The 72,089-nt window shown below is 34.7% G+C and overlaps 1 protein-coding gene across 1 annotated transcript; it reads right to left on the reverse strand.

Moving 5' to 3' along the window:
- Nucleotides 1-5,543: 5,543 nt before the first annotated feature.
- LOC141398503 (uncharacterized) lies at nt 5,544-33,674 on the reverse strand. The gene is made up of 2 exons (XM_073975789.1): nt 32,639-33,674; nt 5,544-5,809 (listed from the first exon to the last, which is right to left on the reverse strand). Exons 1-2 carry the CDS (start codon nt 33,672-33,674, stop codon nt 5,544-5,546), a joined length of 1,302 nt encoding a protein of 433 aa, XP_073831890.1.
- Nucleotides 33,675-72,089: the final 38,415 nt, after the last annotated feature.

Genomic DNA, 72,089 nt, shown 5'->3' on the forward strand with positions numbered 1-72,089 from the left:
ATTATTCCGTTTTAGTTCAGAATGTTTTATGGTGGAGGGTATAAAAAGTTCGGCCCGGCCCGGAACTTAACGCTTTTTTACTTATTTTTTCTGACTTCTCTATTTAATGTGATCTCCCGAATGCTACTTGCACTGCAAATTTGGTATTAGATGCAATGGCTCTGGTAACATGGACAGTGTTATTCTATTAGTTACCGTTCTTTGTGTGTTTCGGAAACTTGAAGTCTTGTCACACTAACACGTGACTGTTGTCGATTACTTGGTCACCCTATATTTAATTTCGACGTAAATAAGTAGAGTATTGAGAAGGATTCAAAATCCATTAAAAAACTCAAATTACAAGTCATATAGTAATTAAAAGTATCAAATTACATATCTTAAGTAAACAAATGGGGTAAAAAGGGTGGCAGACTCATTTATAAAGTAAACAAACAGCATACCATGAGATGGGGTGACCGTGGGAAATTCTTGGAATTCCTTATGCTGGGGGGAAGCATGTCTACTATCAACGTGGGTGGCATCGTTTATCCGTCCGTCTGTCCGTAAGCATGCTGGATCGTGTCCATGATCAATGTGGGTGGTCTCGTTTGTCCGTCTGTCTGTTGATTGATCTAATTATGAAGCATTGACCATTGTTGAGGCATTGTGTTTATTGTATGTTTGTGTGTATGTCGTTTGGTTCTTTTGCTTTACTTTAAGTCAGAGGACAAGTGTACTGAGTATTTGCTGTGTGTTTGAATATGAATTCGATCGATCTTTTCGATTTGTTTATTATTATTATTCGATGAAGGCGACAAAATCTTTAATATTGAATTGAAGGGTGGATTGAATTTTTGGTTGCTTCAAATTGATCTTTGCTATGGATTTGGATATGAATGCAAATATGATTGGGAAAGTTATGGGGGAAAGGGGAACCAATGTGTACAAATGAGAAATCGATGACCATTGTTGAGGCATAGCGTTTGTGGTGGTACACTGGAAAAATATGTATGCATGTGTGACCGTGGGAAATTCTTGGAATTCAGTCTGTCTGTCCGTAATGCAACAAATAACACGAGTTACCATGGGGCAATTCTTGGAATTCCGTCCGTCCGTCCTCGGGAAATTTTTGGAATTCCGTATATCCGTAAGCATGCTGAATCGTATCCATGATCAACGTGGGTGGTCCTGTTTGTCCGTCCGTCTCTCCGTCCGTTTGCCAGTTCATTGATATAATTTCCTAATGTTATGAAATAAATGACGTCATCATCAGTTGGGTTTAAATAATTTTGATTGAAACTGTACGAAACAAGAATTTCTTTGAGTGCATAAAATCGAAACGATCCAAATGAATTCATTTGGATCTTTTCGATTTGTTTATTTCAGAAGTTAAGCAAAGAATTGGGAAAGACTTGAATATTGGATTGAAGGGATGGTTTGGGATATTAAAGCATATGTGGGTGCGTGTGTATGTTTGATTCTTTGCAGTTATGAGGAATGTATTGGCATTATGTTGTAGCAATTTTTGTGAGTAAGAGGTTGAAAGGGGAAAGCAAGCATCGAATGCTTTAAGATTAGCTAGAGCATTAACCATATGTTTGTATGAATGTTGCCCTTCGATTGAAGCAGTGACCATTGTTGAAGCAATGAGTTTATACATATGTACATATGTTTGTGTGTATGCCGTATGTTTCCTTTGCTTTGCATTGGATCAGTAGCCACGATCGCTTTATTGTATGTTTGTGTGTATGTCGTTTGGTTCTTTTTCCATTCCTTTAAATCAGCAGGCGTAATTGTCGCCTTTAACGAAAGCAAAAGGCGACAAGTGCCTGGGGCTATCTGCTGTGTTTGAATATGAATTCGATTCTCTTCTTGATTTGTTTGTTATTGCTTGATCTTAATATTTAATTGAAGGATGGATTGAATTTTTGGTTGCTTCAAATTGATCTTGTCAATGGATTTGGATATGAATGCAAATATGATTGGGAGAGTTAAGGGGGAAAGGGGAACCAATGTGTACAAATGAGAAATCGATGACCATTGTTAAGGTATAGCGTTTGTATGTACGTCAGTCCAGCTTCCTTTAAATTTATGCTGTGTATGTTTGCATTAAACCAAAAGGAGGAATCATTGAACTTACATTCAGTATTACACAATATCGGATTTGTTTTGATTAAATGTTATGAATCTGGGTTATTGATTTTTTTTTTAAAGACGACACCACGTCTTGTTCTTTAAACCATATATGTATGTATAGATGTATGTATGTTTGTGGTGATATTGACCTTGAAAAGGAATATGTTTAGATTATGACTTTGATTTCTTTACGTCTGTGTATGGAAAGTGACGATAGACTTATTTTAGGAGAGTGAAGGGGGAAAGGGGAATAACGAAAAAAAAGAAATCAATCTTTACAAATAAAAAATCGACAAGAACTTTTAGTTGGCTTAACATATGTATGCTTAATGAATTCCACAACAATATTGTGAAATTCATGTTCTTTTCGATTTGTTTATTTCAAGAGTCAAACTAGGAATCGTCAAAGACTTGAATATGGAATTGTAGGGGTGATTTGGATATAAGTGGATCTTTGCAGTTGTGAAGAATGTATGACATTAATGCTACACATGAATTCGTTAGATTTTTTAGATATGTTTGTTTTGGAAGCCAAATTAAGATTCGGGTTATTGGAATATACAAATGTGGGTGCGTTTGTATGTTTTATTCTTTACAGTTATAAGGAAAGTATGGAATTATGCTGCAACACTGGTTACATTATGATTAAGGGATTTGAAGGGGGAATGCAGGGAAAGAATAGAATTAGCTTTAAGATTTGTTTCAAGCTAGAGCGTTAACCATGAATGTTGTGTCTGTTTAAACGTTAATAACAAAAGTAGGAAGCATTGTTCTGCGACCATTCGATTGAAGCAATGATCATTGTTGAGGCATTATTATGTATGACCATCAACTTTATGTTGTTATATGTTTACATTAAAACAAAAGGAGGAATCATTGAACTTTCATTCAGTATTACTCAATATCCAATTTGGTATTATTGAATGTTCAGTATGGATTATTGGACCTTTTTTAAAGATATGAAATGTGGCTGGAACATCAAGTAGAAGCAAAAGTATGCTTCAACTCGACCTTGAAATAACATTTGAAAATATGCTTATGTTGCTTTTCATCACAACATCTAAATGTCACCCCATTTCTCTGCAATTTAATACACAAATTATGAAAAACATAAATCTCACTCTTCATTCAAATTTTCGATCTATAAATGCACACCTATATTATAATAATTTTATTAGTCAGAAACATACTTTCAAACTGTTACAATATGGATTCTCAATATATACTTCCTGAAATCTTCAAGGAAAGCACATTAAGGGAGTCGAAGGATATCGAAGCAGACAAATATTTGTTAAGAATAATGGATGAAATTCAGGCGGAATTCTATATAACACATGGTTTGAAAACGGTCAGAAACAGAATCCTTAAGCTTTTAAAAAGGATGGAGAAAATCACAAATGCCAATAATAATTGAATTTAAATGATTATTAATAAATAAGAAACAAACAAATATATTTGTTGCATATTTTTTGGGGGGGGGGGGGAAGAGAATGCAATGGTTTATGTATAATTGTCATCTTCTAATCTAAAATTTTGTCCCTGTGTTTAGAGAAAATGTGACAACACTATACACAGTTACTATTTCGTGCCACAGCTCGCTTTTCGCTTCAACAAATTCTTATTATAGCTCACCCTATCCCTAATTTGGTTCAACAGCTCTCTCTTAGAGTTAAACAGCTTCATATTATAACTTAAGAGCTCCCTAATCTTATTCAACAGTTTCGTACTCAACCCTCTTCACTTAAGATCGAACCTCTTAATACAAGGAACACATTTTGATAGTTATCAAACATACCATTTGCTTCAAATTTATGAAAGTTAAAAAAAGCAAGCAAATAAATATTAGTGTACCTCACTCAAATTGAAAATTCGAAGGAAAAGAAACTTTAACAATGCCATCTAGGGGTTGAGCTATCGATACCTAAATTATTACGAAGATATTATAAATGCTGACTTGTGTACATAACTGTACCATATTACTCATTAAAACAAAAAAATTAAATAAAAAACAATGATATTCAGAAGACCATAGATTGCATTTATTTCGTAATCGCAGTGTACACATTTGAATAATTAATATATAATAGCTGCCTCTCGTAGTTCTTCAATTATAGAAACCATCTCATTTGTGTGGTCATATTTTCCATTTTGATTTGATTCCACCAACCGCTTTAGTCGTTCAACAAGAACATTGGGATCGTTCCAATATACATATTGAGGTTTTTCGGAATTTACTCTCATTAGGCCTTTACCAGTGTGAGTACCATCGATTATCTTCTTTATTATATTGGTGTATTTATATCCTTTGTTAGATTTCACTCGTTCATTATGGCTGTAGTTTACTTTATGTGCATTGGATCCCAGTAAAATTTTCTTATATATCTCCAACTCTGATTCATCGTAGTTTTTGGGTTTTTGATGAAAGAGAAGTTCAAATAAGCCTGGTGTGAGCGCCCAATTCTGGTTTCCTACGATAATTTTTTCATTATTTATTTCTAAAGGTTTATCTCCAAATTTCCATTCCCCATTAACATCTTTATGTGGACCGTATACAGTGTCCAGATTATTATTGATTTTCAATTGAAGAAGATTGTTTTCATAATCATAATCATCATGATCAGAATAAAAAGATTCTTCTCCACCCTCATCGTTGCTTGACTCATCTTGATTATTATCTTCTTCGTACTCTTCATCGTTTGCAGTGATTTCGTTTTTAAAATCTTCCTTATGTTTCTTGATACTGGAAAACGGTGTTTTCTCATATTCATGCATATTTTCTGCCTTGGATATCATGTATTTGGATGCATTTTCACTTGTGGTTTTAACTAATTTGTTTAGTTCATCTGTTATTGGTTTGAAGGTATTTTCCAATTGGGTTGTTCTTGCTTGTTCTCCCCTTTTAATGTTTTGAAATTTTCTTTTCAAAACATTGCGGGATTGAACCAATCGTTTCAACATTTCTTCTTCCATAGTTACAGTTCTACTGTTAAATGTGGGACATTGTCACAATATAAATAGTGTATCCCTTGATCTTAACCCAACCTAACTTGAACCCAACCCAACCTGAATCCAACCTAACCCGAACCCAACCTAACCCGAACTCAACCTAACCCGAACCCAACCTAACCCGAACCCAACCTAACCCGAACCCAACCTAACCCGAACCCAACCTAACCCGAACCCAACCTAACCCGAACCCAACGTAACCCGAACCCAACCTAACCTGAAACCAACCTCAACACCATATGCATATTTAATATTTTACAATCATGCTTAAATGTTCATAATTGCCGCAGATGTGTATTCGCCTTTTCTATTGTTTATTATCCTAGAACAAAAAAAGAATACTTTATTTTTTGTAGACAAACAATATTATTCATTTATTTAGTCATCTCTAATATACATATCAAAAGCTTGAGTGTCGTCGGCTAAACTATAAACCATGGATCGTTTTCATCCAATGCCCATACGTTTTGTGCTTCTGGTATATACGGATAATCTTCTTCTGAATTCTCCAAAGATTGGTTTGTTCGGGTTTCGTTCTCCTTTCCTTCAGCATCGGTTTCCACTAGCAGAGACTCATTATACTTTGCCTCGAATTCATTTACAGCTTTTACGCAAGCAGCCTCGAACTCATAGTCCATTTCAAATAATTCAGTTTGTTGTGGTGTATTTTGTGTTGCCTCGTAATGGTCTAACATATTGCAACAAATGTTTTCGAACTCTGTTTCATTCTCGAACTCAACTCCTAGCTCTCCGTTGATATTACTGACCATTTTTAGGTTTCTTACTTTTCTTGATGAAATGTTTCACTCCTTTAAAGGAATTTTGAAAACTGAATATAGTTTCCGAGTCTAACCCAACTTTTATAGGGGTTTAATGTTTATATTAAATATAAAAGGAATACATCAAAAGAAATGACTGTCCAAGACGACAAAACTATATATACATACATATAGGGTTTTATATAATAAATGCAATCTATGGTCTTCTGAATATCATTGTTTTTTATTTAATTTTTTTGTTTTAATGAGTAATATGGTACAGTTATGTACACAAGTCAGCATTTATAATATCTTCGTAATAATTTAGGTATCGATAGCTCAACCCCTAGATGGCATTGTTAAAGTTTCTTTTCCTTCGAATTTTCAATTTGAGTGAGGTACACTAATATTTATTTGCTTGCTTTTTTTAACTTTCATAAATTTGAAGCAAATGGTATGTTTGATAACTATCAAAATGTGTTCCTTGTATTAAGAGGTTCGATCTTAAGTGAAGAGGGTTGAGTACGAAACTGTTGAATAAGATTAGGGAGCTCTTAAGTTATAATATGAAGCTGTTTAACTCTAAGAGAGAGCTGTTGAACCAAATTAGGGATAGGGTGAGCTATAATAAGAATTTGTTGAAGCGAAAAGCGAGCTGTGGCACGAAATAGTAACTGTGTATAGTGTTGTCACATTTTCTCTAAACACAGGGACAAAATTTTAGATTAGAAGATGACAATTATACATAAACCATTGCATTCTCTTCCCCCCAAAAAATATGCAACAAATATATTTGTTTGTTTCTTATTTATTAATAATCATTTAAATTCAATTATTATTGGCATTTGTGATTTTCTCCATCCTTTTTAAAAGCTTAAGGATTCTGTTTCTGACCGTTTTCAAACCATGTGTTATATAGAATTCCGCCTGAATTTCATCCATTATTCTTAACAAATATTTGTCTGCTTCGATATCCTTCGACTCCCTTAATGTGCTTTCCTTGAAGATTTCAGGAAGTATATATTGAGAATCCATATTGTAACAGTTTGAAAGTATGTTTCTGACTAATAAAATTATTATAATATAGGTGTGCATTTATAGATCGAAAATTTGAATGAAGAGTGAGATTTATGTTTTTCATAATTTGTGTATTAAATTGCAGAGAAATGGGGTGACATTTAGATGTTGTGATGAAAAGCAACATAAGCATATTTTCAAATGTTATTTCAAGGTCGAGTTGAAGCATACTTTTGCTTCTACTTGATGTTCCAGCCACATTTCATATCTTTAAAAAAGGTCCAATAATCCATACTGAACATTCAATAATACCAAATTGGATATTGAGTAATACTGAATGAAAGTTCAATGATTCCTCCTTTTGTTTTAATGTAAACATATAACAACATAAAGTTGATGGTCATACATAATAATGCCTCAACAATGATCATTGCTTCAATCGAATGGTCGCAGAACAATGCTTCCTACTTTTGTTATTAACGTTTAAACAGACACAACATTCATGGTTAACGCTCTAGCTTGAAACAAATCTTAAAGCTAATTCTATTCTTTCCCTGCATTCCCCCTTCAAATCCCTTAATCATAATGTAACCAGTGTTGCAGCATAATTCCATACTTTCCTTATAACTGTAAAGAATAAAACATACAAACGCACCCACATTTGTATATTCCAATAACCCGAATCTTAATTTGGCTTCCAAAACAAACATATCTAAAAAATCTAACGAATTCATGTGTAGCATTAATGTCATACATTCTTCACAACTGCAAAGATCCACTTATATCCAAATCACCCCTACAATTCCATATTCAAGTCTTTGACGATTCCTAGTTTGACTCTTGAAATAAACAAATCGAAAAGAACATGAATTTCACAATATTGTTGTGGAATTCATTAAGCATACATATGTTAAGCCAACTAAAAGTTCTTGTCGATTTTTTATTTGTAAAGATTGATTTCTTTTTTTTCGTTATTCCCCTTTCCCCCTTCACTCTCCTAAAATAAGTCTATCGTCACTTTCCATACACAGACGTAAAGAAATCAAAGTCATAATCTAAACATATTCCTTTTCAAGGTCAATATCACCACAAACATACATACATCTATACATACATATATGGTTTAAAGAACAAGACGTGGTGTCGTCTTTAAAAAAAAAAAATCAATAACCCAGATTCATAACATTTAATCAAAACAAATCCGATATTGTGTAATACTGAATGTAAGTTCAATGATTCCTCCTTTTGGTTTAATGCAAACATACACAGCATAAATTTAAAGGAAGCTGGACTGACGTACATACAAACGCTATACCTTAACAATGGTCATCGATTTCTCATTTGTACACATTGGTTCCCCTTTCCCCCTTAACTCTCCCAATCATATTTGCATTCATATCCAAATCCATTGACAAGATCAATTTGAAGCAACCAAAAATTCAATCCATCCTTCAATTAAATATTAAGATCAAGCAATAACAAACAAATCAAGAAGAGAATCGAATTCATATTCAAACACAGCAGATAGCCCCAGGCACTTGTCGCCTTTTGCTTTCGTTAAAGGCGACAATTACGCCTGCTGATTTAAAGGAATGGAAAAAGAACCAAACGACATACACACAAACATACAATAAAGCGATCGTGGCTACTGATCCAATGCAAAGCAAAGGAAACATACGGCATACACACAAACATATGTACATATGTATAAACTCATTGCTTCAACAATGGTCACTGCTTCAATCGAAGGGCAACATTCATACAAACATATGGTTAATGCTCTAGCTAATCTTAAAGCATTCGATGCTTGCTTTCCCCTTTCAACCTCTTACTCACAAAAATTGCTACAACATAATGCCAATACATTCCTCATAACTGCAAAGAATCAAACATACACACGCACCCACATATGCTTTAATATCCCAAACCATCCCTTCAATCCAATATTCAAGTCTTTCCCAATTCTTTGCTTAACTTCTGAAATAAACAAATCGAAAAGATCCAAATGAATTCATTTGGATCGTTTCGATTTTATGCACTTAAAGAAATTCTTGTTTCGTACAGTTTCAATCAAAATTATTTAAACCCAACTGATGATGACGTCATTTATTTCATAACATTAGGAAAATATATCAATGAACTGGCAAACGGACGGAGAGACGGACGGACAAACAGGACCACCCACGTTGATCATGGATACGATTCAGCATGCTTACGGATATACGGAATTCCAAAAATTTCCCGAGGACGGACGGACGGAATTCCAAGAATTGCCCCATGGTAACTCGTGTTATTTGTTGCATTACGGACAGACAGACTGAATTCCAATAATTTCCCACGGTCACACATGCATACATATTTTTCCAGTGTACCACCACAAACGCTATGCCTCAACAATGGTCATCGATTTCTCATTTGTACACATTGGTTCCCCTTTCCCCCATAACTTTCCCAATCATATTTGCATTCATATCCAAATCCATAGCAAAGATCAATTTGAAGCAACCAAAAATTCAATCCACCCTTCAATTCAATATTAAAGATTTTGTCGCCTTCATCGAATAATAATAATAAACAAATCGAAAAGATCGATCGAATTCATATTCAAACACACAGCAAATACTCAGTACACTTGTCCTCTGACTTAAAGTAAAGCAAAAGAACCAAACGACATACACACAAACATACAATAAACACAATGCCTCAACAATGGTCAATGCTTCATAATTAGATCAATCAACAGACAGACGGACAAACGAGACCACCCACATTGATCATGGACACGATCCAGCATGCTTACGGACAGACGGACGGACAAACGATGCCACCCACGTTGATAGTAGACATGCTTCCCCCCCAGCATAAGGAATTCCAAGAATTTCCCACGGTCACCCCATCTCATGGTATGCTGTTTGTTTACTTTATAAATGAGTCTGCCACCCTTTTTACCCCATTTGTTTACTTAAGATATGTAATTTGATACTTTTAATTACTATATGACTTGTAATTTGAGTTTTTTAATGGATTTTGAATCCTTCTCAATACTCTACTTAAATAACATAGTCAAATTAATGTCACAAACTAATTAACGATTAATAAGTATTTACCTACTTATGTCGCCGATAAAGAATTTTTGTCAGATAATACGACCAAAAAAATCTCCAGTACCTCCGATTTCTTGTTTTTTTTCCAATTTTGAATATTATCCTTTTTCGAATGACATATATACAGTGTACCAACAGTACCAATGTACATATGTATGTTTGTATGTATGTATTTGGCCGTTTGTAATTGCTTGTACCTTTTTCCTCAGAACTGTGGAAACCACTTTTGGCATTATCATCTTAGTCTTTTCAATCGGTATCTGACCGAAACCACCACTAATCTAATCTACCTTTAACCATTTTTCGCTGTTAATTTCCTAAAAAGACGCTTGAAAATAAATGAAAATCGATTTGATTGTGAATAAAAAATTTTATTCAACATTCAAAAATTGACAAAACAGAGGTGTACAATGGACCCTCACAGTAGGTGCAAATACAATTTTCGCCAAAAAACTGTCCAAATAAGTGCCAAGATTTACTCCAAACGCGAAGCTCGATAGGAATTTGTGGAAAAATGTACTTAATTGAAAAAATATTTTTGCAAATTTTTGTCAAATTTTCGCGATTTTTTTAGGTTTTATCCTTTTCTGCCGTGAGACCATTCCGAATTGGTGTGAATTGTCAAAATCTGCTCAGCCGTTCTTGAGTTATAAGCGTAGTCACTAACATCATCCTTTTTTATATATAGATTACTAGATCAAAATAACAGGAGAGTTAACAGGTAACCTCAAACGAAGTTTTGCCTATTATCAACCAGGTATTACATTATTAATACTATTAATTAATAGTAACAGATTGAAACTTGCTAAGACTCGGTGAAACTGCACTTTCTTTTATCTCAAAGAGCACATCTTATAATAACTTTGGAATTTTTGTTGTTGAAAAATAGTGCCTATACCTCAGGTAAATGGCTATCTGCGAAACCATCTTTTTGTAAAAGCGTCTTGCGGTGCCAACGATAGCTCGAAAACGGATGGGCCGATCATAGTATATTTTTGTAAGCGTTTTAGGAACCGAATAAAACAGAATTAAAACAAAAATATTTTCAAAAAAAAAATTGAACTGTCGAAGTCAAAATTTCGATTTAAACGAAAAAAATTGACTGTTTTTGTCAAAAAATTTGGCAAAATAATTTTTTTAATCTGTCTCGCTTAAAGGCAATCGTTTTATGTATTTAATAAGCTCATATGACCTTATTATATTATTCATGTGAGCTTATTAAATACATAAAACGCTTGCCTTTAAGCGAGACAGATTAAAAAAATTATTTTGCCAACTTTTTTGATAAAAACAGTCAATTTTTTCGTTAAAATCGAGAAACACGCACTGAAAGTTTATATGCTACATTCAAATCACAATAAATTGTTGCCTTCCAATCATTATATCTCAGACAATTTTTTGCGACATACTACCTTTACGTAAAAATAGACAATATTTTGTTCGATTTTTCTAAAAGTGATAAAAGGTATCTATGAGAAATATATATTTTTGTTTAAATTTTTAATGTTGGGCCGTTTTAGGTCGTTTTGGGCCGTTTTTAGGAAAATTTTGGGCCGAAAAAAAATTTTCGAACGGCAACACTGACGAGGAGCCTCCTCTTCAATCTAACACGAGGAGGAGATATGACCCGGTCACCAATCCAGAAAGTAAAAAGTTTAAGAACAGTAAAGCATCCCCAGCCTGAAAGCCAACTCCATAAACAATTCCTCAATCCCTACCCGAAACACCAACATCCTCATCCACAGCAACGTCCAATCAACAAATGCAACCTGCTGCTAACATCGCAAATGGTAATAGTACAAATAACACAATCAATAGCAACATGTTTCTAATAATACTAACCAAACCGATGCAACTACCACAAATGTTCCCAATAGCCCAGTGAACTCTGTATTCCACAATTTCAATGCATATGAAAACCAAACCATTTTTTACGGCGAAAGTCACCCAGATCCTTTCCATCTGTCTTTTAACAACTCCAGATCGGCTAACAATTTTGTATTAGACCCCAACGTGAAGCGCATTGGCTTAAATGCATTTATTCCTGATAGGTTTGTTCAAAAATCCTATGTGATAAAGTCTGTTCCCGTACGTTTTAGTGGCAAAATTATAAAGACGAAATCAACAACAGTGACAACGACTTCGAAGCGTTCAACACTATTGCCGATGCTGAAATTTATATACCAACCATACGTCTATGCAAACAGGTGCACGGAACAAAAATGTGATAATTGTCTATCTACCACACAATGTACAAACCCATGTGTTTTTAGGAGATGTATCTTATGCAACCAGGATGATCATGATGCATTGGATCAGAAAAAATGCCAGAGGTACACTAGTAAGAAAGTCATTAGGGAAGCAATGGCAATATCTAACCTTTCCAGAAAAGAATGTACACGCAAAGATTCATCTTATTATTACGCTCCTTTAGATGACTTTCAGTATGGGAATGATTTTCCAAACATTTCAAGAAAAGCAAGGCCGCCTCGTAAATCACTAAATGAAGAATTTAATCGCGGACTTACAAAAACAGATAGCTGCTCCAATCCCAAAAAGGAACCTAGTAACTGCAGAGCCAGAAACAAGTCATCCAACCAAAGCAACTTTTGAATTCCAAAACTTCTCAAAAGTATCTGAATACGAAAAGCTTATTTCATCTTTTACTGAAAAATTGTCTGCAATTCTGGCAAACGCCAACTGCTCCGAGGGATTAAACAGTTTTTCAAATGCCTTTAAAGCATCAGCGAATAAAAGCACAAACTATACTATGAATAATAATAATGATCTTTCTACAACATAATATTCAGAGTTAAAATTAAAACAAAAACATTCTACAAATTTACTTAAAAAAATTATCGGTTGATATCTGCTTTTTAAGCGAGATTTTCAACTTTGATGAAACTACAACTAGTACATACCTAAAAAATTACAATGCAATTTGCAAAAAGGGAAATGATAATTATGGCGGTGCAGCCTTCCTAGACAAAAGCTCCATTAAAATGAAGAGAATGTCCTTTAGAACACCTTTGGACATTTTAATCTGCGAAACCACTAATCTACCTGAAAATTTCACACGGGTGTCGGTTTATATTCCGCCTTCTGTGAAATCAAATCTTTTAAAAACAGAACTAACCAAACTTCTGACCTTCTTGGAACGAAAACCAAATGTAATAATCGCTGGAGATTTTAATGCGAGATGCAAAGCTTATGGTGACAGCTTTGACACTGTTCGTGGTTCTATGGTAAGCCTTAATGAATTATTCGTTTTTCCGCTGCATTAATGATGGTACAGCAACTTTCAAGAGAAACCTCTTCGACAATTCAACTGGCTCTGTGCTCGATTTAACCTTTACGAATCTCAACCGATATTTCAAATGGAGTGTTCAAAACTTTGCTCTAGGTGGAAGCCACCATAAACCAATTGTTATATAAATTGATAACATTAAACCTATGCCACAAACGTTCCTCGCTAAAAAAACATCTCCTAAAGATGAATTAGATGATGTACTGCAAAACAAAAAGAAACCATCTTCAGCTGGCATGGATGGAATAACATATCGTCGGTGTCATGCTTAAGTGTTCCATACGTCATTTGCCCGTTTTGAGATAATCGCATTTTATTGTTCTTCGTCACAACTGTGTGGAGCTGACTAAAGCGAATATTTATATTTATACCCTACACCACACAGTGGTAAGGGGTATTATGTCTTTGTGCATTTGTATGTAACATACAAAAGGAAAAGAAATAGACCCACAGTTCCTTTTGGGGATATACATATAATCACTTTCTGAGTAGATTTATGCGTGTCCGTCCGTCTGTCTGTCTGTCCATGTATTTTTGTTCGCAACATACAGGTCGCATATTTTGTCCGAATCAGCTGAAAATTGGGGATTACAACTTTTTTAGCCATAGGAAGAACGCTATTGCTTTTGGTGAAAATCGGTTCAGATTTGGATATAGCTCCCATATATATTTTCGCCCGATTTCACGTATTTGCTGCACCAAGCACGCTATATACGTCCAATTTTGATGAAATTTTGAACGTGTGACTGAATTTTGTCTACAAATAAGTGTGCAAAATTATATTGAAATCGGCCCGGATTTGGATATAGCTCCCATATATATATTCGGCCGATTTCACGTATTTCCTGTACCACACCCGCTATATATGTCCGATTTCGATAAAATTTGGAATGTGTGACTGAGTTCAGTCTAGAAATAAATGAGCCAAATAATATCGAAATCGGTTCAGATTTGGATATAGCTCCCACATATATGTTTGCCCGATTTCACGTATTTGCTGCACCAAACACGCTATATACGTCCAATTTTGATGAAATTTGGAATGTTTGACTGAATTCGGTCTAGAAATAAGTGTGCCAAATTATATCGAAATCGGTTCCGATTTGGATATAGCTCCCATATATATTTTCGGCCGATTTCACGTATTTTCTGTACCAAACACGTTATACAGTTAGTCAACTATATAATTGCAAACGATGAATTTTTAAACATTTAGATGTTTAATTAGGAGTTACTACAAGATATTCTTTCAATAATGCACGATGGGGCCGATGACATGTTTTTGAGGCAAAAAATCACAGGGGCAAGCTAGACCTTCAAAATTTCGTGCAGATGTTTATAATCGGCCTAGAAGCTAATCTGCCAAATTTGGTTGATATCGGTTCATATATAGGTATAGCTCTCATATATATGTTCGCCCGATTTCGAGTAATTGATAGACCAAACACGAAAATTCTGTCCAATTATGATGATATTTGGAATATGTGGCGGAATTCGGACTGGAAATAAGTTTGCCAAGTTATTTTCAAATCGGTTTAGATTTGGATATAGCTCCCTTATATATTTTCGCCCGATTTGAGGTATTTCGTGCAACAAACACGCAATTTCTGTCCAATTTCGAAAAAATTTGAAACGTGTGACAGGATTTGGTCTAGAAATATGTTTGCTAAATTATATTGAAATCGGTTCAGATTTGGATATAGCTCCCATATATATTTTCACCCGATTTTAGGTATTTGGTGCAACAAACACGCAAATTCTGTCCAATTTCGATGAAATTTAAAATGTGTGTCGAAATTACGTCTAGAAAAAAAGTATGCCAAATTATATCGAAATCGGTTTAGATTTGGATATAGCTTCCATATATATTTTCACCCGATTTTAGGTATTTCGTGCAGCAATCACGCTATATATGTCCAATTGTGATGAAATTTAAAGTGTGTGACGGAATTTGGTCTAGAAAACATTATTGAGACATCATATTGAAATCGGTTCAGATTTGGATATATCGTTCATAAATATTCTCTGTCGAAGTTAATTGTTTTCTCAATTTAGTTGGTTGATACCGAACTTCCTTGAGAACATAGTTTAAATATTTTTCTTTTGACAAATTGGCCGAAACAGAGGCGGAATGAATCAAGGGTTTGGTATTGTTGCCGTGTTCATAGCAGACTTCCGAAGCAAGTTTTCTTCCTTCACAGTAATCCACATTAGGGCGCCCTCTCTTCTTTTTATCATTACCTTGTTCTAGCGTAAATACTGTGTCGCTAGCTAACCATAAGCTTTCAAATTGTAGTACACGACTTTTTGACCTCCAATTTGTTATCCATTTTTGGTTAAGGCGTGCACAAATATTATAAATTTGCTTTTTAACTTCGGTCATGAAGTTGTCTTTGACACCTCGATTAAATTTTGCAGAAATCCATTCTATAACGTGTTTAGGTTTTCGTTGATTTTCCAACCAAAAATTAAAAATATCCAAATTTTTAAGTTTTACGAAATCTGGAAGTTGATAATTTTTATATTCGCAAGTATACGCAAAAATTCTTTTCAAAATCTGTTAGCCGACATTGTCACCTTTCACCAGATATATATTTTTACGACAAAGCACCCTGAAGCCGAAATTTCTACTCCAAAGAACACATGGACGATACCACAGACTAAATCAAAAACCATCACTTACTGACACAACAAATTATTGACCACATCTAATATTACATTTACACTTTTAATAATAATCTTAATTTACATACCATTACCCGTATTTTCCATTTTTAAAAAATAGATAATATCAACAGATCAGGTTTTGGCGCCAAAATACTTAAATTTTTTAATTACGACTGAATGTCAGAAATAAACGGAATCATAATTATGACATCTTTGACAGCTTGGCATGTCGCCGTGGGTCGTTGCCAGATTGTAATTTTTTGGTTTTGGAGGTTTGAAAGTGTTAAGAATATAATTCCGTTATTATTTGATTTCAATCGCTGACTTGAAAAAATGACTTTTTGCCTCAAAAACCTGCCATTGGCCCCATCGTGTAATGTTGGGATTTTTGTAAATATCTGTTAATTTACCTGTTAATGACAACATCAAGCCAATAAATCCAGAAATCGGTTGGAAATAACAAAAACAAAGGGCAAAAAGGATAGGTACCTGGTTTTTTTTTTGTGTCAACTAAATAATTGCAAAGTGAATTAATGTGCAATAAAATCGTGGGATTCCCCCGCGATTTTTTGCATTTAAGGATTTTTAAGACTTTTATGGAATGTGGACATGTAGATACATAATTTTTGATCATAAATAGAAAAAGAGAAAGTCAGGTAAACGGTTTTGGAAAATATGCTACTTTTGGTCTATTCCAATTATTATAATTGTAATTCCGAAAGAGAAATGCCTAAAATCACCTCTCGTAAGCTGAGAAGTGTATAGAACATCATATAGCACACCGCGAAAGAAGCCAGGCTCAAACTGAGGGCGTTACATGGCAGGTCCAAAATAGTAACCACACGAATTGACTGTAGAATGATTAAAGAAATTAACGAAATAGCCCAAAGCAGCACCAGAAAATTGCTTTTTCTAATTAAAAATGTTTTTGGAGTAAGTGTGTCACATGGGAAAGTCAGAAAAGTGCTACATAATAACAAGCACTCATCACGAGTGACTAGGTAAAAACCATTGCCCTCCATTCACAATATATAGAAACTATTCAGACTTGTTATAGACAACTTTTCACGCCATCTTTAGTATTGGGATGGCGTTATATTTTCTGATGAGACTAAAATTATGTTGTACTATCACAATGGACCTCAAAAAGTAATTGGAAACCCCTTGGAAAACCATGGAAAACAAAAATTTAATACATACCGTAAAGTTCGGAAAATTTTCAGTTATAGTATGGGGTTGTATACCAAGCAGTGACGTTGGTAAAATCCTGATTTTGGAAGAAAGAATGACATAGGAGGTTTATTTAGATGTTTTTAGAAAAGATTTAACCAAAAGTATTTGGAAACCCCTTGGAAAACCATGGAAAACAAAAATTTAATACATACCGTAAAGTTCGGAAAATTTTCAGTTATAGTATAGGGTTGTATACCAAGCAGTGACGTTGGTAAAATCCTGATTTTGGAAGAAAGAATGACATAGGAGGTTTATTTAGATGTTTTTAGAAAAGATTTAACCAAAAGCTTCAAGAAATTTAGGCCAGTTGGCCCTGAAAATTCAAACAAATTGTAATATGAGTACTACCAAGACAACGACCCTAAGCATAAATCTAATTTATGTAGGACATGGTTGTTATACAACTGTACCAAAGTCATTTACACCCCGCTCCAGTGTCTAGATATTAACCCCATCGAAAATTCATAGGTACACCTGATGGAAAAAGTCGGGAATAGGTCGCCCACTAACCTGGGGGACTAAATAAAATGCAATAAAGAAAAATGGCTAAAAAATACCATTGCAATATGACATTCCGAAACGTATTTATTAAATTCAGATACGTTTACAAGCTGTTTTTGATGCTAAATGTGGGCATACGAAATATTAGAACCAACTTTTCGAAAAATACCGTGAAAGACTGAAAAGTTGTGAATTTTGCAATTCTTTAGTTGACAGTGCAAATAATGAGTTGTACTCATTTTTGTTAATTTTAAGAAAATGTTTAGTAAAATTTAGCTACTTTTTATTTTATTATATTAATAAACATGTGTAAGAATTGTATTTTTAACAAAAATATTAATAATGATATTTATTTATACCAATAAAATGATGTTTTATTTAAAATTTTGTAATAATTTTGGTTTTGCAATAATTAAGTTGACTAACTGTATATTTCCGATTTCGATGAAATTTGGAATGTGTGACCGAATTCGGTCTAGAAATAAGTGTGCCAAATTATATCGAAATCGGTTCCGATTTGGATATAGCACCCATATATATTTTCGGCCGATTTCGTGTATTTTCTGCTCCAAACACGATATACATATAAGTCCGATTTCAATGATATTTGGAATGTGTGACTGAATTCGGTCTGGAAATAAATGTGCCAAATTATTTCAAAATCGGTTAAGATCTGGATATAGCTCCATTTTATATTTTACATATTCACAGTGGTGTAGGGTATCATATAGTCGGCCCCGTCCGACTTTGATCCTTTCCTTACTGGTTTTTACTTGAAATATTAAAAAAAACAAAAACAAAAAAAAAAAACATTGTTCCACAACATCCCATACGGGACAAGGGAGACTTCTCTCATATCAATGAGTGCACCCCGATTCATATTTAGCTCAATGATATGGGACCTACTGTTTATCGCCGAGTCCGAACGGCGTGTCTTAAGACACCACTTATGGAGAAGTTTTTCAAGGCTGAAATACTCAGGAAATGTCGCCAACATTGCTGAGGGGTATTTTGCCACCGTTGAAAAATGTTTGATGTTGCTGATGGAAAAAGTCGGGAATAGGTCGCCCACTAACCTGGGGGACTAAATAAAATGCAATAAAGAAAAATGGCTAAAAAATACCATTGCAATATGACATTCCGAAACGTATTTATTAAATTCAGATACGTTTACAAGCTGTTTTTGATGCTAAATGTGGGCATACGAAATATTAGAACCAACTTTTCGAAAAATACCGTGAAAGACTGAAAAGTTGTGAATTTTGCAATTCTTTAGTTGACAGTGCAAATAATGAGTTGTACTCATTTTTGTTAATTTTAAGAAAATGTTTAGTAAAATTTAGCTACTTTTTATTTTATTATATTAATAAACATGTGTAAGAATTGTATTTTTAACAAAAATATTAATAATGATATTTATTTATACCAATAAAATGATGTTTTATTTAAAATTTTGTAATAATTTTGGTTTTGCAATAATTAAGTTGACTAACTGTATATTTCCGATTTCGATGAAATTTGGAATGTGTGACCGAATTCGGTCTAGAAATAAGTGTGCCAAATTATATCGAAATCGGTTCCGATTTGGATATAGCACCCATATATATTTTCGGCCGATTTCGTGTATTTTCTGCTCCAAACACGATATACATATAAGTCCGATTTCAATGATATTTGGAATGTGTGACTGAATTCGGTCTGGAAATAAATGTGCCAAATTATTTCAAAATCGGTTAAGATCTGGATATAGCTCCATTTTATATTTTACATATTCACAGTGGTGTAGGGTATCATATAGTCGGCCCCGTCCGACTTTGATCCTTTCCTTACTGGTTTTTACTTGAAATATTAAAAAAAAACAAAAACAAAAAAAAAACATTGTTCCACAACATCCCATACGGGACAAGGGAGACTTCTCTCATATCAATGAGTGCACCCCGATTCATATTTAGCTCAATGATATGGGACCTACTGTTTATCGCCGAGTCCGAACGGCGTGTCTTAAGACACCACTTATGGAGAAGTTTTTCAAGGCTGAAATACTCAGGAAATGTCGCCAACATTGCTGAGGGGTATTTTGCCACCGTTGAAAAATGTTTGATGTTGCTTGGCCGGGGAATCGAACCCCCGACCTTCTGCGTGCATGGCGGGCGTGCATACCATTGCACCACGGTGGCACCCTGAAATATTAATAATGGTATAAAGAACATATTTGCAAAAATTTAGAGGAATATGTATTGGAATATAAAAGTTATAGAGATTTAAAAAAAAAGAATTTCTGTCGATTTGTTCCATATCCGCACTTACGACACAAATGTGAAATATTGTAAATGACATGGAACAAAGTGACAAAAAAATTTTCCGTATTTGCCTCAATAAATTAAATACTTCTAAATCGAAAATTAAAATTCTGATTTTTGAAATGTGTCTTTAAACTTGTAAGTTTTTAAAATATTAATTTCATAACTGAAAAAAGTTTATGCTTTCCCATCGAAGCGTGGATATCTCGGAAACTAGATCAGATAGGTGAAAGCCGTCTAGAAATTCAGAAAGAGCGTACCGGAAAACCCTAGAAACCTGTATCTCAAAAAGTAAAAAATGACGTATGGAACACTTAAGCATGACACCGACGATATGAAATGGTAAACCATTTGTCTTCTGAAGCAAAGCTAAACCTACTGCAGGAATATAATAAATTGTGGAGGAAATTTACTTTTCTTGATGAATGGAGGAAAATAAAAATTGTTCCGGTACCAAAAAAGGGAACAGATTTGGATATAGCTACTAACTTTAGACCCATTGCTCTAATTTCGGTACTGGACAAAATAATTAATTTAATGGTTAAACAACGCTTAAATCATTTCGTATTAGGCAACAACATACTACGCTTACAAGAAACACGTTCAACCTCGCATCAACCTTTATTAACGACTTATTGCATACCATATGCCTGCACAAGGAAAAAATGAGAAAGTCATAATTCTATCAATGGACGTATCAAGAGCTTATGAGTGTGTAGAAATTAAATGTATGTTGGAAACATTGGAGGAATTAGGCATCCCTTAGCAAATAACTTTTTGGATCTCCAACTTTTTATGTAAAGAGAAGCCTCTGCCTTCCAAAGTTTACTTGGAAGCCTAAATCTGGACTTAAATGTTGAAAACAAATGCAATTATGTATGTTGCCAAAAGGGGTCGAAAAAATCCACACGTAATCCTTAATGAAAGATCAGTGAAAGTTGTAAAATCGTTAAAGTTTCTGGGCAGAAATCATCAACAGGCTTTATACGGGGCATACATACACTAAGAAATATTTTCGCATGATTGGAATCTGTAACACCAATTTATGCGAGGATTGCGGCGTTTTAGAGGACGAGAAACATTTAATCTTCCAGTGCAAAAAGTTTCAAAACCAAAGGAAAAATTATAACGTTTTCAATGTTTTCAACAATTTACCTGATGTCCTGAAAACCAAGAACATCAAACATTTAAAGGACTAATAGTACGTTTATATATAACCGGATTTAACATACCGACTGGGTTTCAAATGTCAATTCCGTTGCTTATATTTAAAATAAATCCTCATAAAGAAGGTTAGCCCTGCAAAAGGCTATAATATAAACATGGCCTTACTTGATTTTATTTCTAAATGCAAAATTGATTTATAGTAGCATTTCTTTTTCATCCATTTTCTCTTTTTTGTTTTGATTACACTTCTATATCTAATTTGTGTATGTACAGAATTAAAAAGAAAAGAACAAATAAACGAGTTCTCCATATGGTTCAGACAGACTTGACTTTGTATGAAGTACAAAAAAAAAAAAAACAACAACAAATGGACTGGACAAAATAATTAATTTAATGGTTAAACAACGCTTAAATCATTTCGTATAAGGCAACAACATACTACGCTTACAAGAAACACGTTCAACCTCGCATCAACCTTTATTAACGACTTATTGCATACCATATGCCTGCACAAGGAAAAAATGAGAAAGTTATAATTCTATCAATGGACGTATCAAGAGCTTATGAGTGTGTAGAAATTAAATGTATGTTGGAAACTTTGGAGGAATTAGGCATCCCTTAGCAAATAACTTTTTGGATCTCCAACTTTTTATGTAAAAGGGTTTTATTTATGGGAAATTCGAGAAAGTCATAATTCTATCAATGGACGTATCAAGAGCTTATGAGTGTGTAGAAATTAAACGCCTGTTGGAAACTTTGGAGGAATTAGGCATCCCTTAGCAAATAATTTTTTGGATCTCCAACTTTTTATGTAAAAGGGTTTTATTTATGGGAAATTCGAGTCATGAAATTTTTAATGGAATACCACAAGGCAGCTGTTTAAGCCCCACTTTGTTCAACCTCTACACTATGGGTCTACATGGAGTATCAGATGAGAATACTCAACTGTTTCAATATGCTGACGATTTCATCATGCTCGTACGCAGCTTTGATTCTGATAGTACACACCAAATTCTTCAAAGAGAAGCCTCTGCCTTCCAAAGTTTACTTGGAAGCCTAAATCTGGACTTAAATGTTGAAAACAAATGCAATTATGTATGTTGCCAAAAGGGGTCAAAAAATCCACACGTAATACTTAATGAAAGATCAGTGAAAGTTGTAAAATCGTTAAAGTTTCTGGGCAGAAATCATAAACAGGCTTTATACGGGGCATACATACACTAAGAAATATTTTCGCATGATTGGAATCTGTAACACCAATTTATGCGAGGATTGCGGCGTTTTAGAGGACGAGAAACATTTAATCTTCCAGTGCAAAAAGTTTCAAAACCAAAGGAAAAATTATAACGTTTTCAATGTTTTCAACAATTTACCTGATGTCCTGAAAACCAAGAACATCAAACATTTAAAGGACTAATAGTACGTTTATATATAACCGGATTTAACAAACCGACTAGGTTTCAAATGTCAATTCCGTTGCTTATATTTCAAATAAATCCTCATAAAGAAGGTTAGCCCTGCAAAAGGCTATAATATAAACATGGCCTTACTTGATTTTATTTCTAAATGCAAAATTGATTTATAGTAGCATTTCTTTTTCATCCATTTTTTTTTCAAATGTCAATTCCGTTGCTTATATTTCAAATAAATCCTCATAAAGAAGGTTAGCCCTGCAAAAGGCTATAATATAAACATGGCCTTACTTGATTTTATTTCTAAATGCAAAATTGATTTATAGTAGCATTTCTTTTTCATCCATTTTCTCTTTTTTGTTTTGATTACACTTCTATATCTAATTTGTGTATGTATAGAATTAATAAAAAGAAAAGAACAAATAAACGAGTTCTCCATATGGTTCAGACAGGCTTGACTTTGTATGAAGTACAAAAAACAACAACAAATGTTGAAATTTTAAGTGTACAACATGAAGTTTTTTTATTTTTTTCGTGGTACATCTACCTGTTTCTCTACAGTTTGACATTTCCATGATACAACAATAAGTCCCAATTCACATTAGGCGAGTTTACTTGCGGCAATTGTCAGTTTGATGGAGAGAGAGGTGAGGCATATGGTAACCCTTTGCCTCTCAGCCCCCTCTCTCACCAACAAACTGACAATTGCCGCAAGTAAACTCGCCTAATGTAAATTGGGACTAAAGCAACTTTTTTTGTAATGTAAAAAATGGCCATGGCACAATTACCCAGGTAGTGGCATCGTAAAATGTTGAATATGTTATGTTAAAACATTCTTTATGTTGTTGTGGAAATAACAACAAAAATAATTTTTTTTATAAAGGGATTTGACTTTTCATATTCGATCAGCTGGTGTGATACCACTACCTGGTAGTTCTGCCATGAACATGGCCCAATTACATGGTACAATTACTTAGGTATATGCCTCAGCCCAGCTGATCGAATCTAAAACGTAAAAAAACTAGGAATTCGCCATGAAAAATCAAAACAAAAATCATATGATGTGGTAAGTCGAAGGTAACACTAGAGTGGTTTTCGTGAAACATTTAGGTATTTATAGATCGAGTTCCCCACTACAGCAACTTTATGATATCACTCTACTGTGAAACTCGACCTAGAAACCCTTGTTTTCATGAAATTGTTTCAATGAAACTCTCTAGTGTGATCTTCGACTAAGTTTTTCACGGCGAATTCCTGAGCATGGCCCGATAACACAGGTCCTTCACCAAGCGAATTAGAAGATAAACAAATATTTGAAATGTCAAAACTCATAAACAGAGGCGAAAATTTTGTTTTCGCCTTGACGGGATGTTTTTAAGGTCAATTTCTTTGTTGTCAATAGAGTTGGGCGATCTAGTTCCCGGAGCGGATCGATCTTTCTAGTTCCTTTTCCCAAAAAGAACTAGTTCCTTAATATAGTTCCATAGTTCCAAATAGTTCCGAGAGCGATATAGTTCAATAAATCTTCCTCTTTCATCGTTCCTTCTGTTTCCTTCGTTCCAAATAGTTCCGAGAGCGATATAGTTCCATAAATCTTTCTCTTTCACCGTTCTTCCTGTGTCCTTCATTTAAAAATAGTTCCGAGAGCGAAATATATCCTTCCTTTTGTTTTCATTGTTTGATGGAATTGACCATGGTACAATTACTTAGGTAGAAACATCGGCGAATTGCTACAACAAAGCAACTTTTTTTGTAATGTAAACTGTCAAAATTTTCGCCGAATGGTTTCTTGTTGTCTCTTTTTATCACTTGTGTTTGTACAGTGAAGTGAACACATGCTATCTCTTACTTACCGAATCATATGGTTGTTTGTTTTGATTTTTCATAGCGAGTTCCTAGTTTTTTGACGTTTTAGATTCGATCAGCTGGGCTGAGGCATCTACCTAAGTAATTGTACCATGGAATTGACATAATAATAAATGAATTGCAGCGATGTTAGGTGCACGTCATTTATGTTTATTTGCCAATGTAAAATAAGAAAAATTAACTCAACGAAAAAATATCGACTTGGTGAGGTGATACATTAAAGGAACGAGGTGAACGAAAGGAACTATATGAACTAAAGGAACTATCTAAAAGAAAGAGCTGGATATAGTTCCAATAGTTCCTCATTCGGAATAGTTCCTTGGAACTAGTTCGTTCCGGAACTACACAACTCTAGTTGTCAATTAATGTAGACGCATACAAAGCATTTTCTGAGAAAAAGTTGTTACCATAGTTATTTTTGTTTGACGTAACAAAATACTAGCTGATCAAACGTGAACTGCCAAAATAAGTTATTGTAAATTTAATTCTAAATTGGGTGCCTCCGTGGTGTAATGGTATGCACACTCGCCTTGCACGCAGAAGGTGGTGGGTTCGGCTAGGCAACATAAAATTTTCAACGGCAAAACATCCTTCAGTTATGTTGGCGACATTTCACGAGTATTTCAGTCATGTAAAACTTCTCTACAAGTGGTGTCTTAGGACACGCCGTTCGGACTCGGCGATAAACTATAGGTTACATGTCATTGAGCTAATATGGATCGGGGTGCACTCATTGATATAAGAGAAGTCTCCCTTGTCCCGCCTGGGATGTTTGTGGAACAATTATATACATGAAATTCTCATACAAAACACAACAAATGTTGACATTTTACGTGTACAATACATGGTAGAATAATGTAAGGTAAAGGCAATACCCAGCTGACTGAAATGGGCTGTAACGCTAGTGTCAAATTCCATACGACATTTTATATATTTATCTCCATGTTCGATGTATATTAGGGATATACAGTCAACCAAAAAGGTCTACATACACCCTATTGATTTTAAGTTTTAGGGGTAATATTACGTTTATATACAGTAATTTCTGGTTACCTGCATCCTTCATACCTGCATTTTAACGTTTACTGACCAAAAATAATTTTTTAGGCAACTATTCTCAAGATTCCTTTCAATTTATTATGTTTTAGTGCACATTCAATACCTGCATTTTGGGTATAGGTCCATCAACATTTTTGTGATTTTACTTTAAATTGGTTGTAGAATTTGTGTATAGCTGCATAAGAAGAAAATCAAAAAAAATGCTAACTCAAAACCAGAACAAAATTCAACCACTCTGATTTTACATTGACAAGAAGTGTGCAAAACAATAGGAGGGAGCACAAGCAAAGAGAATGCAAAGTAAAAAATATAACGTTTTCTCTCCCGAACATGAAACGACTCTCACTTTATTATTACAACATTGCTTATAGCTGCACATCATATGCACGTAAGCAATATTAAAGATATCTGCTTTGTTGGGCGGGTAAGCGAATTTAAGCTTCCTGCTTTTTGGGCATTCCTTCACAAGAAGTCGTGCAATTTTTGAATGTGCAGGTAAACAAAAAATACTGTATATCCGTATTTAACAAATCCACTGGGTTTCAAATGTCAATTCCATTGCTTATATTTCAAATTAATCGTCATAAAGAAGGTTAACCCTGCAAAAGGCTGTAATATAAACATAGCCTAAAAATGCTTCTTTTTTTATGAAAATCCAAGTACATAGTTCTATTTCGTATCCCTAATAAATAATATTAAATACAACAAAAATATATTCCATAATACGAATAACGGTAAATTCTAAAAAATTAAAAAAATAATAGGGAAAAAGTGTACATACACCCCAATGAAATATTGAGATTACCGTAAAATTTATGGAATAAGCAAAACAAATTTACCTTTTTATTGCTTTATCGAGTGTGGACAACCAAATTCCATGACATCTTTTAGGCAAAAATAGGAACATTTTTGTGGATTAATTGCCCTTAATTAAGGTCAGACTTCGCGTATAGCTCGTTAAAGCGGATCCTAGCAAATTTCTTTGAGTTTTTCAGTCTGGTAGTTTATTAAACCCCAGAACATAGAGGACTAAATATTTGGGGATCCTAGAGCGCGTTGAAGTTGTTCTTATGGATAATGAATGCTCCTAAGCCTCGCTAAATATACGAATTTCTGAGTTTTTCACAAATTTTATAGTTTTCACAGCATTCCAAGGGTAAAATTACATGCAGGAGCCTTGGAATTACCTTGTAATAAGGTCTGATATAATTTTTGGACCTTAATTCAATCAGAAATATACGACATTATTCTACAAACCCGCTCGTAAAGTTTCCAAATCATCAAAATAAACGCACCACCAAAGAATGCATAAAATTTGTATGAAATTTACATTGTTAACTACTATGCCCTCGTATTATGATCGTTAGGGTCACATAAAGCGCTATAAATGTCGGATACTTTTACATTGCTGATTCAATTGATGCTCGAGGATTGTACCAGACCTTATTACAAGGTAATTCCAAGGCTCCTGCTGTAATTTGCCCCTTGGAATGCTAGGAGAACTATAAAATGTATGAGAAAACTCAGGAAATCGTATATTTAGCGAAGCTCAGGAACATATATTATCTACAAGAACAACTTCAAAGTGCTCTAGGATCTCGACAGTCTCACTGTATTTTCTGTGGTTTCATAAACTACCAGACTGAAAAACTCAAAGAAATTTATTTGGTCTGTTCATTTAATCGGTGTTTACACTAGTCATCAATAGGTCTGTTCGTTTACTCAGTAATTTGTACAAATTTGTAAAAGTCCAGTAACTTCTTGTAAACGACTAAAACGCCGTACACACTGGAGCTTTTTGCCGGGTTAACCTTCATTATGAGGATTTGTTTAACACGTAAGCAATGGAATTGACATTTAAAACCCAGTGGGTTTATTAAATCCGGTTATATGAAAACGTACTATAAGGCCTTTTGCATTGTACTGTAGAGTAAAGGGTGTTCTACAGGGTATGTTTTTTACATATTTGTGCATACCAACTGTCACTCTTTACAATTCTGAATTCTATACACGTGGTGTGAACTATACAAAAATTTCAATGCATCAAAGTGTTTTGTCTTAGTTGTGGGTATACAACTTTTCACCTGAAATTTGTCGGTATAGGTCTACGCCATAGAACGGTACCTCCAGATTTCTGGTATTTTGAAGGTTGTGCCCTCAATACCCCTCCGAAATGGCTGAAATTTGGTATTAAGTCTTCCTTGGGGGTAAAAAACTTTCCACCTAACATTTGTCGGTTTAGGTTCAGGCCTTCATATAGCCCCCATAGAACGATACCTCCCGATTTTCGGTATTTTGAAGGTTGTGGCTGCGATTATACATTTGTCTATTTTATTGACTTGTCTGAAGAGAATTTTAAACAGAAAAATTTTACACACAAAAATTTTTGTACCTATTATTGAAATATTTGTTGCATAAGAAAATATGTAGAATGCATAAATTTTGCATATGCAAAAAGTTATGCATTTTGCATATGTAATATGTTTCGATTGCAATTGAATCAGAAGCCAAAAATATGCCCAGTCCCAATATTTGAATGAATCGGACCAAAAATATTGGTTGCATAAAATTCCGCTTCCTACCTACTTATAAAGAAATAGTTGTGTCTACTATTATATTAAAGACTTGCAATAAAAAAGAGGAAACAAGAAAACAAATTTTAAAAGTACAGACCTCTATGGAGTCTTAGTCCCAATTTACATTAGGCGAGTTTACTTGCGGCAATTGTCAGTTTGTTAGTGAGAGTGGGTGCTGAGAGGCAAAGGGTTACCATATGCCTCACCTCTCTCTCCTACAAAATGACAATTGCCGCAAGTAAACTCGCCCAATGTAAATTGGGACTTGAATATCTAAATATACACACTTAATTTTTTCGTTAAAAATTTTTGTTTTTCAGTTATTAATTTGCGTCTGCCAAACAAAACAGCTCATAAATTTATGCTTGCATACAAGAATAGGTTCGATAACTCAAAAATTTGTATAAAATTTTACAACATGTTGTTCTATAACAAATTTGTTCAATTAAAGAAAACTGAGAGAGCTTAAAAGTACTTGCGATAACTTTTTACTTGCGAAGTTATCGTACAGACCCAATGTCGTATCAAATAGAGCGCTCCCTAACCCTGCGTTTACAGATGACAGGCCAGTAGAGTACATGTATTGATTGTCAAAAACCCAAAACTTGCCTGTGTGACGTAGGCGTCCAAACAACTGCAAAACCCGTTGTAAAATTAAAAATGAAATTCGTCGATTTCTTTTTGTTTTCCGTTCACATATTTTGTTATTGTTCATGTTTTTTTGTTTTTAATTAACACATTTAAATTATTATCTCACACATTTTTATAAAATGTTAAAAAATTGTTAACCCTACTGTCTATAAAAAATGATGGACAGCTGGAAGTCAGCCGACAAATGTATGTATGTGTTGGTAAATCAGAGTTGTATTTCAAGACAAATTGTCTTTTGTAAACGCCTAGTAAATAAAATATATATATATATATATATATATATATATATATATATATATATATGAGTTGCAACATCATTTTGATAGATGTAATGTTACATAGTAGTCATGCCATGGTGCAAGAAAGAAGGTAATACAATAATAGTACCTGATGTCTTCATTTACTGTCAAAACATATTTTTGAACAATAATAAAGAACAAATATTTCGCTTCTATAAAGAATATATGTTTACAATATCTTTATTTAAGATCCTCGAACAATTTTTTACCATTTTCTTCTGCCTTTTTTGGATATTTCACGCATGGATATTTGACAGCAAAGACTACGGTTTGAATTCGCCTTTTGGATCACCTTGTTAAATTCGCCTTGGGTCATACTATTTGTACGATATTCACAGGTAGCAAATTTGACATATCATATGACAGTGAAGACTAGTGTGAACACTGCTTTACTTTTAAAAATGGAAAAGCATAGCACCTGATGTCTTCATTTACTGTCAAAACATATTTTTTAACAATAATAAAGAACAAATATTTCGTTTCTATAAAGAATATATGTTTACAAAACCTTTATTTAAGATCCTCGAGCAATTTTTTTTACCATTTTCTTCTGTCTTTTTTGGATATTTCACGCATGGATATTGGACAGCAATTGAAGACTACGATTTGAATTCGCCTTTTGGATCACCTTGTTAAATTCTCCTTGGGTCATACTATTTGTACGACATTCACAGGGAGCAAATTTGACATATCATATGACATTGAAGACTAGTGTGAACACTGCTTTACTTTTAAAAATGGAAAAGTTGTGAACTGCTCTCATATCAACCCAGCAAAAAGTTTGCATCCGTCGATGCATTTTAATCAGTACAAGTGCAAAGTACATGTACCGCTGGAGTACATCTTTTTCAATGAATTCATATATGAATTTTATTTATGTAAAACAAGAACATTAAGAACTTTATTACATTAACACAAATTATAAAAGTTCTCCCTTAAATTTAATCGTGACTGAGTTTACTTCCTCTGCTCTGCATTTTATGGCATCGCAATTGATTTTGCTTCATCATCCAAAGGGGTTTTTTATATTGTCCTCCCACTCCAGTTCAGATTTCGAAATTAACTCCAACTCAACTCCAAAAATAATTTCCGCCTAGTGAATTTCAGCAATGTTCGCAACCATATTTTGTATTTATTATACCCTCCACCATAGGATGGGGGTATATTAAGTTTGTCACTACGTTTGTAACTACTCGAAATAATCATTGTAGACCCCACAAACCATATATATTCTTTATCAGCGTGTAATTCTTCATCGATATAGCCATGTCCGTCCGTCTGTGGAAATCACTCTAGCGTCCGAACGGAATGACGTAGGTGGATGAAATTTTGGGAAAATCCATTATTTGTACGTAGGACTTTTGGTATTTCGTATAGCCCCCATACAAAATGACGCGTGACGCGTCGTCGTTTTAAGGAATTTTTAAGATAATTGTCCCATTTTACCACCGAATTGGTTGTACATTGGTACTTTGTGTCTCCAGAGGCCAAAAAATATTCCTACCAAAGTTGGGTTATATAGGTCAACGTTTTGGTATAGCCCCCATATAACGCCCCATATAAAGTACGCGCCATTTTAATATATTTTGAATGTATTAGTCCCATTTGACAACAGAATCGGCTGCAACTTTGTATTTTGTGTTTCCAGAGGCTAAGAAACATTTCTACCATAAAATGTTTATATAGGTCCACGTTTTCATATAGCCCCCATAGGACGATATCTCCTGATTTTCGGTATTTTGAATGTTGTGGCCACATTAATCCACCGAAATGGCTGAAATTTGTGGTGGAGGGTATAAAAAGTTCGGCCCGACCGAACTTAACGCTTTTCCCACTTGTTTTTAACAAAACGTTTACTCTTTCTCACCAAAATTACTTTTATGTATTTTAATATTACACTGTGCAACATTTTTAAGGTGATCTTGTGCAAACAATTCGAACTGAGTATTTTTTGAAAGTACAGACCCAAACGACAAGAAACCCTAGTTGGGTTTTGTTTTGTCAGATCCAGCCCGTATTTTATGGCCCCATATAAACATGGTTAAATTTTGAGCTTTTAAAGAAATTCGGGGCTATACCTCTGAAACCAATGCGAATATTCTTATGATCTCTGAAGCAAGTTTGTAGATAAGGACAAGAATAAAATATTTGGGAAAAAATGAACTCGAAAAACTACATTTATTGCCTCAAATTTCAAAATATATGCAAAAATTCCAAAATTTTTATATATTTTCGCACCGTATCTCCAAAACCCTTAATTTTTTCTGAATATTTTCTTTTTGAAAAATATTCCCTGGAATGTAATACACAAATGTCAATAATGTACTGAAATCCGAAATGCGAGAATAAACTGTTGGTGTGAACTGTGTTTGAAATACGTGTTGTAAAAGATAAGATGCAAAATACCGCTGAAACAACATGAAATAAGCATTTTAGAGTTTCGGCATGTTTTAAAGAATTGTTGAGAACCTTTTTTGGAAGATTTTTGCAAAAGGTTACTCGGTTCACTCCCAATAGTTTAGCCGATTTTTTTTTATTGGCATATTCAATTTGAACTTAGCCTACTCACAAGAAAATACATATTTAAGCTATTTATCAATATAATATATGTTTTGAATGTTTCTTATTCTAGTTCTTCGATGTATTGTTTCCATTCTTCCCTATTTCGGGCTATGAATCTGAGTTCGTTTATTGATTTGGACGTTTCTTTCTGGATTGTTCGCTTCCATGTAACTTTTGGTCTTCCTCTTCTTCTTGCACCTTGCGGATTCCATGATAGAGCTGATTGTGGTATATCATCGGTGTGTTTGCGCAGAGTATGCCCAAGCCAGCCATATTTCCTCATTCGAATGTCTTTTTCAATGCCATCTTGTTTTGTTACTTCCCATAATCTATCATTTGTTATGGTATTAGGCCACCATATTTTGAGAATTGCTCGAAGACATCTATTCACAAACGCTTGCATTTTGCTCGTCGTTGCCTTTGTCACAAGCCATGTCTCGCATCCATACAATAGTACTGTTTTGACGCAACTATTAAATATTAGTATTTTGGTGTGCAGACGTAGACTGTTATTACGCCATACATTGTTTAGCATTCCGAAAACATTTCTGGCTTTGCGTATTCTAACCTCCATATCCTTTCTTGCCCCACCATCCGTCGTAATTTGACTTCCTAGGTATTCGAATTCGCTAATATTTTGTAGGGTCTCGTCGTCTAAAAATATGCTTGTGTTAACTGCAGAGTTGATGGACATATTCTTTGTTTTGTTTATGTTGACTTTTAGTCCAACTTTACGTGCTTCATTTGCTGAACAAGTAACTTTGATTTGCATATCACTATGTCTGGTCGCAATTAATGCTACGTCGTCCGCGTATATTAGCTCTGAAAGCTTATTTGTAAGTCCCCAGGGAATTACGAGTTGCTTGGCATTAACTACTTCGAAAACTATATCCAGGGCAGTAATGAAAAGAAGGGGAGATAAAGCACAACCCTGTTTTACACCACTTTTGGTACTAAATGGATCAGTCAAGTTTCCCTCATGAAGAACTCTACAAACACTTCCTTCATAATTCTTTTTAATTAGTCGAATTATCTTACTCGGTATGCCTCTGGCTTCTAGTGCTTTCCATATAAAATCTCTCTTAAGGGCATCAAAAGCTTTTGTAAAATCCACAAACGTTATGTAGAGTGTTGAGTTGAACTCTACAGACTGTTCAATCAATATACGGATAGTGTTGATATGATCTATACAGCTTCTATGAGGCATGAATCCGGCTTGAGTTGGAGATATAAGTTTATTCAAGGGCTCCGCAATTCTATCTAAAATAATCTTATTATAAAATTTTGTGACGGTGGGTGTTATTGATATTCCACGCCAGTTGTCACATAAACTTAGATTTCCCTTCTTCGGTAGTTTTATAATGATGGATTCTTTCCATTGCGTAGGAATGTCCTCTGTTTCCCAAACATGCTCAAACAGGTTGTGAAGAATTGTTGCTGTAGCCTCTGGGTTGACTTTAAAACATTCAGCTGGCAGACCATCGCAGCCAGGTGCTTTACCATTTTTTAAAGCTAGTATTGCATTCTTTACTTCTATCAAGCTAGGCGGTCTATCACTTATGCCTCTATTGGTATTGTGTTGCCTCCGTATGAGGATATCATCGATATTTTCATCATGAATTATGTTGAGCGTCTTTTCGAAATGTTTTTTCCAGACCACGAGTTGTTCTTCTTTGTTGGTTTTCAACATTCCATCGTCATATAAAATGGGCTTTGTTTTCTGCATTTTTGGCTTACTTAATTCCCTCATTATTTTATATAGACCCTTCATATTGCCCATATTAGCAGCCAACTGAGCCTCGCTTGACATTTTAATGTGGTGGTCGTTTTTATCCTTTCTTAGTTGTTCCTTTATTTGTTTGGTAAGTAATTTATACTGGCCGGACAGTATCGCAACTTTATCACCCCTAGGAGCTTTTAGTTGCTCCAGTTTTACTGTTCTTCTAGCAGAAATGAGATTCCAGCTAGACGGTGAAATCCACTTGCGTGATTTCCTCTGTTGCACTCCTAAGATTTCTTCACATGCACATTGAATGTTGTCTCGAATGTTACTCCATTTCGAATCGCTGGACATTTGGTTTTGACTCTGCGATCTATTTGCATCGAAATGTATTGCGGCGATTTTTTCAGAAAAAGTGTTTCGTATTTCTTCGTTTTGAAGTTTGTCAACGTCATATCTTCTTTGTGTTTGGCACCTTTTCTTTTTTAACCACATATCAAGTCGGAGTTCAGCCACTAACATGTAGTGGTCACTGCCTATTTCAGCGCTTCGTCTGTTTCTCACGTCGCAGCAAATATTAAAAAAGTTTCTGGATATACAAATATGGTCTATTTGCGAGTGAAAGTTTCCAGCTGGTGATTTCCATGTGTACTTATGGCAGTTTTTGTGTGGGAAGACTGATCCTGCTATCTTAAGGTCGTAGTTGCTGCATGTTTCTATAAATAGCTCGCCATTATTATTGCAAACACCTATCCCATGTTTGCCCATAATATTTTCATAATCGGTATTGTCCGGCCCAATTTGCGCATTAAAATCTCCCATTAATATGGTTATGTGGTTATTTGGTATATCATGGAGTGTTCGGTTTAGAAGGTTGTAGAATTCCTCTTTCTGCTCAGGGTCGCTATCCTCTGTAGGTGCATAGCACTGCACAATTGATATGATAAACTTTTTATTTCTTATTTGGGCTGTTATTATTCTTTCTGAAATGGGCTGCCACTTAATAAGGGATTGAGCTAATTGCCGCCTTAAGTAAATGCCAACCCCTCGTATATGTGGGTCATCTTCATTTGGCATACCTGAGTATAAAAGCAGTCCACCTTTGTCATCTCTCAATTCACTACTACCATTCCAACGTACTTCGCTCAAACCTATCAAATCGATCTTCAATCTTTCACACTCGGCACTGAGCTGAGCAAAGTTGCCAAGTTGGTATAATAAAAAATATTTTAGTGATACTGTACCGGAACACAACGATAATCGTAGTGTACCGCATGCCGGAGCACTAAAAATCGTAGTGCTCCGACTGCGGAGGACTAAAATCGTAGTGTTCCGACTGCGGAGCACTAACAATTTTAGTGTTCCGGCTGCCGGAGCACTAAAAATCGTAGTGCTCCAACTGCGGAGTACTAAAAATTTTAGTGTTCCGACTGCCGGATCACTAAAAATCATAGTGCACCACGTGTTGGAACACTAAAAAAATATAAATGTATTATTTTTTCTTAGGAAAATTAAATATTTGCTTAAATTTGATCAAATAAAAATTAAGACAAACTGTTACATCCATGTATGTTTAAATTAGTTAAACACATTGCGAAATTTGGTTAAAATTATGAAAAACAATATTTAGTTTTTTGTGGAATGAAGCACAAAGATCGTCGTGCCGGAGCACTAAAAATCGTTTTGTACCACGTTTTGAAACTATAAGGTAATGAACCATACATGAATTTATTATGATTTCGGAGGAAATTAAATATTTATATGGTAAATTACAAATTTCCTTTACAATTCCATCGAAAAAAAATTAAAAAAATTTTTTTACAAGCACATTCACGATTTTTGGTACATGGGTTAAGAAAAAAATCGTGGTTCCAAATCTGTTCGCGTTCACAAAATTGGATGCTGCGCCCAAAAGTTATGGGCGGTTTTATTCCCTTATAAAGAAAACATATTTAAAAATTCTCTTTGTGTTGTAATACCAAAATGTATATATAAATCAGTAACAACATTTATTTTCATTTTCGCGGAAAATCAAAAAATAATGAAGGAATCTTGGAGTAAATTTTATTTATTCTAACTCAGAGTCCATAAAAATCTCTAAAAAATAAATTAAAAATACGTACAAAATCTAGACAATGTCCAGAAAAATGTGAGACCAAAATTTTATAGATTAGTGAAGCGGATCAACTTTTATTATTAAAATTTATCTTATGTACATATTTTATTTTACTACTTTACGTATACGTTTTCACTAATTCAATTAATATTACGAAACATATGCTTAAATATTTGAATTTAACAGCTAAAAATGCAACCATGTACATATTTTGTAAATAGTACTACTAATTACATCTTTGATCTTAGTACCATTTTGTGCAACTAATACTATTCGCGTCTCATCCTAAGCACTTAAGTAAATCGAAATTTCAATAAAATCGCTCTCATTCTTTAGCTAGAGTTGAAGGCTTAACATCAATACCACGCTTGCCCAAGTTGATGGACCTAGATGTTTTGCTGGAAATAATAGCTAAATGGAGAGTCAAGTACAATTTTAAATTAATTTCGTTGTTTTGTTCTTTTTTATTGACGCCCAACTCGTGGCCATGTAACACGACCACTCTATCGTAAACAGCCGAGGACAACAACAACATTGAATGCGAAGCGTACGTATCTGGTGAAGATCAGTTGGCACAGTTTACAAAACTTATCTAGACAAGCGTTATGATGGTAATCCCATGCGTTTTGTACTAGGCGATCCCAGAAACATAGAGATGTGTCTGTTGTGTATCAGTTTTGAACAACATCCATCGACAATCATCCGGATTACGCAAGCAAATTTGTGGATTGGCGTAAACAAGAACGTCAACTCCTTCGATCAAGCAAAGGCATTGATCAAAACACACATTTACGTACAAGTATGAATGCAAGCAGCCAAGACGACACAGGCACATTCATCTGTATGAAAATGTGGGTTGAAAAACAACATTGTGATGATGTACTACAACAACCACACACAAAACATCAAGAAGAAAACGCACAATGGTGAACCGACGCACATCAAGCAAGAACAACAACGTCCGCACACATCAGCTCAAAATGTGCGTAACGTTCAGCCGAGTAAATCAACGCTTGCTGTGTTTGTCGTGCATATTGTGTTTACAAGCAGAACATCAATAACGCGAATATTAGAATCCCAGCAGAAAGATGTTTATCCAGGCAATTTGTGACAATTGTAACTGTGTACTTACTGTTGAAGAGATTATCGCTGTATTTGGACAACCTTAGCAGCCAGAAGATTCGCAGTTGTTATTCAAGATTCTGTTGACTGCCAACCGATGACCTTAACATATCATAGCTTTTTCCGACGAGTTTTACCAGGTTGTTTGGAGAACCAACAATTCGTGGAGCAAAATTACTCTAGAAGGAGATTATGAGGAGTTTTACCAGCTTGTTTGGAGAACCAACAAGACTTGCGCAGCTTTACTCCAGGGGGAGATTTCGATGACAGCCCGTTACATAGTTTGGAAATGCAACAACGACTTCCTCTACACACCATTATTGCAGTGCTATTGAGGACATACCCGATTCAACAACCCATAAAAATCATGCAGTTTACCGCAGCAGATTCAACAACTCATTGTTTCTGATGCTTAATCGGGACGATTGGAGCATCAGAAGGGGGAGACTGAAGCGGATCAACTTTTATTATTAAAATTTATCTTATGTACATATTTTATTTTACTACTTTACGTATACGTTTTCACTAATTCAATTAATATTACGAAACATATGCTTAAATATTTGAATTTAACAGCTAAAAATGCAACCATGTACATATTTTGTAAATAGTACTACTAATTACATCTTTGATCTTAGTACCATTTTGTGCAACTAATACTATTCGCGTCTCATCCTAAGCACTTAAGTAAATCGAAATTTCAATAAAATCGCTCTCATTCTTTAGCTAGAGTTGAAGGCTTAACATCAATACCACGCTTGCCCAAGTTGATGGACCTAGATGTTTTGCTGGAAATAATAGCTAAATGGAGAGTCAAGTACAATTTTAAATTAATTTCGTTGTTTTGTTCTTTTTTATTAGGATTTTAAATTGCATATTGCGACTACAACAAAAGACAAAAGTTTATTGTTGGAACATTATTTCAAAAATAAATTTTTTGGTTTAATTCGAAAAATGTGAGAACATTTTTTGGGAGTTATTCTACTATTTCGCTAAATTTCCAAACAAAACCGGAATTATTTTGCTAAAACCTCTTCAAGGAAAATAGTTTATCATCGTGAAAGTATATTTGCTTAGTGTGCTAAGTAATAGAATTAGGAAATAAAGAGTGATATTGATATTACAATCAAAGAAAAAACATAAAAGTTAAAAACCGTATAACGCGCGAAATAGTTAAAATCAATTGAGGCGCATGTGCTTTTCGCATAGAGCGAGTGCATCTCTGTCAATATGTTTGCATTTTTCCATGTTTCATTCAGCGACCAAAGTGTGCCATAAGTTGCATCTTACTACACCAAAATGCTTCATGTGGGTAAAAATAACGCGATGTTCATATGATTATAAGGCGCATCCGATTTCACTGAACCTCTGTTAAAAATACGTCAATAAGAAAATTTTTATACAGATTCGTCAAGAACCGCGGATGTGCTACCTGATTCTATTTTTGGTTAAATACGAATACTACTCCCGCATCTCTGTAATTTATGACACACCTTTTTGACAAATATTATAATGGCGTATAAAGGATTCCATTTATGTAAAAAATTTTAAGGGAAATCGCGGTTTAGTATGCGGATTAGTCAAAATAAAATTTTGCTTATTTTCCTATTTTCAGGGTATCTATATCAGCGGTTTTAGTGGATGGATTCGATCGCGGTAGGGCTCATTAAATCCGGCGCGGAAAAAAACTAAAATCACGCGGGGTTCAAGGGTACCTGAGTCACAGTTGTAAATTTTGAAGCCAAAAAATAGGTTTTTAAAGAAAATTTACGCACCAAAAATTCGACTTTGGACTCCTATTACTAGGGAGCTGTACGGAGCACACTCATAAGATATACATCAAACGACGTGGAATCACGAGTTCTACAATCCAATAAATAGTTTAGGTCATTACCTGGTTGCGCCCTCCAATTATAAGAAAAAATCAAAAAACCGGGATTTCAAAACTTCAAAATGTCAGCATCGATTTAAGGGGGATGCACTGTATATATCGAGAAGTCATACATTAGAACCATGTTGCCCAAGGGGTATTCTTCAATTCTTTCTTTGAGCTCAGGTCTGAATTTTCCCCGGTTGGCTAGAAATCAAGAAAAAACACAAAAAAAAACTTGCTAACTTCAACACATTTTTACCCATTTTTGTATATTACCACCAACACAGCTTCCACGTAATTTATTTATTATGGTCTATATTATGAGACCCCGGCTAAAACACTTCAATTAATATAAATATATTCATATTATATAAAATATATTGACAGTTCGCGACTTATTAAATGGTGAACCTCAACTTCAACGATTGTAAAACATTTTTGAATATTACCATATATATTTTTTTTTAATAAATACAAATTAAATGAAAATGTGAAAAACATCTGATTTGGGTTTTGGACAATGGAGCACTAAAAATCGTAGTGTTCGTCTGCGGGACACTAAAAATCGTAGTGTTCCGACTTTCGGAGCACTAAAAATCGTAGCGTACCACGAGCCGAAACGCTAAAAATAATGTTAAGGTAATCGTCTGTTTATTATGATTTATGAGGGAAATTAAATATTTTATGTTTTTAGGGTAAATAAATACATATTAATAAATAAATATTAGAAGTAAATGTGTAAAATATCTGATTTGATTTTAAGAAAATGGAGCACTAAATCGTATTATTCGACTGTGGAGCACTAAAAATCGTAGTGCTCCGAATGCTGGATCACTAAAAATCGTAGTGTGCCGACTGCCGGATAACTAAAAATCGTAGTGTACCACGTGTTGGAACACTAAAAAATAACAAAGAAATTATGTTTTCTTAGGAAAATGAAATATTTGGTTAAATTTGATTAATAAAAATTAAGATGAAATGTTACATGCATGTATGTTTGATTTGGTTTTTGGACAATGGAGCACTAAAAATCGTAGTGTTCGACTGCAGAACATTAAACATCGTAGTGTTCCTTCCGACCGAACACTAAAATTTTTAGTGATCCGGCAGTCGGAACACTACGATTTTTAGTGCTCCGCAGCCGAACACTACGATTTTTTTTGTTCCATTGTTTCGATTTTTAGAGATCCGGCAGTCGGAACATTACGATTTTTAGTGATCCGGCAGTCGGAACACTACGATTTTTAGTGCTCCGCAGCCGAACACTACGATTTTTATTGTTCCATTTTTTTCGATTTTTAGTGATCCGGCAGTCGGAACACTACGATTTTTAGTGATCCAGCAGTCGGAACACTACGATTTTTAGTGCTCCGCAGCCGAACAATACGATTTTTATTGATCCATTGTCCAAAAATCAAATTAGGCGTTTTTCACGTGTTCTATTAAATTTTATTTTTTAATTCGTATTTATTAAAAAAAATTATAAAATATTTAATTTTCCTCACAAATCATAATAAACTAATGTATCCACAGTCAGAACACTACAATTTGTAGTGCGCCATTGTACAACAACCGAATCAATGTTTTTCATATTTTCTACTTAAGTTCCCAACGTTATTAATTAATATGTATACATACATGGATTTAAGAGGTGTATCTGAGTTTTTATGTCTTAATTTGTACTTATCTCAAAAATTATAAATATTTAATTTTCCTCGCAAATCATAATAAACTCGTGTGTGGTACATTATCATTACGTTATTTTTTAGTGTTCCGACATGTGGTACACAACGATTTTTTAGTGTTCCGACTACGGAACACTACGATTTGTAGTGTTCCGACTGCGGAGCACTACGATTTTTAGTGTTCCGACTGCGGAGCACTACGATTTTTAGTGTTCCGACTGCGGAGCACTACGATTTTTAGTGTTCCGACAGCGGTACCCAACGTTTTTAGTGTACCAAAATGTGGTACACTACGTTTATCGTTGTGCTCCGGAACAGTATCACTAAAATATTTTTTAGTGTTTGTGTTCCGGAACACTAACGCTAAAAATATTTTAGTGATACTGTTCTCGGAGCGGTACACTATGTTAGTGTACTGTTTATTTTCGAACTCTGGATTTTCGGTTCTATTTTCATTTATTTTCCTTGTGAATACTCGAATCATTTAAATTTCGGCAGTTATAGGTGATTAGTCTCTAAGAGCCTAGCTTGGTGGCAGGTACGCTGCCTTTTCCACGATGCTTTACATTTCACTTGACCTCCAAGCATGTCATGTGATATGCAATCTTTTACGGTGTCAATGTAAAAGCCACAATAGGTTATTTATTGGCGCCTATGACTCGCCACGACGCTTTGAGTATCGTTGGCACTCAGAATTTACTAGTGATACGGCGTGGCCCGTGTCCCCTCTGAGACCCTCCTCTCAAAACCGCTATATTGTCCGCGACTGCTTATTTAATTCGCAGCTGCCCCATATATCTATGGGGATTTCCCGATACTGACCAGAATTTCAGCAACTATGTAAAATTTTTTATATTTTATAGATTTTGATGCCCTAGATGGAGCTTATCTTATGTGGTTTTTTTCAAAAGATAAGTTCTACTAGTTTAGGGCTACAATATTGCTAAAGACAGCAAGGCCAAATTCCTATTAGTTTCTGAGATAAAGGCCCGGTTTAGATGAGGCCATAAAATCCGAACTGGATCTGACAGGACAAACCCCTACTAGGGTTTTTGTAGTCTTAATATGTACTTTCAAAAAATGCATACTAAAAGTTGTTTGCATTTTTAGTGTTGCATAGTGTTATCAGCAGCGAGTAATATCGTAATAGTGGAGACTCTCACCTATGTGCAGATGCTAATTTAGAATCACCAAAGTGGCAAGGTAAATGATGATCAAAACAAAAAAAACTGTAATCATTTATGTTATGTTTATAACGGATAGAGCTGGAATCTCGAAATTTGGAATTAAGATTACTGTTGAACTGCAGAATAGAGAAAGTTTAAGAAATTCGTATGGTGAAGAATTGGGTGAACGGATAGAGCTGGACACCTGAAATTTGGAATTAAGATTACTGTTAAAGTGTAGGATTGAGGTATGAGGGTAGTTTTGTAAATTCATACTTATGTGTAAGAAAAGTACTAAATGGTAGTGAATTTGGTACAATGGGGATTTGGGTGAACGGATAGAACTGGAATCCTGAAATTTGGAATTGAGATTTCTGTTGGAGTGTACGATTGGGGCAGTTTGGAAATTCGTACTTAAATGGTACTAAATTTGGTACAATGGGTATTTGGGTGAACGGATAGAGCAGTTATCTCGAAATTTTGAATTGAGATTACTGGTGGAGTTTAATTGTGGAAGTTTTGGAAATTCGTACTTATGGGTACGAAAAGTACTAAATGGTACTAAATTTAGTATAGTTTGGATTTGGGTGAACGGATAGAGCTTGATTCCTCAAATTTGGGTCGTTGATGAAGAGTAAGAGAGATGTACTAAGGGGTTTTTGGAAACTATGAGTGTACGAAAAGTACTAAATGATAAAAAATTTGGTACAATGGGGATTTGGGTGAACGGATAAAGCTGAAGTCCTGAAATGTGTAATTGAGATTTCTGTTGGAGTGTATGATTAAAGTAGTTTTGGAAATTCGTACTTATGGGAACGAGAAGTTATAAATGGTACTAAATTTGGGACAATGGGGATTTGGGTAAGCTGAAAGAGCTGGAATCCCGAAAATTGGAATTGAGATTGCTGTTGGATTAAGGTAGTTGTGGAAATTCGTACTTATGGATATGAAAAGTACTAAATGGTACTAAATGTGGTACAATTTGGATTTGGGTGACGGATAGCGCTTGAGTCCGGAAATTTGAATTTAGGATTACTGTTGGAGTGTAGGACTGAGGTAGTTTTGGAAATTCGTAGTTATGGATACGAAAAGTACTAAGTGGTACTATATTTGGCACAATTTGGATTTGGGGGAACGGATAGATGTGGAATCCAGGAATTTGGTCAGACTACTTTTGGAGTGTAGGATTGAGATGTAGGTAGTTTTTGAAATTCGTACTTATGGGTACGAAATGTACCAAATGGTACAATTTGGATTTGAGTGCATAGATAGCGCTGGAATCCGGTTATTTGGAATTATGGCTTTTGTTGAAGTGAAGGATTGAGGTATTTTTGAAAATCGTACTTATGGGTACTAAGAGTACTTAATGGTACTAAGTTTGGTAAAATTTGTTATTGGACGAACGGATAGAGGTGGAATCCTAAAAAATTGGAATTAATATTACTGCTATTATTTGTTATTAATGTCAGTTTAGCGTTGATATATGTGGTTGTCGAAATACGTACCATATGTATACGAAAATTACGAAATGACACTCAATTTCTTATTGGAGTCAGGGTGAATGTTGGTATGTTGCGTTTGTATATGGAGGTGGTTTAAGAAATACGTGCATACCATAAATATACGAAAAGTACTAAATAGTTCTAAATTTGGTATCGGGTGTAGGAACAGAGCTATAATTTGTTATTAGGGTCACTGTTTGTGTGTGGGATTAAGATATGCAGATAGATGACTTTGGAAAAACATACTATGAAAAGTACTAAATGGTACAGAATTTGGTACAATTTATTTTTATGTAAAGGGGTTTTGGAAATTCGTCCTAGAAAGGTACGAAAAGTAGTAAAGAGTACTAAATATGATATCCATTGTATTAGGCGAACGCGAAAAGCTAGATATTTTGAACGACGGCCCCTGATGGAGAGTTATAGAGATGTACCAAAGGGTTTTTGGAAATTCGACCAATAAGTGTACGAAACGTACTAAAAGTTACTAAATGTGGTACTAATTGTATACTTTCAACGGATATAGCTACAATCTTCAAATTTGGTATGGTAATCAAGGTTGGGAAGTGGCGTTGATAGAAGGTAATGATGATTGACGTAGTTTTGCAAATTCGTACTCATTAGTGCAATTTGGGTGAACGGATAGAGCTGGAAACCTGAAATTTGGAATTAGGATTACTGTTAAAGTTTAGGATTGAGATATAAAGGATGTTTTTTTAAACCCGATAGAACTTGAAATTGTAAAAAATAACACAAAAAATTAAATTGTAATCAACATTTTTTTTATTCGAAAGATCAATACGTGACATTAACATTAGAAAATGATTTCGGGCATATGGGCACCGCGGCTGTTCTTGACGAAGTGCATTCTGGACGTCCAATTTTTGGCCACTTTTCGAGCACTGCTGGCCGTATGTCACGAATAACACGAACAATGCTGGCCTCCAAAGCATCAATTGTTGCTGGTTTATCAGCATAAACCAGTGACTTCACGTAGCCCCACAGGAAATAATCGAGAGGTGTCAAATCGCACGACCTTGGAGGCCAATTGACAGGTCCACTTCTCGAAATCAACTTATCGCCAAATTTTGATTTCAATAAGTCGATGGTTGCGTTCGCCGTATGGCACGTAGTGCCATCCTGTTGAAACCACATCTCCTCCGGATCAATGTGATCCATATTTTCAAACAAAAAATCATTGATCATGGTGCGGTAACGACCTCCAACCCGTTAAGCCAAAAATGCGCCTCATCGCTGAACGCCATACAAATGACGAAGTCGTCTATAAGTTGCGCGAATCGACGACTGATTTTCAAAGTAAATTTGGATAATTTCGTAGCGTTGTTTAAGCGTGAGTCTTTTCATGATGATTTGTCAGAGTATACTGAAACAAATAAAAAAAAGTTTCATCAAAATTTAATTTTTTGTTTTAATTTTTACAATTTAAAGTTCTATCTAGCTTAAAAAAACACCCGGTATATTAGTCCGGTCAAAATATACATTGAAATAGCAAAAATTCCCACAGAGCTGAATTTTGGTTGAGAGCTAGACTTTACCATTAGAAGCAACGTCCTAAAAGTCCCCATCGATCCCAAGTGTGCAAAAAAAAAATATTCGGGGTCAAAGGTCATTTTTGGAGGCATTATTTAGTTTTTTTAATTTTTCTCAAAAACGGTAAGACTCAGCAAAATTCAGCTTTGTGGGAATTTTTGCTATTTCCCCCTTATACGCATGTCTATTTTGACCGGACTATATAGGGTGGTTTTGGAAATTCGTACTTATGTGTAATATACTCGTAATAATAAAATTTGGTACAATAGGGATGTGGTTGAACGCATAGAGCTGGAATCCTGAAATTTGGAATTGAGATTACTGTTGAAGCGATTTCAGAAAAAAAAACGATTGGGGAAGTTTGGAAATTCGTACTTTTGTGTATGATAAGTACTAAATTTGGTACAATAGGGATTTGGTTGAACGGATAGAGCTGGAATCTCCAAATTTGGAATTGAGATTACTGGTGGAGTTAAGGATTGTGGATGTTTTGGAAATTCGTACTTATGGGTACGAAAAGTACTAAATGGTTCTAAATTTAGTACAGTTTGGATTGGATTTGGTAAATAAATAGAGCTCGATTCATCAAATTTAGGCTGAGGGTCACTGATGAAGAGTAAGAGATATGTACTAAAGGGTTTTTGGAAACTATGAGTGTACGAAAAGTACTAAATTTGGTACAATGGGGATTTGGCTGAAAGGATAAAGCTGGAAACCTGAAATTGTTTGTTGTATATCTAGCAGACAGACGTGTGTAGATAGAGTCTCCAATTTCCACAAAATATCACGTGAAGTACGCAATAGTTTCCACAGTTTTGCATATCAACCAAAGCCGGATCATTCACTTCAACACATATACATGAAATAAATAATTGCGAAAGATTCTGGTGAGCAGTAAATATCATCTATTTTTCAACATTTTAAATTAAAAAGATTTTCACTCAAAAATAACAAATTACAAACCAACGAGTAAACTAACACTGTGAAAACAAAACAAACAGAACAGCTGACTCTATCTAACCAAGTTTAGTGGTGGTAAATCCTCGATAAACTAATCAGTGTTATCGATAATTAGCACCAGTGATCAAGGGCGTTGCCATTTATGAAAATATTCAGGGTTCGGAAACATGCAAAATAGTTGCCAAACACCCAAACGTAAACACACCGAAGTGAAATCGCCAGAAAACGCGAACAACACAAATTCAAACATGGATCCAAATGATCTTATAAAACTTATTAAGGAAACCATCAATACCAACCTAGATGAGAAGCTGAAAAACTTACCCACAAAATCAGATTTAGACGATTTAAAACATGAAATGACTAATTTTAGCACAGAAATAAATTCTTTAAAATCTGAAAACCAAACATTGAAAGAAGAGCTTATCAAAGTACAGAAGGAAAACATCCAACACAAAAAAGACATTAATTGGCTTCAAAACCAGATCAAACCCAATAAATTGTTCATCCAAGGATTGCCAAGCAACAGAAACCCAATTGAAGAGGTAGTTAAACTCTTTAGGGACAAATTAACAACAGCGGCAAATATAAAAAGCACACACAAATTGTTTGACCGTAACGGAAAAATGGCGGTAATAGTAGAGCTTGATAATGAAGAGTCAATAAAAGACGTTTTCAAAAATACCAACAAATTAGCTGGGTCAAATATTTCTATAGAGAGAGAAATGATACCAAATAAACAACAAAACAAAAAAGCTTTACTCGCACTGAAGAAAAAACTCCTTTTAATTAGCAAACAGCATAAAGTCATGGTGAGAGAAGACAAATTAAAAGTAAAAGACAGCTGGTTCAGATGGAATGGGGATAATAAACTTGTGTCTGGCAATGCCGATGGAGAGCTGGAACTGATAAAGTTGTATGGAGACGTTATAAAGCCCATCAATTTGAATTATGATACCCTGATTAACGATTTTTATTCAAAAAACTAAAAACCACCCATACTGTAAAAGAAATATCTAGCATATCAATCCTATCCTATAACATAAATGGCTTAGAAAATAAATATCTCTACCCGACGTTTTTTCAATGTATAACACAATATGAAATATTATATTACTGGAAACACATTTAGAGAGTGATAAAATGGAAAGAGCCAAGACATATTTTATTGGATACCATTTGACCTTTGAGCCAGCAATACGGGTTCACAGGTTTGGACGAGCATAGGGGGAATGATAATAGGAATTAAAAAAGAATTACAGGATATGGGTATCTTATACGAGGTCATCCACACAGAAGATAAGATCCTTATAAAATTACAAAATAAAAATAAAACATATACACTTTTACCACAATACCTAAGGCCAGCAACATGGGACAGCGATTTTAGAAAACTGAATGAAATATTGCAAGATGCTGACATTCCAAACCCTATAATTATAGGAGATTTTAATGTCAGAATTGGAGAAGTGAATCAGAGAATCGGAGAAGTATACAGGAAAAAGTTCTACACAGGATATGATTTGAGGAAATCCAAAGACAAAACGGTAAATCAAAAAGGTTTGAAATTCATTCAGTTATGTGATGATTATAACATGCTTATATTGAACGGAATAACGAGCGGTGATGAGGAGGGAAATCTGACATACATAACAGCCTTAGGAGAGTCTGTAAATGACTTTTGCGCTGTATCTAAGGAAATCCTAGAAAGAATAATAGAATTAAAAGTGGAAGATAAGGTATGGTCGGATCACTTCCCGATACTAATAAGGTTGAAAATTACATCAAAAGCACAATCAGAAGAGAAAATGTCATTACTGCCAAAACTTACATGGAAAGAACATTATAAGCAGAACTATCAACGAAGGCTTAACTTGAATTTAAACCAAGGGACATCCCACACATGCCTTGAAGAAATATGCAAAGCTATAATAAGTACATATCCTCAACAACCTCATAATAAACAGATATTTCAACCAAAACAAAAATGGTATAATAATACTTGCAATAATGCACGCATATACAGCTTTAATTTGCTCAAAATATACAGAAAAACGAGGCATCTGGAAGACAAAAGAAGGTATTTATCGGCACAAATCCAATACAGAACCATATGTGACACAAGCAAATCTGAATACTATAAATCTGTCGGCAATAATCTAAACAACATAAGGAGCTCTAGAGATTGGTGGAAATTGGCGAGAGAACTTCGGAATGAAACTAGTCTAGTAGGAACAAATATAACGCCAGATGTTTTCAAATCCTATTATGAGAACTTGCTTAATAATTCAAAAGAAACTACGCTCATATATTATGCACCTATGTATTGGGAAGACTTTGAACTAGACATGCCAATAAATATGGCCGAATTGAAGAGAATCCTTGCAGGCGTAAAAAGAAATAAGGCTCCTGGAGAAGACAGGATTCCGTACGAATTTTATATAAACGGCACAGATGAACTACACAGTAGGCTCTTGAATGCATACAATAACATATTTTCGAACGTAAATATCAACTCGTCATTTACAAACACTATAATCTTCCCCATACACAAAAAAGGAGATCTGAATGAGCCATCAAACTATAGAGGGATTTCATTCATGAATTGTGCCGCAAAAATATTTATGGGTATAATTAATGAACGGCTATACAACTGGGTGGAAGCACATGAAATTTTGAATGAATACCAAGCTGGATTTCGTAGAAACTACTCAACCATTGATAACATTTACAATCTAGCATCTATTGTCAACCTCAAATTCACAGAAAAGAAAAAGGTATACTCATTCTTCATCGATTTTAAAGCAGCTTTTGATAACATATCTCGGCAAGCCCTAATTTCTAAGTTATTCAGAATGGGAATTTCATACAAAATGGTCACATTAATAGAAAAAATCTACAATAACACGCAGTCTGCAGTATGGAATGGGAGAGAACTATCAGACTTCTTTGAAACTACAAAAGGAGTAAAACAAGGTTGTCTACTATCGCCGTTATTATTTGCGCTTTACATAAATGACTTGCACGAACATATTGGAGGTGGTCTTTTTGTGGACAATGTTAACATCAGAATCCTTTTATACGCAGATGATATTGTTCTACTTGCTGATGACATTACAATACTTCAAAACACGATAGATAGAGTTGAAACATACTGCAAAATTTGGTGCTTAGAGGTAAACTTATCCAAATCTGAAATAATGGTCTTTAGAAACGGAGGGAGAATAAGCAAATATGAAAAATGGACATATGATGGCAAAGATATAAAAATTTCAAATGAATTTAAATACTTAGGCGTAACCTTTACACCAAAAATGAAATTTCTCAAGCACGTACAATACCGGAACAACGAGGCAAAAAACGCAATTAACTCAACGTGGACACAATTTATTGGTAGAACAGACATAAATATGAACGCAAAGTGGAAGCTCTTTTTGGCAGTGTGCAGATCAATACAGACATACGCGGCCCAAGTCTGGGGATTTACTTATTTCGAGGAGGTCAACACACTACTGAGATTCTTCTTAAAACGAATATTAAAAGTTCCTAGTTTTACGCCAAACCACATATTGATGCTGGAAACACAAGTAGAAGATACGCAAATATATACTCTAGAACTACATCTTAAGTTCATAGGAAAAACTCTGTTTCAATATTCTGAAAACAGACTACCTCAAAAGCTTACACAACTTACTTACCTCAAAAACACATTTTGGGCAAAGGAATTGCAGACATTGTCGGAACCATTTAATTTAGAATGGTCACATGCAATGGTTTCTCAAAGCAATTGGTATATTTTCTGTCATGATTTAATAAAATGTATAAAACAGAAAATTTTCGACGAAAGAATAATGAAAAAAGAAAACACCCAGAGTCAAAGAATATACAAACACCTAAAACCAAATATATGCCACCTGTACTTGAACGAAAGGTATTCTCATGAGAAAATCGTATGGATCTTCAAAGCGCGTAGCGGAATGATCCCTTTAGAATACAACAAGTTCGAACAGAACAGAGAATGCAAGCTATGCAATACGAGGGAAATAGAAACAATACAACACTTCTTAGGAACTTGCCCCATTCTTCGAGAATTCAGAATAAGATCATTCGGAAAGCCAAATCTTGATGAAGAAGAAATAATCAAAATACTCAATGGTGAAGAAGAAAATGACTGGAATAACTTAACCAACTACATTAAAGTTAGTTTTAACTATCGTCAATTCTTAATAAATGAATTTAATTAAATACATAATGTTTTATCAAATCAGAATTTATTTTAACATGCGACAGACGTAATTTTAAACATTGTCGCAAATCTAATATCTACTTCTTAATATTTATAAATTTGTCACTGTATTTGAAAATATTTATTCAATAAAGAAGTATTACTACTACTACTACCTGAAATGTGGAATTGAGATTTCTGTTGGAGTGTCGGATTGAAGTAGTTTTGGAAAATCGTACTTATGAGAACGAAAATTATAAATGGTACTAAATTTGGTACATTAGGGATTTGGGTGAACAGATAGCGGTGGAATCCTGCAATTTCAATTACTGTTCTAAATTTGGTACAATTTGGATTTGGTTTAACGGAAGGAAGGATTGAGGTAGTTTTGAAAAATCTTACTTGTGGATACGAAGAGTACGAAATAATAATATGTTTGGTACAATTAGGAATTGGACGAACGGATACAGCTGGAATCTTGAGATTTAGAATTACGTTTACTGTAATTATTTTGTATTAATGTCAGTGTATGGTTGAGTTATGTCGTCGAAATACGTACTAAAAGTACTTAATGGTACTCAGTTTGTTTTTGGGTGTAGGGACAGTGCTGGAATCTGTATTTTTTGGAGTTAGTGTGCAACGTTGATCTCGCTGTTAATGTGTAAGGGTGATATACGGCTGATCTTTTTGAAAATCGAATTAAATGTATACGCACAGTACTAAAATAAAAATAAATATTGATTAAAATTGGTATTAGTGCAACAACATTTTCAGTGTTTATAATTTCCATATTATATATTGTTTATTTTTTTATATCCTTTCCGCATGGTTTTTTCCAAATTTCTGAGATGTTTACGGCGCATAATCGAATTGGTACCATTGATATACTAAACATACTGTCATCAGAACTTTGTATGTCTGTAAACTTTTGCCGATAACTCACCTGCTCAGCTCCATCACAACCCCATTTAAAGATAATATTTAATTTTTCAAAACTTGATAGGGAACTTAAAATCCCTTCTAGTCCTGAACAGAGTCTTGTTACAGTATGGTTTACAAGCGACTGAAGCGATACTTCAGCTGAAACTTCTGTTACAGTAATGTCCATAGGATAGCATAACCGCTTTGCCTCCCTTACTAAATAATACGGTGGATACAAAGTGCAACCGTGATTTTCAGCTTGATCTCTAACAGAAATTTTGAATTGAGATTACTGGTGGAGTTTAATTGTGGAAGTTTTGGAAATTCGTACTTATGGGTACGAAAAGTACTAAATGGTACTAAATTTAGTATAGTTTGGATTTGGGTGAACGGATAGAGCTTGATTCCTCAAATTTGGGTCGTTGATGAAGAGTAAGAGAGATGTACTAAGGGGTTTTTGGAAACTATGAGTGTACGAAAAGTACTAAATGATAAAAAATTTGGTACAATGGGGATTTGGGTGAACGGATAAAGCTGAAGTCCTGAAATGTGTAATTGAGATTTCTGTTGGAGTGTATGATTAAAGTAGTTTTGGAAATTCGTACTTATGGGAACGAGAAGTTATAAATGGTACTAAATTTGGGACAATGGGGATTTGGGTAAGCTGAAAGAGCTGGAATCCCGAAAATTGGAATTGAGATTGCTGTTGGATTAAGGTAGTTTTGGAAATTCGTACTTATGGATATGAAAAGTACTAAATGGTACTAAATGTGGTACAATTTGGATTTGGGTGACGGATAGCGCTTGAGTCCGGAAATTTGAATTTAGGATTACTGTTGGAGTGTAGGACTGAGGTAGTTTTGGAAATTCGTAGTTATGGATACGAAAAGTACTAAGTGGTACTATATTTGGCACAAATTGGATTTGGGGGAACGGATAGATGTGGAATCCAGGAATTTGGTCAGACTACTTTTGGAGTGTAGGATTGAGATGTAGGTAGTTTTTGAAATTCGTACTTATGGGTACGAAATGTACCAAATGGTACAATTTGGATTTGAGTGCATAGATAGCGCTGGAATCCGGTTATTTGGAATTATGGCTTTTGTTGAAGTGAAGGATTGAGGTATTTTTGAAAATCGTACTTATGGGTACTAAGAGTACTTAATGGTACTAAGTTTGGTAAAATTTGTTATTGGACGAACGGATAGAGGTGGAATCCTAAAAAATTGGAATTAATATTACTGCTATTATTTGTTATTAATGTCAGTTTAGCGTTGATATATGTGGTTGTCGAAATACGTACCATATGTATACGAAAATTACGAAATGACACTCAATTTCTTATTGGAGTCAGGGTGAATGTTGGTATGTTGCGTTTGTATATGGAGGTGGTTTAAGAAATACGTGCATACCATAAATATACGAAAAGTACTAAATAGTTCTAAATTTGGTATCGGGTGTAGGAACAGAGCTGGAATTCTATAATTTGTTATTAGGGTCACTGTTTGTGTGTGGGATTAAGATATGCAGATAGATGACTTTGGAAAAACATACTATGAAAAGTACTAAATGGTACAGAATTTGGTACAATTTATTTTTATGTAAAGGGGTTTTGGAAATTCGTCCTAGAAAGGTACGAAAAGTAGTAAAGAGTACTAAATATGATATCCATTGTATTAGGCGAACGCGAAAAGCTAGATATTTTGAACGACGGCCACTGATGGAGAGTTATAGAGATGTACCAAAGGGTTTTTGGAAATTCGACCAATAAGTGTACGAAACGTACTAAAAGTTACTAAATGTGGTACTAATTGTATACTTTCAACGGATATAGCTACAATCTTCAAATTTGGTATGGTAATCAGGGTTGGGAAGTGGCGTTGATAGAAGGTAATGATGATTGACGTAGTTTTGCAAATTCGTACTCATTAGTGCAATTTGGGTGAACGGATAGAGCTGGAAACCTGAAATTTGGAATTAGGATTACTGTTAAAGTTTAGGATTGAGATATAAAGGATGTTTTTTTAAACCCGATAGAACTTGAAATTGTAAAAAATAACACAAAAAATTAAATTGTAATCAACATTTTTTTTATTCGAAAGATCAATACGTGACATTAACATTTGAAAATGATTTCGGGCATATGGGCACCGCGGCTGTTCTTGACGAAGGGCATTCTGGACGTCCAATTTTTGGCCACTTTTTCGAGCACTGCTGGCCGTATGTCACGAATAACACGAACAATGCTGGCCTCCAAAGCATCAATTGTTGCTGGTTTATCAGCATAAACCAGTGACTTCACGTAGCCCCACAGGAAATAATCGAGAGGTGTCAAATCGCACGACCTTGGAGGCCAATTGACAGGTCCACTTCTCGAAATCAACTTATCGCCAAATTTTGATTTCAATAAGTCGATGGTTGCGTTCGCCGTATGGCACGTAGTGCCATCCTGTTGAAACCACATCTCCTCCGGATCAATGTGATCCATATTTTCAAACAAAAAATCATTGATCATGGTGCGGTAACGACCTCCAACCCGTTAAGCCAAAAATGCGCCTCATCGCTGAACGCCATACAAATGACGAAGTCGTCTATAAGTTGCGCGAATCGACGACTGATTTTCAAAGTAAATTTGGATAATTTCGTAGCGTTGTTTAAGCGTGAGTCTTTTCATGATGATTTGTCAGAGTATACTGAAACAAATAAAAAAAAGTTTCATCAAAATTTAATTTTTTGTTTTAATTTTTACAATTTAAAGTTCTATCTAGCTTAAAAAAACACCCGGTATATTAGTCCGGTCAAAATATACATTGAAATAGCAAAAATTCCCACAGAGCTGAATTTTGGTTGAGAGCTAGACTTTACCATTAGAAGCAACGTCCTAAAAGTCCCCATCGATCCCAAGTGTGCAAAAAAAAAATATTCGGGGTCAAAGGTCATTTTTGGAGGCATTATTTAGTTTTTTTAATTTTTCTCAAAAACGGTAAGACTCAGCAAAATTCAGCTTTGTGGGAATTTTTGCTATTTCCCCCTTATACGCATGTCTATTTTGACCGGACTATATAGGGTGGTTTTGGAAATTCGTACTTATGTGTAATATACTCGTAATAATAAAATTTGGTACAATAGGGATGTGGTTGAACGCATAGAGCTGGAATCCTGAAATTTGGAATTGAGATTACTGTTGAAGCGATTTCAGAAAAAAAAACGATTGGGGAAGTTTGGAAATTCGTACTTTTGTGTATGATAAGTACTAAATTTGGTACAATAGGGATTTGGTTGAACGGATAGAGCTGGAATCTCCAAATTTGGAATTGAGATTACTGGTGGAGTTAAGGATTGTGGATGTTTTGGAAATTCGTACTTATGGGTACGAAAAGTACTAAATGGTTCTAAATTTAGTACAGTTTGGATTGGATTTGGTAAATAAATAGAGCTCGATTCATCAAATTTAGCCTGAGGGTCACTGATGAAGAGTAAGAGATATGTACTAAAGGGTTTTTGGAAACTATGAGTGTACGAAAAGTACTAAATTTGGTACAATGGGGATTTGGCTGAAAGGATAAAGCTGGAAACCTGAAATGTGGAATTGAGATTTCTGTTGGAGTGTCGGATTGAAGTAGTTTTGGAAAATCGTACTTATGAGAACGAAAATTATAAATGGTACTAAATTTGGTACATTAGGGATTTGGGTGAACAGATAGCGGTGGAATCCTGCAATTTCAATTACTGTTCTAAATTTGGTACAATTTGGATTTGGTTTAACGGAAGGAAGGATTGAGGTAGTTTTGAAAAATCTTACTTGTGGATACGAAGAGTACGAAATAATAATATGTTTGGTACAATTAGGAATTGGACGAACGGATACAGCTGGAATCTTGAGATTTAGAATTACGTTTACTGTAATTATTTTGTATTAATGTCAGTGTATGGTTGAGTTATGTCGTCGAAATACGTACTAAAAGTACTTAATGGTACTCAGTTTGTTTTTGGGTGTAGGGACAGTGCTGGAATCTGTATTTTTTGGAGTTAGTGTGCAACGTTGATCTCGCTGTTAATGTGTAAGGGTGATATACGGCTGATCTTTTTGAAAATCGAATTAAATGTATACGCACAGTACTAAAATAAAAATAAATATTGATTAAAATTGGTATTAGTGCAACAACATTTTCAGTGTTTATAATTTCCATATTATATATTGTTTATTTTTTTTATATCCTTTCCGCATGGTTTTTTCCAAATTTCTGAGATGTTTACGGCGCATAATCGAATTGGTACCATTGATATACTAAACATACTGTCATCAGAACTTTGTATGTCTGTAAACTTTTGCCGATAACTCACCTGCTCAGCTCCATCACAACCCCATTTAAAGATAATATTTAATTTTTCAAAACTTGATAGGGAACTTAAAATCCCTTCTAGTCCTGAACAGAGTCTTGTTACAGTATGGTTTACAAGCGACTGAAGCGATACTTCAGCTGAAACTTCTGTTACAGTAATTTTGCCTCCCTTACTAAATAATACGGTGGATACAAAGTGCAACCGTGATTTTCAGCTTGATCTCTAACAGAAATTTTGAATTGAGATTACTGGTGGAGTTTAATTGTGGAAGTTTTGGAAATTCGTACTTATGGGTACGAAAAGTACTAAATGGTACTAAATTTAGTATAGTTTGGATTTGGGTGAACGGATAGAGCTTGATTCCTCAAATTTGGGTCGTTGATGAAGAGTAAGAGAGATGTACTAAGGGGTTTTTGGAAACTATGAGTGTACGAAAAGTACTAAATGATAAAAAATTTGGTACAATGGGGATTTGGGCGAACGGATAAAGCTGAAGTCCTGAAATGTGTAATTGAGATTTCTGTTGGAGTGTATGATTAAAGTAGTTTTGGAAATTCGTACTTATGGGAACGAGAAGTTATAAATGGTACTAAATTTGGGACAATGGGGATTTGGGTAAGCTGAAAGAGCTGGAATCCCGAAAATTGGAATTGAGATTGCTGTTGGATTAAGGTAGTTTTGGAAATTCGTACTTATGGATATGAAAAGTACTAAATGGTACTAAATGTGGTACAATTTGGATTTGGGTGACGGATAGCGCTTGAGTCCGGAAATTTGAATTTAGGATTACTGTTGGAGTGTAGGACTGAGGTAGTTTTGGAAATTCGTAGTTATGGATACGAAAAGTACTAAGTGGTACTATATTTGGCACAATTTGGATTTGGGGGAACGGATAGATGTGGAATCCAGGAATTTGGTCAGACTACTTTTGGAGTGTAGGATTGAGATGTAGGTAGTTTTTGAAATTCGTACTTATGGGTACGAAATGTACCAAATGGTACAATTTGGATTTGAGTGCATAGATAGCGCTGGAATCCGGTTATTTGGAATTATGGCTTTTGTTGAAGTGAAGGATTGAGGTATTTTTGAAAATCGTACTTATGGGTACTAAGAGTACTTAATGGTACTAAGTTTGGTAAAATTTGTTATTGGACGAACGGATAGAGGTGGAATCCTAAAAAATTGGAATTAATATTACTGCTATTATTTGTTATTAATGTCAGTTTAGCGTTGATATATGTGGTTGTCGAAATACGTACCATATGTATACGAAAATTACGAAATGACACTCAATTTCTTATTGGAGTCAGGGTGAATGTTGGTATGTTGCGTTTGTATATGGAGGTGGTTTAAGAAATACGTGCATACCATAAATATACGAAAAGTACTAAATAGTTCTAAATTTGGTATCGGGTGTAGGAACAGAGCTGGAATTCTATAATTTGTTATTAGGGTCACTGTTTGTGTGTGGGATTAAGATATGCAGATAGATGACTTTGGAAAAACATACTATGAAAAGTACTAAATGGTACAGAATTTGGTACAATTTATTTTTATGTAAAGGGGTTTTGGAAATTCGTCCTAGAAAGGTACTAAAAGTAGTAAAGAGTACTAAATATGATATCCATTGTATTAGGCGAACGCGAAAAGCTAGATATTTTGAACGACGGCCACTGATGGAGAGTTATAGAGATGTACCAAAGGGTTTTTGGAAATTCGACCAATAAGTGTACGAAACGTACTAAAAGTTACTAAATGTGGTACTAATTGTATACTTTCAACGGATATAGCTACAATCTTCAAATTTGGTATGGTAATCAGGGTTGGGAAGTGGCGTTGATAGAAGGTAATGATGATTGACGTAGTTTTGCAAATTCGTACTCATTAGTGCAATTTGGGTGAACGGATAGAGCTGGAAACCTGAAATTTGGAATTAGGATTACTGTTAAAGTTTAGGATTGAGATATAAAGGATGTTTTTTTAAACCCGATAGAACTTGAAATTGTAAAAAATAACACAAAAAATTAAATTGTAATCAACATTTTTTTTATTCGAAAGATCAATACGTGACATTAACATTTGAAAATGATTTCGGGCATATGGGCACCGCGGCTGTTCTTGGCGAAGTGCATTCTGGACGTCCAATTTTTGGCCACTTTTTCGAGCACTGCTGGCCGTATGTCACGAATAACACGAACAATGCTGGCCTCCAAAGCATCAATTGTTGCTGGTTTATCAGCATAAACCAGTGACTTCACGTAGCCCCACAGGAAATAATCGAGAGGTGTCAAATCGCACGACCTTGGAGGCCAATTGACAGGTCCACTTCTCGAAATCAACTTATCGCCAAATTTTGATTTCAATAAGTCGATGGTTGCGTTCGCCGTATGGCACGTAGTGCCATCCTGTTGAAACCACATCTCCTCCGGATCAATGTGATCCATATTTTCAAACAAAAAATCATTGATCATGGTGCGGTAACGACCTCCAACCCGTTAAGCCAAAAATGCGCCTCATCGCTGAACGCCATACAAATGACGAAGTCGTCTATAAGTTGCGCGAATCGACGACTGATTTTCAAAGTAAATTTGGATAATTTCGTAGCGTTGTTTAAGCGTGAGTCTTTTCATGATGATTTGTCAGAGTATACTGAAACAAATAAAAAAAAGTTTCATCAAAATTTAATTTTTTGTTTTAATTTTTACAATTTAAAGTTCTATCTAGCTTAAAAAAACACCCGGTATATTAGTCCGGTCAAAATATACATTGAAATAGCAAAAATTCCCACAGAGCTGAATTTTGGTTGAGAGCTAGACTTTACCATTAGAAGCAACGTCCTAAAAGTCCCCATCGATCCCAAGTGTGCAAAAAAAAAATATTCGGGGTCAAAGGTCATTTTTGGAGGCATTATTTAGTTTTTTTAATTTTTCTCAAAAACGGTAAGACTCAGCAAAATTCAGCTTTGTGGGAATTTTTGCTATTTTCCCCTTATACGCATGTCTATTTTGACCGGACTATATAGGGTGGTTTTGGAAATTCGTACTTATGTGTAATATACTCGTAATAATAAAATTTGGTACAATAGGGATGTGGTTGAACGCATAGAGCTGGAATCCTGAAATTTGGAATTGAGATTACTGTTGAAGCGATTTCAGAAAAAAAAACGATTGGGGAAGTTTGGAAATTCGTACTTTTGTGTATGATAAGTACTAAATTTGGTACAATAGGGATTTGGTTGAACGGATAGAGCTGGAATCTCCAAATTTGGAATTGAGATTACTGGTGGAGTTAAGGATTGTGGATGTTTTGGAAATTCGTACTTATTGGTACGAAAAGTACTAAATGGTTCTAAATTTAGTACAGTTTGGATTGGATTTGGTAAATAAATAGAGCTCGATTCATCAAATTTAGGCTGAGGGTCACTGATGAAGAGTAAGAGATATGTACTAAAGGGTTTTTGGAAACTATGAGTGTACGAAAAGTACTAAATTTGGTACAATGGGGATTTGGCTGAAAGGCTAAAGCTGGAAACCTGAAATTGTTTGTTGTATATCTAGCAGACAGACGTGTGTAGATAGAGTCTCCAATTTCCACAAAATATCACGTGAAGTAAGCAATAGTTTCCACAGTTTTGCATATCAACCAAAGCCGGATCATTCACTTCAACACATATACATGAAATAAATAATTGCGAAAGATTCTGGTGAGCAGTAAATATCATCTATTTTTCAACATTTTAAATTAAAAAGATTTTCACTCAAAAATAACAAATTACAAACCAACGAGTAAACTAACACTGTGAAAACAAAACAAACAGAACAGCTGACTCTATCTAACCAAGTTTAGTGGTGGTAAATCCTCGATAAATTAATCAGTGTTATCGATAATTAGCACCAGTGATCAAGGGCGTTGCCATTTATGAAAATATTCAGGGTTCGGAAACATGCAAAATAGTTGCCAAACACCCAAACGTAAACACACCGAAGTGAAATCGCCAGAAAACGCGAACAACACAAATTCAAACATGGATCCAAATGATCTTATAAAACTTATTAAGGAAACCATCAATACCAACCTAGATGAGAAGCTGAAAAACTTACCCACAAAATCAGATTTAGACGATTTAAAACATGAAATGACTAATTTTAGCACAGAAATAAATTCTTTAAAATCTGAAAACCAAACATTGAAAGAAGAGCTTATCAAAGTACAGAAGGAAAACATCCAACACAAAAAAGACATTAATTGGCTTCAAAACCAGATCAAACCCAATAAATTGTTCATCCAAGGATTGCCAAGCAACAGAAACCCAATTGAAGAGGTAGTTAAACTCTTTAGGGACAAATTAACAACAGCGGCAAATATAAAAAGCACACACAAATTGTTTGACCGTAACGGAAAAATGGCGGTAATAGTAGAGCTTGATAATGAAGAGTCAATAAAAGACGTTTTCAAAAATACCAACAAATTAGCTGGGTCAAATATTTCTATAGAGAGAGATATGATACCAAATAAACAACAAAACAAAAAAGCTTTACTCGCACTGAAGAAAAAACTCCTTTTAATTAGCAAACAGCATAAAGTCATGGTGAGAGAAGACAAATTAAAAGTAAAAGACAGCTGGTTCAGATGGAATGGGGATAATAAACTTGTGTCTGGCAATGCCGATGGAGAGCTGGAACTGATAAAGTTGTATGGAGACGTTATAAAGCCCATCAATTTGAATTATGATACCCTGATTAACGATTTTTATTCAAAAAACTAAAAACCACCCATACTGTAAAAGAAATATCTAGCATATCAATCCTATCCTATAACATAAATGGCTTAGAAAATAAATATCTCTACCCGACGTTTTTTCAATGTATAACACAATATGAAATATTTATATTACTGGAAACACATTTAGAGAGTGATAAAATGGAAAGAGCCAAGACATATTTTATTGGATACCATTTGACCTTTGAGCCAGCAATACGGGTTCACAGGTTTGGACGAGCATAGGGGGAATGATAATAGGAATTAAAAAAGAATTACAGGATATGGGTATCTTATACGAGGTCATCCACACAGAAGATAAGATCCTTATAAAATTACAAAATAAAAATAAAACATATACACTTTTACCACAATACCTAAGGCCAGCAACATGGGACAGCGATTTTAGAAAACTGAATGAAATATTGCAAGATGCTGACATTCCAAACCCTATAATTATAGGAGATTTTAATGTCAGAATTGGAGAAGTGAATCAGAGAATCGGAGAAGTATACAGGAAAAAGTTCTACACAGGATATGATTTGAGGAAATCCAAAGACAAAACGGTAAATCAAAAAGGTTTGAAATTCATTCAGTTATGTGATGATTATAACATGCTTATATTGAACGGAATAACGAGCGGTGATGAGGAGGGAAATCTGACATACATAACAGCCTTAGGAGAGTCTGTAAATGACTTTTGCGCTGTATCTAACGAAATCCTAGAAAGAATAATAGAATTTAAAGTGGAAGATAAGGTATGGTCGGATCACTTCCCGATACTAATAAGGTTGAAAATTACATCAAAAGCACAATCAGAAGAGAAAATGTCATTACTGCCAAAACTTACATGGAAAGAACATTATAAGCAGAACTATCAACGAAGGCTTAACTTGAATTTAAACCAAGGGACATCCCACACATGCCTTGAAGAAATATGCAAAGCTATAATAAGTACATATCCTCAACAACCTCATAATAAACAGATATTTCAACCAAAACAAAAATGGTATAATAATACTTGCAATAATGCACGCATATACAGCTTTAATTTGCTCAAAATATACAGAAAAACGAGGCATCTGGAAGACAAAAGAAGGTATTTATCGGCACAAATCCAATACAGAACCATATGTGACACAAGCAAATCTGAATACTATAAATCTGTCGGCAATAATCTAAACAACATAAGGAGCTCTAGAGATTGGTGGAAATTGGCGAGAGAACTTCGGAATGAAACTAGTCTAGTAGGAACAAATATAACGCCAGATGTTTTCAAATCCTATTATGAGAACTTGCTTAATAATTCAAAAGAAACTACGCTCATATATTATGCACCTATGTATTGGGAAGACTTTGAACTAGACATGCCAATAAATATGGCCGAATTGAAGAGAATCCTTGCAGGCGTAAAAAGAAATAAGGCTCCTGGAGAAGACAGGATTCCGTACGAATTTTATATAAACGGCACAGATGAACTACACAGTAGGCTCGTGAATGCATACAATAACATATTTTCGAACGTAAATATCAACTCGTCATTTACAAACACTATAATCTTCCCCATACACAAAAAAGGAGATCTGAATGAGCCATCAAACTATAGAGGGATTTCATTCATGAATTGTGCCGCAAAAATATTTATGGGTATAATTAATGAACGGCTATACAACTGGGTGGAAGCACATGAAATTTTGAATGAATACCAAGCTGGATTTCGTAGAAACTACTCAACCATTGATAACATTTACAATCTAGCATCTATTGTCAACCTCAAATTCACAGAAAAGAAAAAGGTATACTCATTCTTCATCGATTTTAAAGCAGCTTTTGATAACATATCTCGGCAAGCCCTAATTTCTAAGTTATTCAGAATGGGAATTTCATACAAAATGGTCACATTAATAGAAAAAATCTACAATAACACGCAGTCTGCAGTATGGAATGGGAGAGAACTATCAGACTTCTTTGAAACTACAAAAGGAGTAAAACAAGGTTGTCTACTATCGCCGTTATTATTTGCGCTTTACATAAATGACTTGCACGAACATATTGGAGGTGGTCTTTTTGTGGACAATGTTAACATCAGAATCCTTTTATACGCAGATGATATTGTTCTACTTGCTGATGACATTACAATACTTCAAAACATGATAGATAGAGTTGAAACATACTGCAAAATTTGGTGCTTAGAGGTAAACTTATCCAAATCTGAAATAATGGTCTTTAGAAACGGAGGGAGAATAAGCAAATATGAAAAATGGACATATGATGGCAAAGATATAAAAATTTCAAATGAATTTAAATACTTAGGCGTAACCTTTACACCAAAAATGAAATTTCTCAAGCACGTACAATACCGGAACAACGAGGCAAAAAACGCAATTAACTCAACGTGGACACAATTTATTGGTAGAACAGACATAAATATGAACGCAAAGTGGAAGCTCTTTTTGGCAGTGTGCAGATCAATACAGACATACGCGGCCCAAGTCTGGGGATTTACTTATTTCGAGGAGGTCAACACACTACTGAGATTCTTCTTAAAACGAATATTAAAAGTTCCTAGTTTTACGCCAAACCACATATTGATGCTGGAAACACAAGTAGAAGATACGCAAATATATACTCTAGAACTACATCTTAAGTACATAGGAAAAACTCTGTTTCAATATTCTGAAAACAGACTACCTCAAAAGCTTACACAACTTACTTACCTCAAAAACACATTTTGGGCAAAGGAATTGCAGACATTGTCGGAACCATTTAATTTAGAATGGTCACATGCAATGGTTTCTCAAAGCAATTGGTATATTTTCTGTCATGATTTAATAAAATGTATAAAACAGAAAATTTTCGACGAAAGAATAATGAAAAAAGAAAACACCCAGAGTCAAAGAATATACAAACACCTAAAACCAAATATAGGCCACCTGTACTTGAACGAAAGGTATTCTCATGAGAAAATCGTATGGATCTTCAAAGCGCGTAGCGGAATGATCCCTTTAGAATACAACAAGTTCGAACAGAACAGAGAATGCAAGCTATGCAATACGAGGGAAATAGAAACAATACAACACTTCTTAGGAACTTGCCCCATTCTTCGAGAATTCAGAATAAGATCATTCGGAAAGCCAAATCTTGATGAAGAAGAAATAATCAAAATACTCAATGGTGAAGAAGAAAATGACTGGAATAACTTAACCAACTACATTAAAGTTAGTTTTAACTATCGTCAATTCTTAATAAATGAATTTAATTAAATACATAATGTTTTATCAAATCAGAATTTATTTTAACATGCGACAGACGTAATTTTAAACATTGTCGCAAATCTAATATCTACTTCTTAATATTTATAAATTTGTCACTGTATTTGAAAATATTTATTCAATAAAGAAGTATTACTACTACTACTACCTGAAATGTGGAATTGAGATTTCTGTTGGAGTGTCGGATTGAAGTAGTTTTGGAAAATCGTACTTATGAGAACGAAAATTATAAATGGTACTAAATTTGGTACATTAGGGATTTGGGTGAACAGATAGCGGTGGAATCCTGCAATTTCAATTACTGTTCTAAATTTGGTACAATTTGGATTTGGTTTAACGGAAGGAAGGATTGAGGTAGTTTTGAAAAATCTTACTTGTGGATACGAAGAGTACGAAATAATAATATGTTTGGTACAATTAGGAATTGGACGAACGGATACAGCTGGAATCTTGAGATTTAGAATTACGTTTACTGTAATTATTTTGTATTAATGTCAGTGTATGGTTGAGTTATGTCGTCGAAATACGTACTAAAAGTACTTAATGGTACTCAGTTTGTTTTTGGGTGTAGGGACAGTGCTGGAATCTGTATTTTTTGGAGTTAGTGTGCAACGTTGATCTCGCTGTTAATGTGTAAGGGTGATATACGGCTGATCTTTTTGAAAATCGAATTAAATGTATACGCACAGTACTAAAATAAAAATAAATATTGATTAAAATTGGTATTAGTGCAACAACATTTTCAGTGTTTATAATTTCCATATTATATATTGTTTATTTTTTTATATCCTTTCCGCATGGTTTTTTCCAAATTTCTGAGATGTTTACGGCGCATAATCGAATTGGTACCATTGATATACTAAACATACTGTCATCAGAACTTTGTATGTCTGTAAACTTTTGCCGATAACTCACCTGCTCAGCTCCATCACAACCCCATTTAAAGATAATATTTAATTTTTCAAAACTTGATAGGGAACTTAAAATCCCTTCTAGTCCTGAACAGAGTCTTGTTACAGTATGGTTTACAAGCGACTGAAGCGATACTTCAGCTGAAACTTCTGTTACAGTAATGTCCATAGGATAGCATAACCGCTTTGCCTCCCTTACTAAATAATACGGTGGATACAAAGTGCAACCGTGATTTTCAGCTTGATCTCTAACAGAAATTTTGAATTGAGATTACTGGTGGAGTTTAATTGTGGAAGTTTTGGAAATTCGTACTTATGGGTACGAAAAGTACTAAATGGTACTAAATTTAGTATAGTTTGGATTTGGGTGAACGGATAGAGCTTGATTCCTCAAATTTGGGTCGTTGATGAAGAGTAAGAGAGATGTACTAAGGGGTTTTTGGAAACTATGAGTGTACGAAAAGTACTAAATGATAAAAAATTTGGTACAATGGGGATTTGGGTGAACGGATAAAGCTGAAGTCCTGAAATGTGTAATTGAGATTTCTGTTGGAGTGTATGATTAAAGTAGTTTTGGAAATTCGTACTTATGGGAACGAGAAGTTATAAATGGTACTAAATTTGGGACAATGGGGATTTGGGTAAGCTGAAAGAGCTGGAATCCCGAAAATTGGAATTGAGATTGCTGTTGGATTAAGGTAGTTTTGGAAATTCGTACTTATGGATATGAAAAGTACTAAATGGTACTAAATGTGGTACAATTTGGATTTGGGTGACGGATAGCGCTTGAGTCCGGAAATTTGAATTTAGGATTACTGTTGGAGTGTAGGACTGAGGTAGTTTTGGAAATTCGTAGTTATGGATACGAAAAGTACTAAGTGGTACTATATTTGGCACAAATTGGATTTGGGGGAACGGATAGATGTGGAATCCAGGAATTTGGTCAGACTACTTTTGGAGTGTAGGATTGAGATGTAGGTAGTTTTTGAAATTCGTACTTATGGGTACGAAATGTACCAAATGGTACAATTTGGATTTGAGTGCATAGATAGCGCTGGAATCCGGTTATTTGGAATTATGGCTTTTGTTGAAGTGAAGGATTGAGGTATTTTTGAAAATCGTACTTATGGGTACTAAGAGTACTTAATGGTACTAAGTTTGGTAAAATTTGTTATTGGACGAACGGATAGAGGTGGAATCCTAAAAAATTGGAATTAATATTACTGCTATTATTTGTTATTAATGTCAGTTTAGCGTTGATATATGTGGTTGTCGAAATACGTACCATATGTATACGAAAATTACGAAATGACACTCAATTTCTTATTGGAGTCAGGGTGAATGTTGGTATGTTGCGTTTGTATATGGAGGTGGTTTAAGAAATACGTGCATACCATAAATATACGAAAAGTACTAAATAGTTCTAAATTTGGTATCGGGTGTAGGAACAGAGCTGGAATTCTATAATTTGTTATTAGGGTCACTGTTTGTGTGTGGGATTAAGATATGCAGATAGATGACTTTGGAAAAACATACTATGAAAAGTACTAAATGGTACAGAATTTGGTACAATTTATTTTTATGTAAAGGGGTTTTGGAAATTCGTCCTAGAAAGGTACGAAAAGTAGTAAAGAGTACTAAATATGATATCCATTGTATTAGGCGAACGCGAAAAGCTAGATATTTTGAACGACGGCCACTGATGGAGAGTTATAGAGATGTACCAAAGGGTTTTTGGAAATTCGACCAATAAGTGTACGAAACGTACTAAAAGTTACTAAATGTGGTACTAATTGTATACTTTCAACGGATATAGCTACAATCTTCAAATTTGGTATGGTAATCAGGGTTGGGAAGTGGCGTTGATAGAAGGTAATGATGATTGACGTAGTTTTGCAAATTCGTACTCATTAGTGCAATTTGGGTGAACGGATAGAGCTGGAAACCTGAAATTTGGAATTAGGATTACTGTTAAAGTTTAGGATTGAGATATAAAGGATGTTTTTTTAAACCCGATAGAACTTGAAATTGTAAAAAATAACACAAAAAATTAAATTGTAATCAACATTTTTTTTATTCGAAAGATCAATACGTGACATTAACATTTGAAAATGATTTCGGGCATATGGGCACCGCGGCTGTTCTTGGCGAAGTGCATTCTGGACGTCCAATTTTTGGCCACTTTTTCGAGCACTGCTGGCCGTATGTCACGAATAACACGAACAATGCTGGCCTCCAAAGCATCAATTGTTGCTGGTTTATCAGCATAAACCAGTGACTTCACGTAGCCCCACAGGAAATAATCGAGAGGTGTCAAATCGCACGACCTTGGAGGCCAATTGACAGGTCCACTTCTCGAAATCAACTTATCGCCAAATTTTGATTTCAATAAGTCGATGGTTGCGTTCGCCGTATGGCACGTAGTGCCATCCTGTTGAAACCACATCTCCTCCGGATCAATGTGATCCATATTTTCAAACAAAAAATCATTGATCATGGTGCGGTAACGACCTCCAACCCGTTAAGCCAAAAATGCGCCTCATCGCTGAACGCCATACAAATGACGAAGTCGTCTATAAGTTGCGCGAATCGACGACTGATTTTCAAAGTAAATTTGGATAATTTCGTAGCGTTGTTTAAGCGTGAGTCTTTTCATGATGATTTGTCAGAGTATACTGAAACAAATAAAAAAAAGTTTCATCAAAATTTAATTTTTTGTTTTAATTTTTACAATTTAAAGTTCTATCTAGCTTAAAAAAACACCCGGTATATTAGTCCGGTCAAAATATACATTGAAATAGCAAAAATTCCCACAGAGCTGAATTTTGGTTGAGAGCTAGACTTTACCATTAGAAGCAACGTCCTAAAAGTCCCCATCGATCCCAAGTGTGCAAAAAAAAAAATATTCGGGGTCAAAGGTCATTTTTGGAGGCATTATTTAGTTTTTTTAATTTTTCTCAAAAACGGTAAGACTCAGCAAAATTCAGCTTTGTGGGAATTTTTGCTATTTCCCCCTTATACGCATGTCTATTTTGACCGGACTATATAGGGTGGTTTTGGAAATTCGTACTTATGTGTAATATACTCGTAATAATAAAATTTGGTACAATAGGGATGTGGTTGAACGCATAGAGCTGGAATCCTGAAATTTGGAATTGAGATTACTGTTGAAGCGATTTCAGAAAAAAAAACGATTGGGGAAGTTTGGAAATTCGTACTTTTGTGTATGATAAGTACTAAATTTGGTACAATAGGGATTTGGTTGAACGGATAGAGCTGGAATCTCCAAATTTGGAATTGAGATTACTGGTGGAGTTAAGGATTGTGGATGTTTTGGAAATTCGTACTTATGGGTACGAAAAGTACTAAATGGTTCTAAATTTAGTACAGTTTGGATTGGATTTGGTAAATAAATAGAGCTCGATTCATCAAATTTAGCCTGAGGGTCACTGATGAAGAGTAAGAGATATGTACTAAAGGGTTTTTGGAAACTATGAGTGTACGAAAAGTACTAAATTTGGTACAATGGGGATTTGGCTGAAAGGATAAAGCTGGAAACCTGAAATGTGGAATTGAGATTTCTGTTGGAGTGTCGGATTGAAGTAGTTTTGGAAAATCGTACTTATGAGAACGAAAATTATAAATGGTACTAAATTTGGTACATTAGGGATTTGGGTGAACAGATAGCGGTGGAATCCTGCAATTTCAATTACTGTTCTAAATTTGGTACAATTTGGATTTGGTTTAACGGAAGGAAGGATTGAGGTAGTTTTGAAAAATCTTACTTGTGGATACGAAGAGTACGAAATAATAATATGTTTGGTACAATTAGGAATTGGACGAACGGATACAGCTGGAATCTTGAGATTTAGAATTACGTTTACTGTAATTATTTTGTATTAATGTCAGTGTATGGTTGAGTTATGTCGTCGAAATACGTACTAAAAGTACTTAATGGTACTCAGTTTGTTTTTGGGTGTAGGGACAGTGCTGGAATCTGTATTTGTTGGAGTTAGTGTGCAACGTTGATCTCGCTGTTAATGTGTAAGGGTGATATACGGCTGATCTTTTTGAAAATCGAATTAAATGTATACGCACAGTACTAAAATAAAAATAAATATTGATTAAAATTGGTATTAGTGCAACAACATTTTCAGTGTTTATAATTTCCATATTATATATTGTTTATTTTTTTTATATCCTTTCCGCATGGTTTTTTTCCAAATTTCTGAGATGTTTACGGCGCATAATCGAATTGGTACCATTGATATACTAAACATACTGTCATCAGAACTTTGTATGTCTGTAAACTTTTGCCGATAACTCACCTGCTCAGCTCCATCACAACCCCATTTAAAGATAATATTTAATTTTTCAAAACTTGATAGGGAACTTAAAATCCCTTCTAGTCCTGAACAGAGTCTTGTTACAGTATGGTTTACAAGCGACTGAAGCGATACTTCAGCTGAAACTTCTGTTACAGTAATGTCCATAGGATAGCATAACCGCTTTGCCTCCCTTACTAAATAATACGGTGGATACAAAGTGCAACCGTGATTTTCAGCTTGATCTCTAACAGTGTTATATTGGTTTAATGATAAGTTGGCATCGATGAGTAGCGCCAGAGCCTCGTCTGGTGTTCATTTTGGTGAACATTTTGATGAAGATTTCCGAGTCTTTTTTATTGAGCTGCCCCTTTCTGGAGAAGCAAATGCTAGCTCCCTTACTAAAGCTGCAGAGTTTCGTTTTCCTGATTGGTATAGGCTTGTAGAAGTTGCTTTAGCTAACTCCTCGAAGCTAGTTGTCTGCACACAGTGTGTCACTTTTCTGGTTTGAACTTTTGGATGACAATTTTTAAAATCTTTTATAGGTTTGCATGCATTTGTACTACTAAGAAATCCATCATTTACTGCCTTCCATTATTTATTGCAAGATTTTTTTGATTTTTTATATGAGGGTTTAGATCCGGCCAAATACTACCCACATATTGTCTTTTACCATCAAAAATAGTTTAAAACAGCGTCAGGTGAGAGAGCGCCCACGTGTGCTCATTTAACGTTGCTCTCTCCACACACACAATTCAACCCATTGAAAAAGCATGCACTCACACAATGACACCCCATAAAGTATTCAATAGAAAAGTATGGTGCCTGACGCTGATTTAAAACTGTATAGTTCTTGCCATTTTAAAAATTGAGTATCTAAACTGACTCAATACTTCAATTGAGTGAGAGAATTTGACTGAGAGGATTTCTTCGTTTACACATTCATTAGTCTATGGCTGGAATTAATTTGAATTAAGACATTTAATGAAAATTAACGCTGCCGTCTGTCTTGGATATAAACTACAAAAATATTACATTTAGATATTTGTATTCCATTCATAAAGAAAGGTTAAGTTTGCATTAAGTTTAGAAAAAACGTCCTTCGGAAAAATTTGTAATTAGAATTTCATTTAAGTGCAAAAAAGTCTTATGTTGTGTGTGTGTAAAAATTATCATTGCGAAAAAAGCTTTTGGTCGGTTCCAGTACTGCAAGAATCTGCTGCCTCGCCTGCCTACCTTGCTCGCTTCCGCGTTTACACCAGACAGTTTGTTTTCAAATACAACTCTGATTTACTAACACATACATACATTTGTCGGCTGTCTTCCAGCTGTCCAGCATTTTTTCAGAGACAGTGAGGTTAACAAATTTTTGACATTTTTGTCAAAAAGAAGTGAGATGATAATTGAAATGTGTTGAAAACAAAATAACATGAACAAAAACAAAATATGTGAACGGAAAACAAAAAGAAATCGACGATTTTCACTCACAATTTTACAACTGTCTTTGCAGTTGTCTGGACGCCTACGTCACACAGGCAAGTTTTGGGTTTTTGACAATCAATACATGAACTCAACTGTCCTGTCATTTGTAAACGCAGGGTTAAGGCCTGGGTACATAAGCTGCCTGGTTGCCTTGCTTTCCTGCTTAATTTTTGACATAATAGGTGTGTCTTTTTACGTGATAATTCGTAATAATTATTACGAAATGTTACTTAATGCTGTCTTTTTACACATAAGTTCAGTAAAATAGAGCGAAGTGAGAGAACAATTTTGAAAGTTGTTTGCTGAGAAATTGCTAAAAGTTGCTTTAAGAAATTTTCCAAGCAACATTTAGCAAGTTCGATCAGCTGTTTTTTAATCATCTGCTAATGGTCAGTTGCTCAATGTTTATCTTATTTGTGTGGAAAAATATTATAAATATTACGATTCAGCTATATTTATCGATTCTTTTATTAACATAGTAATTATTTTTATTTATTTTGCTTAGAATTGAAGAAGGTTTTCATTGCTTTGGAGTTAGTTTTTCTTTCATGCATTGGTGCCAATGTTTTTGTTTTGGTTATCAACTGTTATTTTGCTAAAGTTTACTAAATGCTGTCTTTTTACTTTTTTCTCTATTTTCGTATCAAAGAGTAAAATCCCTCTTACTCTCTGAAAAGAAGTTACTGAATAATTATTACTGAAAAAGTAAAAAGACACAACTAATAAAAATAAAAGAATAAAGGAGGCCGAGCAAATTTCGAAGTGCGTTGCCCTTTTCTTTTTTATTCTTTTATCAGAAGCACGCAAGGTAACCAAGCGAGGCAGTTTATGTACGTAGGCCTTAAATGCCCGAACCCACAAAACAAAAATTTTACAGGAGAAACAAAGAACGTTATAAAATGAAAAACTGTTTTTGCTTGTTGTGGCGATATAGCGGCCAACAAACACCAAAGGAGTATTCACTCCTACCCAGGGTGACAACTTTAAACTAAAAAAAGTGTTTTATAGAATAGCAGTCTTATGAGGGCGAGTCTTTGGAGTATTATAAATCATGTACGAATGAGACTAAATAATAAAAATAACACCGCTACTAACCCGACACACAAACCCAAGTTTTTAACGTTCTTATGGGTGAACGCGCGGCACATGTTAGCTCACTACCTTTACCAACACTATCAACATACTAGGCGATTTTAATGCCTAAATTGGAAGAAGAATATCTTTGGCCCAACAGTCGGGAATTGCAGTCTCCACAGCGAAACATCTGACAATGGTATGAGGCTGATAGACTTTGCAGCTGCAAGAAACATGGTAGTTAGCAGTACCAGATTTAACCATCTCGATATTCATAAGGGCACCTGGCTGTCGCTAAATAACACTTTACAAAACACTGATACTACCCGTGCTGATGTATGGTTCCGAAGCCTCGGTACTTGCGCAAGCAGATAAGGCAGTGTTTGGCGTGTTTGAGAGAAAAAATCTTCGAAAGATCTACGGACCGATCTGCGTCGACGGTGAATATCGACGTCGTATGAACACGAGCTGTATCTACTATACAACGACATCAATATAGTTAAACGTATCGAGATCCAGCGATTGCGTTGGCTAGGCCATATAATAAGAATGATGAACCCGCTAAAAAGGCGTATAAATTCTAGCCACAAGGCGGTACACGCAGAATTGGCAGGCCAAAGAATAGATGGCACAAACAAGTGGATGAAGAGATGACAAGGCGCGGTATTCCAAAAAGCGAAGCACGAAACAGAGAGAATTGGAGATATTTTCTTAGTTCGGTCTATGGAACAAATGTTCTGTAATGGGCCGGCTAAGTAAGTCAGTAACACCTCTTCTTCTTTATTATTATTATATAAAACTCAAATGGCGTTCGTACGCGAATCAAAAACTCGACTAACTAAATTTGCAACCGATTTGCATCGCGTTTGTCTTAAAACGTCCATATTTATGAAAAATTACGGCTAAACCGCTCTTAATTTTCTTGAAATTTATCACCGAGCCCTAAATGACTTTCAGAAGATAGAAAATATGCCCTTACTTTCCAAAAAATCGTAAGCATAAAGGTTTCATAGCCTTGTAAACTTTCAGGAGATTCCTCTACCTTCCCTCCCAGTCCTTGGTTTGGCTGGCTTATATGTTTCACGAAATCGATTATTTCTGTATTTTCGTGACTTTTGCACATTACATCAACTATATTCGACTAAATATTTAAAAATAAGCAAAAATTCCCTTTATTTCTGTCGTTTTTATAAAGAAATATAAACAGTTTTTCTTTTCTAGGATAGCGTTTTTCCTTAGCCATAAATTTTAATAATTTGTTATAAAATATAATATTTTTGCACACAGGAACAAAGATTCTGTTCGCAATTATTGAAATTTATACTAATATTGCAGAAAAAGTTCGATATTGGCCGGTTTTTTTTGACAAAATATTTAACAAAAGTTACAAAAACCGAATATTTTTGACGCATAGAAAACAGGGTTAACAACGTGTTCTTTGTTATTCTCGCTTATAGGGTTGCCATGGATCCATGTTACATA

This window comes from Musca autumnalis, unplaced genomic scaffold (genome assembly GCF_047663935.1).
Source record: "Musca autumnalis isolate F117 unplaced genomic scaffold, ASM4766393v1 scaffold_3, whole genome shotgun sequence".
NCBI classification, from domain to species: domain Eukaryota; kingdom Metazoa; phylum Arthropoda; class Insecta; order Diptera; family Muscidae; genus Musca; species Musca autumnalis.

Coding starts and splice junctions, on each gene's coding strand:
- LOC141398503 (XM_073975789.1), bottom strand. CDS start 33,674: ATGTCCAGCGATTCGAAATGGAGTAACATTCGAGACAACATTCAATGT. Junction 5,810..32,638: donor AGAAGCCAGAGGCATACCGA/GTAAGATAATTC, acceptor GCAATATGTTAG/ACCATTACGAGGCAACACAA.